The following is a 72,089-nucleotide window of genomic DNA, read 5'->3' on the forward strand; positions in this document are numbered from 1 at the left end:
AACAGCTGTTTGTCTTTAATGTGTCGATTTGATATGTATTTGCATAAGCAATTTTTGTATACTTAGCTTAAAATGTTAGGCGAATTAGGCTACTTTGAGCAAAAAAATATATTAGGCGATTTAGGCTACTCGGTAGGAAAAATTAGGCGAATTGAGTTAGCTGGTATCTGGCAACCCTGATTTGTAACTGCGTGAATCATTTTTGATCCACATTATGTACATACCCTGACACACTGACTTGCAAACAATGTAAGAAAATTTGAACATTGAAAATTTCGCGCCTACCTCAACGCATACACCTTTCATCCTTTTAAAATGGCACGGAATAATTCTGTCTACATTTCCAAGTAACATCTGCCGATCTATGATTTTCTTAAAATAAATGGGTAAAATGTTTTGGCTAACATGGCATCCCTAAATTCACTCACACAATAGACAAACGCCAAAATTTTGCGTCACAGTTTTGTTGTAGCCCGAGTTCCGTCCGCCTTTTTTTATAGGTCCATGAAATTACCTCCTTATTTTCACGTGGAACTTAAAAATAGGCGGAGCCGTGATGTCAGGCCATCACCTGTTCAAGTTTCAATCACAATGCTTACCACCCCTAACGCATTGTCGAGAATGACACTATAATGTCAGTCTTCTTTTTCTTTTTAAATATGGTCAGGTCTTGGATATGTCAAAAAAGGTTACACATTTTACTAAGAAAGAATCTTGAGTGACCCTGGCTGAAAAATTAAAAACTACTAGATTTAAAAAAAATTGGATCTGTCAACAGCACTGGACCAGGGGTAATTTACTGTTTGTATAGCCTGACCAGGAACATAAAAAAAACCCTCGCCATGTTGCGGAAAACTAATGGTACTAATTTCTTTTAATGGCAACAGTAACTGAAAACTTCATTGACATGTCACCTTGCATGTCAGTCTATTGCTGTCAAAGTGTAAACAAACTTTATTTTAAATGTGCGCAATTGATTTTGTGAATTAAATTGCTAAAATATTTTTATAGTCGTGAAAGAAAAGTGGTTCACAATGTGTTAAAGTATTTGTCGAAGAGAAATACTAAGGGTTCGGACAATATTTTCATTGAATAATGTTTCCGACAAAGGTTGTCAAATTGACTGACATGTTTATCGTATAGTACAGTCCACTATGAAAATTAGCTGTGGTTTGTTTCAACTACCTATTTTAAAGTTTTTTGTCACTTTCTAAGTGTTGAATTTTATGGAATTGGGAAAGAAGTACCGAGTTTGAAGCGTTCATGAGCAGACATTGCAGTTGAATATTCAAGTTCTAAATTTGATTATTGACGAATAATAAAATAAATCCTACTAACTCGATTGATGGTTTCATTTAATTTATTTAAACCAGGTTACCTATAATAATATTTTTTCGTTAATTTATGAAAATATCAAATTAGCCCGTAATCCAGAATCCTGATACATAAAGTTAGCCTATTAATTTAACACAGGTACGACTGTACTCAGTGTTGCACTATCAAATGTAATTGTCGCGCCTCTATGCCAGGGTTTTTATGTTCCTGGTCAGGCTATACTTCGAATGACTGTCGTGACTACTTCGAATCAAAATAGCGCGAATTTTGTTATGCGCAATTTTAGGGCCCTGTAACATTTTTATTTGTAGACATATTTTCGATTCTTTCACAATTATTATTGGTTTTACTTATATTTTCAAGTTTTATTAAAAGAAAAAAACTGGAAACTTATCCATTGTGTTATGATCATTTTCAGGTGATCATTCAAAAGGATACAGGCGGCGTCCACCGGTCCTCCAGCGCGCGAATGAACGCGCAAAGCCGCGTGCGCAGCGGCAGCGCGGCGTGCGCGCGCGGGTTGTGCGCCGCCGCCTGCACGCGCGCCCAGGCTGCCGACGTGCGCGCGCGTAGCACGACACCGGCGCGTCCGCATACCCTCGCGCAGTAAACACGCTCTGTGGGACATAAAGTAATTTTTAAATCAGGCACAGAATAATAATAAGTACTACGTACAGAAGTATTACTTCGCGAAGGTATTTAAAAAAATGTATGCTCAATGTCATTAACAATATGGTGTAATTTAGCCTGTCTCAAGAGTCAAACACCATTTTGTTGACAAACGTCAGTGATCGGCACTGCGCCGAAGCTATAGGGCTGACTTCGGTAAAATGATGTGACGTGAGGTGCCAAACTGCTGAAAATGGCGGAGGAGATACATGATTTATCATGAATTATCATGAATAATATTAACTACTTATTTACCTCTCAGTGTCTTGAGGCAACTTAAAAAAGTACATTCTATGTTTTTATTATTATTTAGGCAGTTAAATACTGCACAGTATTTAGTACACCATTTTATTTATTTTCTTCCATCATACACAAGAATACGCGTGCGTGAGTCAATGTTCGCTCGTATGTGAGGCTTTGTCGAATAGTATCCTGTAGGTGGGCCATCGTGCGTGTTTTGTTTTCGATGTAAACTCGCGGAGATGAACAGGCCTGATGCAGAGTACTCACCTGCCATGCAGCACGTAACGTAGCATGTAACGTAACCAACCTTCAAGTGAGTACGGCTCGTCCACGGTCATCGCGTATCTGGCTGCGAGCTCCTGAATCCTACTGCGAGCCGCCTTTGTGCTCGCAGCGATACCGCCAGTCGGCGGGTCGCTGCGATCTCCCTGCGAACCACGCGCGAGCATCTCGCAGCGGGCTCGTGCCTATGTACTCACTTGATACAGTATCTGATACATTACATGCTACACGGCTAGATGAGTACCCAGCTTAAAAGACCAGCAAACTGTATGGTGGCGAGTCGCGGCCGCTACTGTAGCGAGAAACCGCCACCGGATACACGTGTGCGGCACGTCTATTAACAAAATATTAACAAGTGTGGTGGCCCATTTGCGCCGAGCCTGAATAATCAACTTAAAAAATTGAACTGCCTAAGGCGGGAATCGAACCCACGACCTTTCGCTTGAACTGAACAAATGTTGTTGTATACGATGCCAACTAACTAGTCCTGCGAGGTTGCCATACCAGTGCTAATATAGTGGGGATTATAATCCTGTATTATCAGACTGATATCAGTCTCCAAAATGAGGTGAAATGAGGACACTAAAAATTTACATCACCCAGGTGAACAAAGTGGAAAAAACCCGTCATTTCACCTCGGAACCATTTCACCCAGATGAATTGATTTGACTAAAGTAGTCGCCTTTGTTCACATAGGAATCAATTCATCCAGGTGAACAAAGATCGCCAGTCGCACCTGTGATCCGGTTGAGGTTCCGCAGCGCACCATCTCTCCCAGGCGACGTGTGTTGTGCTCTAAGGGTACAGACACAAGGTCGCTCGCACCTGTGATCTGGTTGAGGTTCCGCAGCGCACCATCTCTCCCAGGCGACGTGTGTTGTGCTCTAAGGGTACAGACACAAGGTCGCCAGTCGCACCTGTGATCTGGTTGAGGTTCCGCAGCGCACCATCTCTCCCAGGCGACATGTGTTGTGCTCTAAGGGTACAGACACAAGGTCGCCAGTCGCACCTGTGATCTGGTTGAGGTCCCGCAGCGCACCATCTCTCCCAGGCGACGTGTGTTGTGCTCTAAGGGTACAGACACAAGGTCGCCAGTCGCACCTGTGATCTGGTTGAGGTTCCGCAGCGCACCATCTCTCCCAGGCGACGTGTGTTGTGCTCTAAGGGCCAGAACAGACGGTGAAACGCAACTGCAACGAAACTACAACTGCTAGTTACTTTTGAGTTGCATCTAAGTTTCTGCCATAGCGTCCGTTGAGAGACCACACATGACGCGATCAGTTTGAAACTTTCAGTTTCAGTTTCATTCATCAGAATGATCAGAAAGTTGCAGTTTCGTTGCAGTTGCGTTTCACCGTCTGTTCTGGGCTTAAGGGTACAGACACAAGGCCGCCAGTCGCACCTGTGATCTGGTTGAGGTTCCGCAGCGCACCATCTCTCCCAGGCGACGTGTGTTGTGCTCTAAGGCTAAGAACTCACGGCGCGATATTCACCCGCGCCCGAAGCGGTTGTGGAATTGCGGTTTTATTTCAAAACTCACGGGAGCGGTTATTTGCGCGGTTATTCTAAGAACTGACGGCGCGGGTGAAAATCGCACCACGCGCTAAGACACTGGGTACAAAATGGTCGTCGATCGGGCGAGTTTTCGCGCGGGCGCAAACCGCCGAGGCTGCGGTTACCGCGGCCCGCGCGTTTCTACTAGGTGCCCGCCAGTGCCCCGCATGCAACGGCGTCGTGAGTTGTGCATTAGTTTTTATCTGCATTCTACAGAAGCTGCGGGCCCGGGTGAAAATCGCGCCATGAGTTCTTAGCCTAAGGGTACAGACACAAGGTCGCCAGTCGCACCTGTGATCTGGTTGAGGTTCCGCAGCGCGCGGCAGGCGGGCGTGCGCACGCGCGTGTTGCGTCCGCGCGCGCGCACCGCGATGCTCCCACAGCGCACCATCTCTCCCAAGCGCGCGCATGTCTTCTCGCTCACGCACGAAAGCTTTTTGCGCAGCTCGCCGTAGTTGATCAGCGCGTACAATTCTTGCGCTACTTTCTTCACGTCTGCAGAAAAGTGTATATTCAAATAAGTATAAAGTCGTAAGGCCTATCATCATTATCATTTTGTCTTCACTGCAGGAGGACAACCCATTCTAATTTACCAAAGGTAAAAGGAAGGATTTGGCCTAAACCAGAGTAAATACAAATGAGTAGGTCATCTTCATAGAAATGCACCGAGCGCGGTTTGTATGTGAGCGCGCGCCAATACGTATGCGGCGCGCACGCACACACTGACAAAATTCGGGGCGTTTCTATAAAGATGACCTACTCATTTGTCTTTACTCTGCCTAAACTCCCCAGGCTGTTCAAAGTTCAAAACAGGATTTAATCTCACTGGATATAGAAGAAGAGTGCCTATAGCACGAAGTATATTCTCAGATCGACATATTTGATTACAATTTAGGTGAATATACCAAATATCCTCACAGATGACGTGTGATACTGTGAATTGTACAGGGAAAACCACCAGATACAGAAATTGAAATACCTGACGCAGAAAAAAATTAGATGCTTGCAATAAAAGGAAGAATAAGTTAATCAAAACTTTCCATATTCCATCCCATGAGGAAACCCTTATTGCTTGCTACTAATTGACATTCCATGCCGGCATTGTCTAAAAATGTTTCTACGAAAGCCAAAACACCATGACGCGACAAATAAACTAATACAGTTAAGCTAAACTGTGTTACGAGATAGGAATACGAATATTAACCGATTCTACGCAAAATACGCTTGACTAGATCATCACCAAAATTAAAATACCGCAAAGCATACTAATCGCATGTATTATCCTTAAGGTGTATGGTTTGGCGACCCTTGGACCATCGGACTGACCCAGGCTATTATGAATTTTTATTTGGGTCTTCAACAATATAATTTTCACAAATCTGCTGCTAGCGTAGAAAAAGACTTGGGTAGACAGGTTCAATCCCCTACCTACATGGAAGAGCTTTATTTTAGTAATTTATTATTTACCTATTCTACAGTATCAGTATCTTATAGTCTATATATATAAAAATGAAACCCGTTTCGCGTTGTCACGGCATCACGTGTGAACGGCTGAACCGATTTCGATAATTCTTTTTTTTTATGTTTGTGGAAGTCCAAGGATGGTTCTTACGGAAAAAAATATTAAGAAAATCTCTACGCTAAGGCGGTACGAAGTTCGCCGGGTCAGCTAGTATAAGATAAAAAATGAACATTAATATTGGATAAATTAGTGAGCAGTTATTGTAAGTAGGTTCTACACTGGTAGGTATTAGAAAACTCTGATGTTTATGTCGTTACTTCTAGTTGCCTACGCAAAAACTACTAGAAATTTTTGATTAAGTATGAATAAGTATCGAAAATCACGTAGGCAAAGCCACGGGCAGAAGCTTCTATTACTGATTTTTGACCGTTGAACCGTGGACCTGTGACTATACTCACTTAAAACACATATCGCAAAACGCTACCGTTATCGCATACAAATTACCATTTAGTTTTCTTTTATTATCCTCTATTGAAAGACCTTTGGACTGCGGTGCAGCGTGAGAACATATACCATATTCGTGACACCTTAAAATGATTTCACTTTTCGTGTGTTGTAGTCCCGAGTAGTTCCTACTACAAAACGAAAAAAAATAATGAATTTTGAACTTTAAAGTACCTTTATAATAAGCTTCAATCAATTGACGAAATTACTCTAAGTCTCCATTTACAGCTATTTAACATGTGTCTTAATTTATTCAATCTTTATAGAGAACAGAGTTGTAATTGTTTTAGGTATCTTTATACTCAATCAAGTAATGCTAGCTTCCGTGCATGATAAGCTAAACATCAGATGTGATCTCTTTCATGTAGTTACCTAAGATATAATATAGCAATAGCGTACATTAATGGTTACGTCACATATCACATAGGTGACTTAACATATTGTATGTAAAGGTGTTCATTATTTTACACTTGTTATCATAGTGCTTAGTATCATGCGCCAGTTAAATATTAGTGGCAAAACCACGGAAGTTTACCTCAAGGCTGATATAATACTTAAATGACGGATATAGATGGCTGCAGGATTGAATTATGCATTAGATTCTTTTGTTTCTAGGTAATAGATAAAGATTGTTTAACGCCTAGGGCAATTTCATTTAATTAAAAAACGTCGGCGCCTTGCCCACTGTTATTTTAGTTTGCTTATCCGTCGGACTACGTCGGCGAGTAACTACTAAAGAAGATTAAATAGCAGACGTGCTTTCTGCAGCCTGCTTCGGTAGTATAGTAACTTAAAAATCTTAAAAACCATTAAAAAGGGTATGTACAGACGACAGCACATCAGACTACACAGTTTTGTTGAAAAGTCACCTCTACCACAATCACGTAACATACCACAGTGTTTACCTTGATGTGCAGTTGTCTGTACCACCCGAAGTGCATCTCACTTACATCAGGTGTGATTGCGGTCAAATACCAACTTTTTTGAAAAGTAAAAACTAAAACAGAAATACTCACTCTCATCAAAATGCACGTGCTTCGACAGCTTATGCCATGTCCTGTAGTAGAAGTGGCTGACTTGCGTCTTAGTCTTCAGGTTGACGTCTGGCATGCCCTTCTTCTTCATCTTGGCGCAGATGTATGCTGTGACGGCGTCAAAGTCTTTGCCGTACTCGTTCAGAGCCTCGAAGAAGAGATTCTTCTCGTCAGTAGACCAGAGAGCTTTGGGCATGCGCTGCTTGACGGTGGGAAACTTTAGGGGGTCTTTGTCGTCCATCTTGTTTGGGGTGTCGCATTCTGTGAGATCTGAAACGTGGAATATGAATTAAATAAGTCGATATAGTCAGACAAAGATTTGTTCTGAAATATTTCACAATAGTATTTTGTTTTTAATGACGTGAGATGACTTTTATAAAGGTAGCAGGAAGGCGCTGGAAGCAGGCCGCTACCAACCGGTCATTATGGAAATCATTGGGGGAAGCCTATGTTTCAGCATTTGACGTCCTACGGCTGAAATGATGATCATGAAATAACTTTAAAAAAATCTCTACCCTTATGAATCCTTCAGGGCATTTATGTGGACCAGTGCTGAGAAGAAACGTTTTCAGACAGCATAACGCTTAATAGATGATAGTTACAGGCCTGTAGGCCTAGGATGCGAGCCGCGATAAGCGTTTATCGCGCCATTTTATCGATTTTACACGATAAGCCCATACGTTTGTCGTTTAAAATCATCGATAAGATTTTATCACGGCGTGCATCCTAGCCCGGCTGATCAGGCTCTATCTGAATCTGAGCCCAGCAACCTGATTGCTGCTGGATGCAGGCCGCGACCAACCGGTCGTTACGGAAATCATTGGGGGATGCCTATGTCTAGCAGTGGACGTCCTGTGGCTGAAATGACGACGATGAACCTTATTGACCACGGCTGACAAACTGAAGGTTGCACACTCACCATCCGGCTGTCCGTCAGGTCGCTTGCTCTTCTTGTCCTTATCAGCAGGCGGGTCCAGGCGCAGCTTCTTGATGACCCTTGCGCTGGTTCTCTGCTGCTGCAGCGTGGTGAGCGAGCCGAGGAGTTCCGTGCGCTCCGTCTCGCCGGTAGGGGCTGTTGGGGACATCGCAGTCTCTTTCACAGCCGCCTGCAACAATGGAGATGTATTTTAAACCATGGTATTTTAGAGTTACGATTCGTTCGTTCGTTTCAGCCAAATGACGTCTACTGCTGGACAAAGGCCTCCTCCAAGGTTTTCCATAACGATCGGTCTTGCGCTGCCTGCACCCAGGTGCTTCCCGAGAATTTCGCTAGATCGTCGGTCCACCTAGTGGGAGGCCTGCCCACACTACGTCTTCTGTCCCGACGGCTACGAGCCATGTGCCCCGCCCACTGCCACTTGATTTTAGCAATTCTGCTGTTACGGTACAGATAAATTAAAAGGGTATAAACACCTGAATGTTGCGGATGGTGCCGCTACAATTTGTTGTTTTTCCTGTAATTGAGGGCTATGTGTACTGTAAATTATGAAGTATATTAATTACTTAGGTCTCTCTCTTATTTTTGACCAAAGTACGTCAATGAAAACCAAAACGTTAATGTATTTATTATGCACTACTCAAAATAGTTTCATTTCAAATAATAGCACAGATTACTTTAATAATTACAAACATAGTTTGAAAGAAACAGACTGTACATAAATACTTCCTGACTTTAGAGGGCATGTTTTGTTTCTTTCTGAAAGAATTTCATTAAAAGTTAATATGTTTTACCAGGCCTCCGTCACTCGCCTATGCCAGCCGAGATAATTACCTACAGCGCGCGACAACTTCAAGTTGCAAATCAGTCCGGGCCGCCACGCGCCTGTTTGCACACGCGTATTTCTATACACGCTCGGTCGATCATAGTCGCAAATCGCAATCAAGGTTTATTGTTCCAACAGCACTGTTATTCTTCTTTAATGAAAAATTATTGTAATATTTAGGATAATAATTAACTGTAGTTATTTAAATAATAAAAAAACTACACTTTTTAAATAATAAATTATTTTGAAATATGACAAAAACTATAGCAAAAAAATTATTTTAGCTAATAAAAACATTAACTTTACTTCACCGTGTCTATTTTCCGACACTACACCTTTTATAACTGTTTGTTTAATTTCGAATTATCGCAACACTGAAGTTTATTAATAGGTACTTTAGAGATGGTACGATTTTACAAACTCCACTAGATTAAAGTTTACCAATCGTAAATACAATAAATGCTTCTTAAAATTAAGTTTTTATTTATTTTACTTTGCTCATACAACCCTGACGCTTGAGCGGTGACGTAGATCAATTCTGAACACAAAAAAAATGCGCTCTTGTGATCGTAGTAGTAAGGTGCGATTTCGAATGCACTATGTGCGTTGGATATTTTGCATTATTATTATTACCGTTAAAATGTCGGCATCTGATCCTACACAAAGGAGTGCAATTTCTGTTGCTACTATTATGTATTCTGTGGTTTTACTTAGTTGTATGACAAACATACGGCATTTTGGTGTTAAAGCATTTTCGGTGAACAAAGATCTGTCCATGAGTTACGCCCGTACGTTCGTTTAGCATGCGTCTCCGCCGTATGTGATTTGATGAAAGCGTGTATTTAAGTATTTTTCAGTATCATAATACGAAAATACCTATCCAACTGACCTTACAGTTTTTTAATCGATTTTACTCTGAGCATGACCCTTTGATTACTCATAAAACTACATGTTTTATGTAAAAATAAACGTGAGTTTAATGACAATATAAATAGCCGGAAGTGTACAGTAATTTTTATTAAATAAATCCTAAATACCACCTACAGATATGATGACCATTGCTCTCTTAGTACCTATTATTTTGGTGTCATTAAAATATACCCCATTTTAATAATGGTTTACATGATTTAAAATTGTAAATAATAGGAATTTACAAAATGACCGTACATTGTATACGATTGTTAGAGGCAAATTTTGAGTTCTAATTTATTGTAATATCAAGTAAAGCTCCTTTTAAGCGTAAATGTCTGACGACAATATTGAAATCATCATCAGGAATGACAATCTCAGATCGAATAATTAAAATACCGTTTTTGTGCATTTTTTTTTTCAATCAATCTCAAACCATCACTTTGACTTAATTGAATCGAAGTACTAAGGAATAAGATATTTAATTAACATGAGTTGATAAGGACGTAAGACGTTCCTGCATCATTTACTTGCAGGGGATTAGGTATTCTAGTCATCTTATGCCGTTATGCAATGCCAAATTACAATTGATTGCCTTTTAATTAGAAGCTTTTCGTAGTAACTGAACCATTTTGGTTAGTCATTTGGATTATTTGTTATTAAGCTTTGTCCCTTTTAGGTGCATCGCAAACGTATGCAAAAGTAGCCATTAGAAAAACACTTAAGTATTACATAAGTTTGGCACATAATAAGAAAAGACACCTCGCGTATATGCATTGACTGACACTGAAGAATAGATGGGAAACGTGGCCTCTCACTATAGGCCTTATACTCGTACAGAAGCTCAAAGTTGCACAGCACAGTTCTTTACGAGATCGAATCAGAAATGAGGAGATCCGTAAACGAACTAAAGTCACTGACATAGCCTAACGGATTAGCAAGCTGAAGTGGCAATGGGCAGGGCAAATAGTCCGCAGAACTGACGGTCGATGGGGCAGCAAGGTTCTGGCATGGAGGCCGCGTGCCGAAAAACGCAGCGTGGGACGTCCACCCACAAGGTGGACCGACGACATCATAAAGGTAGCAGGGAAGCGCTGGACGCAGGCCGCTACCAATCGATCAACATGGAAAGCATTGGGGGAGGCCTATGTTTAGCAGTGGACGTCCTATGGCTGAAATGATGATGATTATGATGATGAATAGATTCAAGTCTGCAATAGGTCCAAATAGTGAAATCCAACAAATCATATCACCCACTGTAAATCAGCCCTATATTTTTATTTAAAGAGAAACCATGACAGTTTGCGCAAAGCCTTAGCTATTGTCGAAAACGGTGAAATAAAAATTAAACATTATATTCTGTTTATAACCTTGTATTGCGATATTTGCCATCTCCGCGCTACTACATTTATGGAGAGTAACACAAACTTACATAACGTAGTACGGTACTTAATAGTAACAAAACGGACTTTTACACCCGGTGATTAATAGAAAATCTTTCAAGAAAACACTGCTGAATTGTTTATGGAATTTAACAATTTTTTATCGATTTTATTATGAGTCCAGTTATCTTCAACATATTTATGGTGTGTGTTGTTTATGCCCAACTGCCGATAAGGGATACAAGTGCGTCGGTGGTAAGTTTTTAATGTTTAGTTAGGTTAAATATTGTGAGAACAAGTGTTTTGTTCATAGGGAGAACCAGTGAGGGAAAAGTTTGTTTTTAATAGAAACATTTTGTGTAAACGCAAACTACCTACATACAGCAGTTTCTTGTGGAAGAACTGAAATCCTCTGAAATATATCCGAAGAAATCTACGAGGTCTTTTCATTTTTTCACATTCTCTAACAAGGAGTAATTCAGAGATACAAGGAGTTGATACCCTCAAAAACTCATTCAAAGTCAGGCAAAGTGACTCTCATTTATGAATTGAGCGTTTTTGGGTTTTTTAGTGCCTGAACTCTCTCCGAAGCGTGGAATCTTGTTTATTTTCCTATTTAGACTTAAAATCTCCTTACAAAACAGGGAACTAGTGCACAAGGTGATATTTCAATTTGGAAACTAAACCATCCGATTCAAGATAGGAGATCGCCCAATTCACTGGTCTATACCAGTAGGCCTAGGATACGCAGGCCTAGGATGCGCGCCGCGATAAGGCTCTATCTCGCCATTTTATCGATTTCACGCGATAAGTCCATACGTTTGTCGTCTATCTTGCGCGCATCCTAGCCCTTCTTAATCTTGTAAAACCTGAAATTTTGACATTATTTTAGCCACAATCAATAGCAGCAGCTGGCTACCCGGTAGAGAAGCACCGGACCAGAACAGAAGATGGGTACATCTTGCAAATCTTCAGGATTCCGGGAGGAAAGAAGTCGCCAGGTCGATCAGGGATTACGAATACTAAAAGGAAAAGGGCTGTGGTTCTATTTCATGGACTATTCGGATACAGTGGAAATTTTATCGTCTTGGGACCTGAACATAGTCTTGGTGAGCCAAGTTTAAGTTAAGTTTTAATTACAGTTAATCCTGTGAGATGATATCAATTAACAACTGTGTGTATCAAACTCCTCCTGCTTTGCGCATCACTGGTCCATGGGAACGGCCAGTGGGTTATGTGGGACTCTCCCCGCCTGCTCACTAAAGGCAGGGCCTACCCACTAAAACCCGACGGTGTCCACCGGAGCCCAAAGAAACAGATTCGCGAGTTAATGTCCAGTATACCTACTACTACTACACCTCTGCCTAGGCAGGAACTACAACTTTTTCCACTATGAACAAATAACCGATCACAATTTTACCAACTTTGCATAATAATTTGGCTTATAAATTCGATGTATGTATCTTCTAAGAAACCCTTTCTCTACAAAGGTTACTTATTGGCCGACGCGGGATATGACGTTTGGCTCGCCAACCTTCGCGGCACAGTATATTCAGCACACCAAAACCTATCCAAAAGTGACATGACTTTTTGGGATTTTAGGTAAATATAATTTTGTATGCGATACATTTTACGTTAGATGAAAAATTTTGAGGTTTTCAAAATTGAAATGACTGACTGGGCACTATGTAGGTAAGTGCTTTGACTTATAACCATCGACACAGAATAATAATAAGTAGGTACTACATCAATATCTATTTTCGCTACTTTTTCCTGACACCGAGATAAAGAAACAAGCACTATTTCAAGACTATAATAATAAAAGAAGGTGCTGGAAACATTAACGCAAAACTTCTAACGCGGACTTCAAGGAATTCGAGGCTTATCTTCTTGCTCTGCTGGTAATAAACAGAACACAATTAATATCAATTTCATAAAGGAAGAATTTGACAACAGTTGCCGTATTTCCTTCGATCGTTCAACTAAAGTAACTCCTGCCAATATATCTAATGTAGATTGACCACTTTCAGTTTCCACGAGCACGGCAAGTATGACGCTCCAGCCATCATCGACAAGATTCTCTCCGTTACTGGTCTACCTCGTCTCCTGTACATCGGCTACTCCATGGGAACCACCACGTTCTTCACCATGATGGCCCAGAGACCGGAGTACAACCAAAAGATCATTGCGTTCGTTGGCTTGGCGACTGGGGTCTACCTCGACAATATACGGCCATTGATAAATTTTGTGCAATCTATAGATTTGTTTGTGAGTATACAGGGTGGAAACGATAAGTGATCTCACTTGATTATTTCTAAACTATACAAGATATCAAAGTGATTACTGATACTCATAGTGCTTCATGAGCTCTATCAAACAGTATCAATCTAGACACGCGGTAGCGTTCAAGCAAAGGAACTGGCTAGCCAGCGCAGAGTTCAATATACTCGAACCATTTGGGGCCATAATAGATTACAGAATAAACTGGATCTATCCGAAAATTCCGAAACACTGAGCTGCAAGCCACACACAATAATACATTATTTACTTTCCCCAGAATATATTGAGGCAAAGGGGTCACAACGGCATAGTAGTAAGCCAGGAGACGCTCACGTACATTTCCTCGTCGTTCTGCAACAATTTGCAGCCGCTTTCTGACATCTGCACGAAGCTGGCCTACGCAGTAGTAGGCGATGACTACGAGCAACGACGCTGGGTAAAGAAAGCTCCTATTTTTGGTGTTGCATTTTATATTGTAGCTATATGAAATTTACAGTTAGCGTCAAATAGTTCGTGACATCCAAAGTAGTCAAAAAATTCGCAATACGTCTTTGTTACAATTAGAAAAAGGTTGTGTTGGCAACTTTTTGACCACTTTGGGTGTCAAGAGAGCAAGAGCGACCGCGTCAGTCACAATATGAGGTGACTTTCCGAATTAAAAGCTGGCCAAAACACTAACCGATCAAGCATAGAAATAAAATTGAATAGCCAAAGACCCATAAGTAAAGTATGCCTGTTGTCTACCGAACGAGCGGGTAGCATAACCCACTTGGTACCTACTTCGTGTTTATGTTTAGGGATTTGTAATCTGTTTTACTATAATGATTTTCAAACGAGCATTTTTTTGACGATTGATCAGTCAATATTGTTTTGAATCCATTTGAAGATGATTCAACATAGAGCATTTGCCATAAAATATTGGCGACACGATGGTGATGACTGGCGCCATAGATGATTGATTATTTTGTTTATTATGTTTCAGGATATGATGATATTATTTTTAACAACAATGCAGCCCGCTTCTTTTCGTCAAATAGAACATTTTGGGAAAATTGCACAAACAAGTTAGTTCACTTTTTTTATATTTTTATTTTTAGACTAGAATAAATCGTCAGTTTTGACATATTTCCCATACTAAAACTGTCAATGTGTTAGTTATATCAGGAGTTATTCTCGGATAAAATTTTGGTCGAATCGGGCCTTAGTAGTTTAAAACTTTCCCAAGTCTGACTTTAAGGCCCAGAACAGACGGTGAAACGCAACTGCAACGAAACTACAACTGCTAGTTTTGAGTTGCATCTAAGTTTCTGCCATAGCGTCCGTTGAGAGACCACACATGACGCGACCAGTTTGAAACTTTCAGTTTCAGTTTCATTCATCAGAATCATCAGAAAGTTGTAGTTTCGTTGCAGTTGCGTTTCACCGTCTGTTCTGGGCCTTAGAATTCAGAATTTTACATGTCTAGCTAAAGGCACTAGTACCGAAATATGGTTATGATTTGCACAAATTCATACAACAATACATGTTACTTTAACACCCTTTTGCTTGACAGGTGTGTTCACATCGTGGGAAGACGGTCTCGGCAGGCCAGGTGCTGAGGGCAAAGTTAAACCATACAACTTGACGAACGTACGCGTCCCTGTTACTTTGATCTACGGCGAGAATGACCAACTGACTGAAAAATCTGTAAGAACAATAATAATATATTTGTTTATAAAGCCTGGTCCGTGAGGCGTCTTTCCGTTCTATACATGGCCAGAACGCACCCATAGGAAACTGCTCGTGTATATTTCGGAGTGCCTGTTTGTAAATCTGTGACTCCAAACTATACACGAATTTTGCGTACTGATCGTGTATAGTTTGGAGGAGCTTAGTAAAAAAAGTCATCTCCAAACTATACTCGATTAGTTTCTACTACACCACTTACACTTGACTAGAGTGTGTTTAGTTGATATTGATTTAGTAAAATTCAGTAAAATATGGAACTATATTTAAAATTACATTTATTTGATACTAGCTTTCCGCCCGCGGCTTCGCCCGCGTGGAATTTTGTCTGTCACAGAAAAACTTTATCGCGCGCGTCCCTGTTTCAAAAACCGGGATAAAAACTATCCTATGTTCTTTCCCGGGACTCAAACTATCTCTATGCCAAATTTCATCAAAATCGGTTGCGAGGTTTAAGCGGGAAAGCGTAACAGACAGACAGACAGACAGACAGAGTTACTTTCGCATTTATAATATTAGTTGGGATTATTACATAAAATATTATTATTTTACTGAATCTATAATAAATCTAGATTTTTAAAACTATTGTAAGTGGTTTTTGAAATTAAATTGATTAGGTAGATTTCAAATTAAATAACAATTTAATTAATATGAGAGAGATTGAGAGAAGAAAGTTCAACGCGCATTGAATACAATATTATGCGAGACTTTAAATGCTAGGTTTGTATTGTCGTCCGTTTGGTGTAGTGGTTCGAAGTGGTAGCGGGTTCGATTCCCGCACAGTACAAACATTTGTGTTCGTTTTCAGCCAAATGACGTCCACTGCTGGACAAAGGCCTCCTCCAAGGTTTTCCACAATGAACGGTCCTGCGCTGCCCGCATCCAGGCTCTTCCCGCGACCTTCACCAGATCGTCGGTCCATTTGTGTGCATGAACATATTTGTTTGTATTGGACTGGGTGTTTTCTATGTATAATAAGTATGTATTTACAAAAAAAAGTATTTAATTATGTTTATATCCGTTGTCTAGTACCCATAGTACAAGCTTTGCTTAGTTTGGGACTAGAAGCGCAGTGTAAAATGTCTAAGGATATTTATTTATTATTTATTTTATTTATTAACTTTTATCTCAAGAACAAAATCATTTTGACATATTTCCATACCTACAATTGGTGAAATATCAGCCCCAAAACAAATATCTTTTCTATGGCAGAATAAGAAACACCAAAAAATCCTTTATCAAAACAATGACACGTGTCGTAAGATGATTCAATGTTTAAAGTAGACACGCAGATATGAATTAATCTATCTATATAAATAAAAATGAATTGATGTTCGTTAGTCTGATTAAAACTCGAGAACGGCTGGGCCGATTGAGCTGATTTTGGTTTTAAAATGTTTGTCGTAGTCCAGGGTAGGTCTAAACGGTGAGCAAATACGCGCGCGATATTGTTTTTCTGTAACAGACAAAATTCCACGCGAGCGAAGCCGCGGGCGGAAAGCTAGTATGTAATAGAAAGAGAGGTCAATAAGTCAAAATGACTAGCATGCAACTACTCGCGTATAAATTGTAATCAAGCACTTATTACAATACATACATGATTAGTCCGTATGCGTACTGGCGATGTATATTTTGGAGGAAGATAATTGACCTAAGTCACTACAAAGTATACGCGAGCAGTACGCAGCGTATGCGTACTGGTCGTGTATAGTTTGGAGGAGCTTAGTAAAAAAAGTCATATCCAAACTATACTCTATTAGTTTCACACCCTTGCGTTCTGGCTATGTATAGAATGGAAAGACGCGTCCGTGAGCACGTAGAATTTTGTCCAATGACTCCAAGCTACCCATCCTTATCGCTCGCGCGTAATTATATTGCTGTCGCGACTGTGCGACGCGCGCCCGCAGTGAGTGTGCGAGCGCGACAGCAACATAATTACGCGCGAGCGATAAGGATGGGTAGCTTGGGGTCATTGGACAAAATTCTACGTGCTCACGGACCAGGCTTTAGCACTAGTATTTCTACTTGACCCATTATAATATCAAACTTAGGATCAAATATTGCAAGAGGCCACTATCTCATTTGAGAAACAAGACCGTTCTAAAAGATCGCATAACATGGCGTAGAAAAGAAAGACCCTAAATAACGGGCATGCCTAAGGAAAATATAAAAAGAAGATTATCCTATTGAGCTATAAAATCTGCCTATCATGTTTAGGATTGCAATCAACGGCATCAATTTCCAAAAAGGGCTAATGTTCGTGTAATCAAGCATTCGTACACCTAAACGATTTAAAAATAGGGACAAATACATAGATCATCATGGGCAAGGTTATTTATAAATATGTAATCTGAAATCCTACTAATATTATAAATGCGAAAGTTTGGATGTTTGGAAAACTACTGAACGGATTTTGATGAAACTTTACAGTATTATAGTTTATATAGCCCAGAACAACATATAATTTATGATGACCTGTGACAAACGAAATTTTACGCGGGAGAAGCCGCGGGCAAACGCTAGTAATTAATGATTATGAGTGAATTGATGACATAAAAACTTGTGAACATTCAACGTTACCATGAAATCAAATCAAAAACTATCTATTACAATTTTTATCATCTGCTCCGCTTCACTATTATGAGTTGATCTTTTACACTAATCGTTATCGTACAATCCAAAAGTCATATTGGCACATTTTTTTATTGGTATAAAATAACAGATATTTATTCTAGGTCTGATTACCTGATCAGCATCAGCAGGGCTAAGATTAGGCAGATTAGGCAATAGTGACTGAGTTTCTTGCACTGCTTCTTCTCAGCACTGGCCCATTTATTGTCCTGAAGCAGTGGTAGGGTTTATACTGGGACGTGTAAAAGAGCTTTTTTAAAGCCTATTTGCATAAATAAATAAGTTTTATGAGTTTTTTTAGATGCGCGCATCGATATAATCTAATCGACGCATTTTATCAATTTAAGACGATAAGTCGATACATTTGTCGTCTAAAATCATCGATAAGATTTAACCAGGCTATGATAAATGATAGCTTGGCAGATCTTGATCTACTACTGGTTTTCATTTTCAACTAATTAGTAATTTAATATATGTATTATGTTTACCGAATAAATTGTTACCAATTGTATTTGAAGGTGTATGCGTAAACGGTTTGTTTGCATAAATAAAATATTTGTATTTGTATCAATTACAGCAAATCAAGCGCCTCGCTGAAGAGCTGAAGGCTACAGGCACGCTGGAATTCATTACCGCGTGTCCGTGGCCCAAGTTCAACCATTTAGACTTTCTGTTCGCGAAGGACGTGGCCAGCATACTCAACAATCCCGTTGTGAAGCTCGTCAATGATTTGTTCAGTAAATATTACAAATAAATGCTGTTTTATTTCATTGTTGTGGCCGTGCTCTATAATCTCGGGCCAAGATATGCTCTACCATTGCACAGTGTTCAATTTCGCCTCTGTAAAGTTATGTCCGACCCAGAGGCGAAACTGAACACAGCGCACAGTGCCAGCCACCTTGTTCAGAAGATGCGTATTCAGCCATGGCTGGAAGGGTATAGGGGCTGAAACCCGAGGCGTATGCATTGAGATCACAGAAGGCAAGCAATATCTTCCACTTTTAAAATTTCTTTTTGGCAGTAGAATTGCACAGTGTAGTAGAGTCTACATTGTAGATCATTATTACTACATATTCATATTAATACATCTTATTTATGTTTATGACTTTTTGCGTTAGTCAAGTTTCAATGTTTTTCTGTTTCTTACATAATTATATACAGGGTGACTGGAACTGAACCCGCCATAGCTAATACGCGTATAGAGGAGGTCATTTGCTAATTATTGAACCTTACTTTCTAAGACTAAAGTTTTATTTATAGTTTAGGAGATATGTCAATTTTATACTTTTTTCAGATTTTTCCGAAATTTGACCTAAAAACTGCTTACATTTTTTTTCTCGCTTGATTTCAACAGTTTTTTTTTATTTGATATTAATATCGAATAGGTCTTTATTCATATAAAATAAATTTCTGATCCATATAATGATTGAATAGCTACTTACGAGCCACCAAAGTCTAACAAAAGTACAAACCACGATAAAAAATTCTACTTCGAATTCGATTGAAGCAAAAATTAATGGTGATAATGGATTGCCAATGATCTTAAAAATATCTCTAGCTTCTCTTCTTTCCAATGATATATCACACGTTGCAATTAAATATTGAAATTTGTCAAAAGTTCAAAGTTTATGGAAGAAAATGGAGTAATAATACAAAAAATATCCATACAAAGTTGATTTTGAATTTTTTTAAACTCTTTTCTTCATAATGTGATTATTATTTTTAAATTCATTTTTCAAAAAACACACAAAATAGTTATGTAAAGGAGTATAGCAGAAAATATGAGATGTTTGAAGAAACTTTGTATGGATAATTTTCGTATTATTACTCCATTTTCTTCCATAAACTTTGAATTTTTAATAAATTTCAATATCTAATTACTACGTGTGATATATCATTGGAAAGAAGAGAAGGTAGAGATATTTTTAAGATCATTGACAATCCATTATCACCATTAGTTTTTTTTTAATCGAATTCAAACTAGAATTTTTTATCGTGGTTTGTACTTTTGTTGAACTTTGACGGCTCGTAACTAGTTATTGAATCATTATCTAGATCTGAAAAATATTTTATTTGACTAAAGGTTTATTCGATATTAGTATCAAATAAAAAAATTGGTTAAAATCATGCGAGAAAAAAAATTTAAGCAGTTTTTAGGTCAAATTTCGGAAAAATCTGAAAAAAATATAAACATTGACATAATATCTCCTAAACTATAAAACTTTAGTCATAGAAAGTAAGGTTCAATAATTAGCAAATGACCTCCTCTATACGCGTATTAGCTATGGCGGGTTCAGTTCCAGTCACCCTGTATAGTAATTATTGCAAATGCGCAAAATATGCGTTTTCAAATATTCGGGCACCAATAAGCTGTGATAATGGTAGGTACAAATACAAAAATCTGGAGTTTAACAACATCCAGAATCTGAGGAAATCTAAAGTAACATGTCATTGTGTTAAAAATACGCTAAAACGGTGATCGCCCTGATGACAATGAATGGTTAAAAATGGTTAAGTAGGTACAGTCACATACAGATATATCGGCGCAATAATGAATTATTCGAGAAAACTTATTGTTGTACGATTATAATTTAAAGTAGTACCTAGAGTAACTATTACTTTGACTGACATGTTTTCAAGTTATTTTCCTTTTAAACAAAACGAAAAGAATAAAGCAATAATTATAATGTCAGTTGCCTACTTACATGTCATTTTGTCATTGAAATATTGATCAAAGTTCTTCATGAGTCATGATGAAAATATTTCAATGTTTCTTTCAAACAAATGCACTGAATATTCTCAAACAAAGACATCTACATGACGTAATGCACTTAGTGAAAGAGACAGCTAGATAATATAGATGTTATTATCTTCTATAATATAAAAATGAATCGCAAAATGTGTTGGTAAGCGCATAACTCAACAACGCCTGGACCAATTTTACCAATTCTTTTTTTTAAATGTTTGTTGAAGTCCAAGGATGGTTTTTACAACGAGAAAAGTTTGAATAATTTCCGGGTAAACCCTAAAAAACTCGAAACTTCACCCCTAAGGGTAAAACGGGGTCCACGCGTACGAAGTCGCGGGCGGCCGCTAGTTATTAATAAATAAACAACTTACCAGTTCATAATAAATTGATTGAAAGCAGCGCTACAATATTGATTTCTTCAGATGACATAAAGATCTTATTCTGACAGCGTAAATATTTATGAATAATGATTTAATAATTTTCCTATTTTAGATAAGATGATCTATCTGACGCTAACTGTACCTAGGCACTGCCTACTATCACATTGTCATAGCGAGATAATGTGCATTTTATGTACTCGTATAACACGAAATAACTTTGTATAGGATAATTTTAATCCTATTTTAAATCAGAATCACAAATGAAAACAACCAAGGAGTACCTAACATACAAAGCCCAGCAGTGCAACTTTGGTGCGAAAAACAATGCATTTAATGCCAACATGACCATGACAAACAAATCAAAAACTGTATCCATACGATCACCCTCCGAAAGAAAAAGAGCGCTTTTTAAAAACTTCGTACGTTTCAGCCAATTCATGTCCATTGCTGGGCAAATTCCTACCTCAAGGATTTCCACTACGATCGTACGTCGAGTTTTAGTAAGGGGTTGAACAATTTTCACCCCCTACGAATTTATTACTGTACTAGCTTTTGCCCGCGGCTTCACCCGCGTGAAATTTCGTTTGTCACAGATCGTCATAAATTATAGCCTATATGTTATTCTGGGTTATAAACAATAATACTGTAAAGTTTCATCAACATCCGTTCAGTAGTTTTTGCGTGAAAGAGTAACAAACATCCAGACAATCAGACATCCAAACTTTCGCATTTATAATATTAGTAGGATGAACTTTCAAAATTTCAGTATTCGTAGCCACAACACCAAATAAATAGAAAAATAGCTTAAACATGAGTAACTAACTTTTTAACCTATTAATTGTCTAAAGATTTATAGGAATTAATTAGTAAATTAGTATGGAAAGTAATTAATTACTTTACACGTAATTAACGCAGCTTCAGATGGGGCGGTAACAAAGATGTCAGTCGGGTAATCTACATAATTTTCTAAACCCTAGCGTCCACTAAACGTTGGAAGATATTAGTCATGCTACGGAAATTTATTTGTAATAATCAATGGTTGAATCATCTAATGCAACCTTATTTTTTCCTTAAGTGCTTTAGAGCCATTAGACAAGCTTATTAAGCTGTCATTTAATAATTATTCTATAATAATAATGACTTTCACAGTTTAATTGAATCACAACGTGCTGCTTTTTTGCAATTTCAAACTATGTTAAAAAAACCTCAAACTCAAACATAACCTCATAATTAAAAAAACCGCGGTATTGATACCACTAAGCTTTATTATAATATTTTAAACTCCCCTAAGACACATAATATGAAACTTTCGCGAGGCATTTTAACGACAACGCTACATTTATTACGTATTACATAAATGATTTCGCTCACGCTATACTATGCCAAGCTCTACCTCTGGACGAAGGCCCTAAACGAGTCCACGCTTCGTCGATGAAAACCGATAAATAAAAACAACGGCAGGACATCACGGTCCACGTATCACGAATGTCGCGCGGCAGCCGCAGGCGCACATTTTCGTAACACAATTTTGAAAATAGAACGCTAAATGCAGTTATTTTTTTCAAAACCGTGAAATTAATTTTTAAAATTAGAACGCTGTCTTAAGGCTGTGATTAAAAGACAGACAGTGCGATTTTAAAAAGATTTTAGTCATAATTTATTTTTTTAAATGGGTGCAATGAGGTTTTCTGTGATTATATTTTGTGCAGTCTTGTGCGTGTGCAGCGGGCAGCTGAGAAGGGAGGCGTATGCGACTGTTGTAAGTATAATATTCATGCCACATTATTAAATTATAAGTTAATTGTAGTAATAAATATTAATTTAACAAAATATTTTTCCCGTTTATTTTTATCATTATTTTATGCTAGCCTCTAAATGGAAAAAATATTTATAACTTTGTGATCTTGTTAATAACAATTTTTATTCTAATTTTTATTTTTTAAATGGTGATAGTGATAATCAACTTGCTCCCATTTTCCATTTTTTCCAATATTTTTCAAAGTGCATTTTTTCACAGATTAGTAAGATCACAAATTCATCTTTTCAAGATACATATTGTGAATTGATTTAACAATTCAATGAAATATAGTCAGTATAGGTATTCCAACACCACTGACATTGTTGTTCGATTATACATAAAATACATACAGCTCTACAAAAGGCAATAAAAATAACTTTTGACCCAGTCGGGGTTCGTACCCGCACCCGCAAGCTTTGAGAACCGGCGCACAAACCACTGAACTATACATATATTTTAATAAAAATTCATTAAGATCTTGCCAGGTTATCTCTAAATTCCGCTCTAGAATGCATAAAAAAAAATGTTACAAAGGTACGCACTTATAAAAATAGCCTGGCTAAAAAACTTAAGTATAATTACAAAAAGTCTTCCTATCAAAAATCCAATTCATAAGAACAATAACCTCCTTGATTAAAAGGTAATAGAACAAAAATAGATAACCTTCGACGCGTTTCAATCATAAAACATATTCGTCACGATCGTACATAATTGAAAACAATAAAAAACTTCGAAAACGAAATAATACAAATTATTGTAATTTAATGGCACACTTCCTACCAATTTAATGAACATATAACAACAATTAGGAATTCGCGATTTTCGCGAACTGCTGCTGTGACAACAGTTTAAGTGAAACGTGGGATAAATTAATACCTAGTAAAATGCAAATTAACAATTTGTTTATTGTCTTTATTTAAATCAAATTAAAGACACAACCATTTAATTCTTTGGGGTTCGTCTTTTCCAGGTGTCGAATCCCGTAGAACATCGTAATAAAAGCACTCTATGTGATTGTGCTCTCATTTAAAATTCATTTTTACTGTCCATACATTTTCGGAGGACATTGATATGACTTCGATCAATTCTATCACACATAATATAGCAAGTCATAAAGTTTGACACCAGTTTATAAGCCTACATTATAAAAGAGAAAATCACCTATCTGCAACCAATAATGAATGTTTATTTACGTTAGTAGTTACTTGTTTACGTTATATCACCCACATATATACAAATAAGAAATGATTAAGTTGTGAATGAAAATTTTCCTCAGACGTCACTAATAATAACACAATTTAACGAAACCACTATTGTTGAGTTAAAGGATGTGCAATTTGTCCAATGGTTGGTTAAGTACCCATCAGAACTCACAATACATGCGCTCAACAATGAAGTTTCTTTTTACAGAAACACCATAATTGTCGACATCGTTATTAGAAGCATGATACAGTTAAGCATAATTAACTGGATCTTGAGAATATTATACTGTTGTGCCAACTACGAGTACACTCAGTAATTCCAAAACTGAACAGAAAATTGCATGGTTACATAAATTAATGTACAGAAGACACGTCACAAAGGCTGAATCTCATGTAGCTAGGTATAAAACAAACCATTTTAAAACTCTCTACTTCTCTCTACCTAAAAGTGTTCGACAATGTATAAAAAAATATGGGATTCAGTTTGTGCATGCGAATCAAGAATAGTAATGAAACAAAAATACGTATCCAGGGATGTCAAAATAATTTCAAATCAATGACTGACTATTCCAATGACTCATTCTGGACCTAGCATTATGCCATAATAAGTTATCCCAACATTACCCATGACTCAAGTATGGTACAGACAGATCAGTGGCTTTTCCTATGTCGTCTCATCATGAACAGGGAAAAAGTAGTTTGATCTTATAAAAATTACAAAAACGGGAAATTGCTGCAGCAAAGAAAATATAATAAGGATGTCATTATAAGGATGCACCATGTTAAAAAAACAGAATAACAAAAACAATCTTAGCTCTACGCTGTGGTGACTTCCGAAGTGTCATTGTCTTGCAGTACATCATAATAAACATTTTTATTGAAAAATCGCACTTATTAAAACTACGTACGATACCACAATAATAAGCTAGAGGTGCTGTATACATGCAGTCATGTCACAGAAATGTAAATAAATCTCAAATTCCTCGTTTATCTGTCACATCAGAGTCCCTCTAATGAGACGACGCATTACATATTTTATTCAGCACTGCAGTAGCATACAAGCATGTATAGAGGGTACAGTGGAACTAACTTCCTTATTTTAGTCGTTGTACTTGCGATGTCGCTAGAACAAAGGTAACAAAGGAAAACTATTACCTTACGTAATAGGTTCTATTAGAGCTGTAAGACCGAAAGTTCAAGAGTGCATACCTCAGTTCACAAAACAGTCGCACTACTGCCTTACATTGTTTCAAAACCCAATTAAAACGTATATATTGAATAGAAAAATCACTATTAAAATTATTATTGCGAATGCTATCCATTCCTCGATGCATCCATTCAAATAAGAACGTAAATGTTCTACATTAGCTATATTTTTTTCAGAGATGATATCGATCGACTTAAGCCGCGCTAGGATGAGCATCGTGATAAAATCTTATCGATGGTTTTAGACGACAAATGTATGGTCAACATTGCATCCTACAGGCAATTCGAATCCGATACCGCAAATCCGCGGGCAAATGTCATTGTTGCCGTGAATCTTATGGGTCTCTTATGGCAATAAGGAAGACCGAAGCTATTCATATTAATGAACGGCAAAAAGGTCCTATCGGCATGCCACTGTGACACTGAGGAAACAGAAACAAAAACTGCTCAATTTGCAAATAAATACAAATAACGGCGCGTGCTGTGATTTTAATTCCGAATTCGCATGGTAGGGCAGCCATGATTTAAAAAGTCGCGGACAATGTCTGTCTAAGTAAGGAGGACAATAACTCGCGTTGCCGTTTCAACAGGCTACGGAGGGCACTGTTGGGGTTCAGTGGGTAGGCCCACTATAGATCAATCTTCATAAATGATAAATATAGTCAAAGTCAAAATTTCTTTATTTATTTGACTAATAAATAGTACTTACAAATCGTTAAGTATTTTGCTCTTAAGGAGCCTTTACATGTCTCATAATCTTTTTTTTACCCTACCAGCTTGTATAGGCTAAATACGAGCACTATCCTAGAAAATAGTTACTTTTAAATTATCAACTAATTGTATGTGTCTTTTTACAACTAGTCTTGTCCAGTTTCGGAGACACCGAATGGTCGCCCCAAGAGCGGCGCGCGCGCATCTTCATGACATAATAAGAATAAACGTGCGCTGAATGGTACACTTCCATTGTTTATGTTATGGGCCTATTCGGTGACCTTCACGTTTCATACACTAAATACTGCCATTTATATCGATGAATGGATGGAATTGGATGCATTTAGTTGATGTAAAGTAAATTGTGCATGTACCTACAATCATTTATTTCAAAATGCTAGCTTCCGCCTAGTTATAGTTAAATTAAAAAACAGGAAAATTACACTGGGGTATCAATTTTTACTAAGCATCAAATAAAAGAATCGAATAAGTGTCACTGTCCTTTAGAGTAGGCGCACACCGTTGTTTTTTCGTCGGCCGATAGTTTAGTCGGGCAGTTGATCAGTATGGGCATGTATGGGAGTGCGCACACTACGCCGATTCGATTTGGCCGATTCTTCATACAATTTGAAATCGGGCACAACTATTGGCCAACTAAAAATCAACGGTGTGCGCCTACTCTTAATGTATTTACTCTTATTTCTTCATGAATCTTTTGTCACTAAGTAATTAATGTACATTGAAAATAGATTGTATAGGATAGGCGTCATTGATGGCCTGTGTGACACCCAATCATCATTGGCACTTGATGATTGTTACAACATTATTGTACAGCACGTGTCTTGTGGTTAGGTGTTACCGCACTATCATTATTTGCTGTAAAGCACTGCAGCAGCACTGCATTAGTATTTTTTTCATTTGTAACACGAGTCGGATTTCTCTTTCCCGCGAGTCAAATATGATTCACATCTACTCTGTGTGTACTTTATGGCTAAGTTATAAGCATCTCCAGCAATTTTTCGTATTGTTTTTATATTTTAACTTCATTATACGCAACGTCATTCAGCAGGGCTACGTTCTAATCTAGATTGCTACTTAATCGTGGCATATAAAGGCATGTGCTTAAAAATCGCATTTAGTTGCCACCGACCTATGTATCAATCAAAACAGCTTAGGTAACACAAAGTTCAATCTACTTCAATGTAGTTTCTTTGTTAACAATTTTTCTGAGTGGCATAATTAGAGAAAATTACATGTGTTACGGTTCAACACGAATTAGTTTATAATTCATTATAATTATTAACGAATTACACTCAAAAACAAAGTAAACATGCTGCACAATATAATTAATTTACAACTTTGTAAGAAAATTCGCAACTTTGTATTGTTATAAATACCTAACATTACGTTATTACTTTTTAGCTTATTAGTTGAAATTAAATAGTTTAATCAGTGAGGTCGTTTAATGAAATGTTAATTTGCCCACCGTATGTAGAGAACTTGAGTGCAGAATCGAAAAACTTGTAGGCGTGACATAAAATAAATATTTCTGGTGCTACATTTATATCAAAACAATATAAGAATTCCTTCAGCCAACCATCAGTCGTCATTCCAATATCAGAGATACTAATCTACAATAAGCATGCGTGTATCGTACTATTCTGTAGTGTCATCCATGTACTACAATATAATTTATAATAGCTTTTGCCCGCGGCTTCACCCGCGTGAAATTTAGTTGGTCACATAATCGTCATAAATTATAGCCTATGTGTTATTCTGGGTTATAAACAATAATACTGTAAAGTTTCATCAAAATCCGTTCAGTAGTTTTTGTGTGAAAGAGTAACAAACATCCAGACATCCAAACTTTCGCATTTATAATATTAGTAGGATACGAGTATACCACACACAGTCGTTACACATTCTCACGCAAACTCAAACACTTTAGATTCATGTCCATCGATAATGCAAATTTATATCAACTGGCCTTAGGAATGCTTTTTAATTTGGGTAAAAACCAGAAAACTTACACTGGTTAACCGCACTTAACCGCTTATTAGAAGCAAAAAAATGTAAATAATCTATTACAAATTCATTAAGATTAAAAGAAGGACCTTTAAATGAAAGGTTCAATAATGTTGATAAATGGCGTATTTCATTCATTTACAATTTAATGGAATAACTTAAGGTTTCAAAGATTATAAGTGCTAATTGACGGTGCTAAGGATGCATAGGCTTAAAGTGGGCTAAGGTTTTCAAGTTATGTTTCAAGCATTTAATATAAACTCCTGTTGCCCCATGACCCTAGGCCATGTCAAGGATATGAGTTGCATCATGAATTGTTTATTCTATTACAAAACTTAATAAAAATAATCAATACACTGTAATTAATTAACATATAGGAAAATAACTGTTCTATGTGATTAGTCCACCTGCTTATATTCAAATCTGATGCACAAAATTTAAAAAGTAATAAGCAACCAATTATTAGGTAACAGAGAATCACCTAACTAAAATGTAACGATTTTTTATCAAACTTTTTGTGTAGGACGATACCTAATAACAATTGTAAATAGACCTTAACGTATTATATCAGGAATTGTAAAGCATAAATAAACTCGATTTCGTGCCCGAATCCATGATTTGTCACCCTAATCGAAGACTAGTCGGCCAGTGCTACCAGACAAATAATGGTGCAGGGTCAAGGGTCAAAAATGTCAAGGCCGTTATCAAAACCATAATATAGCCCACGATTAAAACTCCATAATCACATAATTCTCGCTCCATGAACACGGATTCAAGCTATTACTTTAAATTGCGGATAAAGGTCTCTACCCACTACACCGTATCATACCATGACCGTGCTAGGAACGTGTCAGGCAAATAAATATTATTTGTATTGAAAAATGTGACACTGTTCCCAGTAGACCGTTCCGTCACCGACCAACACCGTCGCGTGCCATGCACGGAGCGTCAATAAATGTTGCACAGAACGCCGTCGATCTTCAGTGGGCATAGTAGAGCGTATCGTGTTGCTTTTCGTGCATGACACGTTCTTAGCACGGTCATGGTATGATACGGTGTAGTGGGTAGAGACCTTTATCATGATAGCTTTGCGGAAACAGTCACTAGAAGTAAATTAAGTTAATATTAATATTATAATATTAAATCGATATTATATCGTATTTTAATTTATTTATAATGGACGCGAAGCGCTCCTGAAAAGTCGATTATGCTGACATCGATGATGACAACACAAAACACGTTATTGCAATTCAGTAAACCTTCAAGTAGGTAACTACAATAATTTCTCGTAAAAGGAAGCATCCGATTATGGGGATTACAAATCTTATGCCATAGTAAAGACTTTTATTTGTTACCTCATCAAATTATTGGAAAAAGTAGGCGGCGATGGCAAGCGAAACTGTTCGCAGTGATACTAAAGCATCAACGAATAGATCAGCGAAACTAAAAAAAATAATATGGATTTTTGTAAAAATCAACTTGCGAAACGATATTGATGGTGATAACGTGCGCGACGCGCGTGCGTTGACAATAGTCACGTGACAACGTCCAAGTTACCGCTATTATTAAGGGCTTTAATTGTAAATAACCATTGTTAGACGTGTAAGATCATTAATTCAAATTATTGGATGAACCTAGGGTTTCTGCTCGAGCTTTCTCGAACTCGAGAAAACTCGAGAAATTTGGCTTCATTCGAGACGAGAAAAAAATTACCGGAGCTCGAGAATTGTCGAGTTTCGAATTTGAAGCTTTTAATATTCTTGAAAGCCTATTTTCTTAGACAAAAGTAAGTTTTTAATTATTTAATAGGTTAACGTTGCTTTTAGACTGGTCTACTCTTTCCTTTTTTACCCGACTGCGTGACGCAAAGGAGTGGTAATGTGTCTAACAGCCTATGTATGTATGTTTTTGAAGCACTATAAAGACCAAACTATTGGGTCGATTTTTATTATTCGCACGTCAATCGATTTCTCTTAAAGTCCGGTGAGTGTCACTAAACACATGACGTTAGTAAAAATTCAATATGGCGACTACCAGACGCCATATTGTGAAACTCAATAAACTATGGCATGTGAGGTATCGTTAGATTTGTTTTAACTGTGAGAGTGACACTGGGTATATGGAAAATATAAAAATGGCCGATTTTTGGCGCCATAATATGTATTAAAAATATATCTCAAAACCTATCGAGTGGGGTATCAATAAAGGATTTTTAAATAGCTTGCAAAATGTATGCTCTTTAACTAAAAGATTGAAATAAAAATACTATTGAAAAAATGAAATAAAAACAAAAAACCAACTGGGTAAAATTGAACTGAAAAGATAGAAATAAGACAAAGTGTAAAAAAAAATAAAAACAAAAAACCCAACTGGGTAAAAATGAACTGAAAAGATAGAATAAGACAAAGTGTTCACAAATGCAGTTGGAGGCATCAAACACTTATATCATCATATCATCATCAACAGTCCTTTACAGTCCACTGCTGGACTATGAGCCTCCTCCGCGGGAAGAGTAGGGGTTGGTGACAAATGTATTCCATTCTGCCGTCACCACACGGCTTATCACCAACTACTTATCACCAACAAAAAAAAAATAGTCATTTATGTCTCCGACTGCATTTTATGAACACTTTGTCTTGTTTCTATCTTTTCAGTTAAGTTTTACGTAGTTGGGTTTTAGTTTTTTTGTATTAGATTTAAAAAAACCTGTGTTTTTATCAAATTTCAACCGATTTCAACAATTTTAATTAAAAGACTCGAGACCCGAGAAAACTCGAGACTTTGGCCTCGAGAATTCCCGAAACTCGAGAAAAAAAATAGGTCGAGAAATCAGAAACCCTAGATGAACCGCATCAAGGCTAAATCAAACTGTGATCAAACTGTACGTTCAGAGATTGCTGTATTAGTAGGAAAACTATTATAAATTGAGAAAAGAGTGTTTCAAATTTTCATGCATTTGCTTTAAATTGAAGAACTATTGATACTTTGAAACAGATCTTAAACTAGAAATCGATAAAAGGGCCTATAACACTAAGTCAAATTCACTAATAACTAGAAGAAGTTATTGATATTCCGGTTTGCAGACTGGTTTGTCTACAACTCTACAGAAAATCTGTCCCAACTCCCAAAGCTAATAGGGATTTGGGGTCAACTGACAAGGACAAGAGCCGCTAAGAACAATTTTAAAATAACCTGAAACATGCACGTGCCTTCTAACCTTGCGTTATAAACTTAGATTATCCACATAAGCCTGGATAAGGCATTGAAACCTTTAACAATGATATCGCGTGTCACTAAACACAGGTATGGGAATTCAAAGTTAATCGTCCTTGCTTTTTTAACACTGAGTTTTTTACTTTCTACGTAGTACTTAATCAAATGTGATAGCATTGATGTAGTCAGGTAGCAACAAGCCGACTTGATTGATTCTAAATTATGGACAATGACAGATCCATTACAATAAAAAAATCACAATGTTCGTTCACAAAATGGTGAATTTATTATCGAGGAAAAGTGACTTTACTTTTTCAATCATCCATTGAGGATCGTATTCGTATGTTTATTATTTATTATTAACATAGAAATATGTTTCCTTATTTTTAGCCTCAACTAATCGCCTCGTCTGGTTACCCCGTCGAGAAGCACAGAGTGACGACTGAAGATGGCTACATACTGCAGATCTTCAGGATACCAGCCGGGAGACGGTCAGCTAGAAGGTCTGGTCCCAGCGCCAAGGGCAAGAGAGCTGTTATGATAGTCCATGGCCTTATGGGGAACAGCGGGAATTTTGTTATCATGGGCCCTCAGAACAGTCTAGGTAGGTCACTCCTTTTTTGGTATTATCAGAACTTGGCAGTGTTAAAAAAATTGCCGAAAATAAATTAACCTAACAGCTAAAAAGCCGTTTTGGGGGAGGCCTATATTCAGCAGTGGACGTCATGGATGATGATGAAAAAGCCCTCAATGTGAGGTCTATGCTATGACCACTGGTTGAGGTGAAATAGGACCTTTGGCGTAGGTCAGTTGAAATATGGCTGACGGTAACAATCAATTTCTTCTAAATACCTTAATAACTGGTTTCCCGAGAAACAGAATGATACAATTTTACCGTTTCATTTTCAGGATACATTTTAGCAGACGCGGGATATGACGTATGGCTCGCGAACTTACGTGGAAACTTTTACACGGCGCACAAGAATTTGACCCGGAACGACCCAGCCTTTTGGGAGTTCAGGTATTACCAACATTTTATAATTTTGATTACAATCATGATTTGCAATCCGTTGATTATTATCACTATTAAAACCAAGTTCAGTTTTAAAATTATTTAGAAAATGTTTATTATTTGGGGCTCACTGATGACCCCTACGCGACACGCCGTTTAATGTTTTGAGTATGCATATTAAATCACTATGTTGTCACCATACGACAAACCCTGTTACTTCTAGACTGGCTGATAGGTGTTGGAGATAAAAAAAAATCATAATCCATTTTTTTTTTCAGCTTCCACGAACATGGCAAGTACGACGCACCGGCCATCATTGACAAGATTTTGACCATCACTGGCTTGTCAAAGGTCTTCTACATCGGCCACTCCATGGGCACCACAACGTTTTTCACCATGCTGTCCCAAAGGCCGGAGTACAACGATAAGCTGGTGGCCTTCGTGGCTATGGCTCCGGCGGTCTACATGAGCAATATGAAGGCGTTCGTGAATTTCTTCTTGAAATCATTTGATTTACTTGTGAGTACAGAGTTCAGATTCTTGACAGCTTAATAGGCATTGCTTGTTTTATCAACGCCTCTCAATTTGGCACGATTATTTAGTGGTTGTCAATCATACCACCAACTGTCTAGTTAGAGTCTAGGATCTAGACATAAGGTAAAACTGGCTAGATCTCTTAGGAAAAAGTTTGCTGTAGAAGGATATGACACTTCAAAACTTTAAGCTTCAATTGCACCACCGTAACTTTAATCGTAACTATAACCCGTGTTTTTGTATGGAGTTTGACAGACATTTGACGTTTGGTATAGATAAAGTAACCCAGGGTTAGTGACTTTAGAGGGAATTGGCGTTAACTAAAGCCTGGTCCGTGAGCACGTAGAATTTTGTCCAATGACCCCAAGCTACCCATCCTTATCGCTCGCGCGTAATTATGTTGCTGTCGCGCTCGCAAACTCACTGCGGGCGCCCATCGCACAGTCGCAGTCGCAGGACAAAATTCTACGTGCTCACGGACCAGGCTTTAGCTTCAAATGTTGTTTCAGAATGTGATGCGTCGTCGAGGCTATCACGCCCTGTCGATCCGTCCAGAAGTGCTGGCGATGTTCGTCGGCAGCTTCTGCACAGCGAGGCAGCCACAAACAGACATCTGCATGAGGTTTCTGTACGCCATCGTTGGTGAAGACTACGACCTGAACCCTTGGGTAGGTTCACATTTTTTTTATCCACAACGAGGAAGCTCTTGGCCTGTATCTCACCTGATGGTAAGTGATGATCAGGCCGAAGGTGGAAGCGAGCTTCACCCGCAGCAATCCTCAACCACGGAGGAACTGGCTACCTTACCTCTAACTGCCGGAAAACAACATTTTCTTTTCCATCGTATCAACGTCACTGTGGTCTACGATATAAACAGTGCGAACCCAGTCACATTTAGCCTAGGCGCAGACCACCGACTTTTAGTTGACCGATAGTTGGGTCGGGCTGTTAATCAATATGGAGATGTATGGAAGTGCGCACATTGCACCGATTTAGTATCGACTATCGGCCGATTCTTCATACAAATTAGAATCGGGCCCCTACAAATTAGAAAGTTTGGTCGAATCGGGCCTAAGATGATATTCAGATAGAATTACAATTTATAGATCAAATAATAATATTCAAATAGAAGGAATATTTACTGAAGATATATAAAATATGAATATGCTATTGTTTATATTTTCAGGACATGGTCCCAGTTTTATTATCAAGCATGCACCCCGCGTCGTTTCGACAGGTCGAACATTTTGCAAAGGTCGCCATGACAGGTAACCAAAAGCTTTATAATCGATGCAAGACTCACTAGTTGATGGATTCCAAATTGTTTGATGAATGAAGATACATAATATTCCTAAAGCCTGGTCCGTGAGCACGTAGAATCCCGTCCAATGACCCCAAGCTACCCATCCCTATCGCTCGCGCGTAATTATGTTGCTGTCGCGCTCGCACACTCACTGCGGGCGCCCGTCGCACAGGCTTTACATTATTACACTATTGAACATTAAAGGCAACGGAAGTAGTCGATACAATTTCGAGTTTTATAACTGTTTGATTGCTTACAGATGTATTCACATCATGGGAAGACGGGCTTTACGGTGAGGTGAAACCATACAATCTGGACAACGTAAAAGTACCTGTCACCATACTATATGGAGAGAATGATCAACTGACAGAAAAATCTGTAAGTTAATATTAATTTAAACCCAGTTATTGTAGTAGCTCTTTGAATCTTTTCATTGAACTTGTTCAGTCTATCAAGTGCCAAAACTTGTCACAAGGAATAAAATGTTCTTAGAATAATGCTGCTAACTTATCAATAAATTCTTAGAAGGCCAATCAACACCTGAGGTGAACTAATATTCACACACTAATTTGCTACAGCCCATGCATTAGACAGAGAATAGTTTGATGTCAGTAGTTGAGTAGATTAGTTGAAGACCATCCATAAATGATTAGGAAGGAAGTAATTCAGAATAAGATGTAAAAAAAAGTTGTGTAATAAGTTCCTAAGTAACAATTTAACATTTAAAAATCTAAATTACCTTTTTTTACAGCAAATTATGCGACTAGTGGACCAGTTGAACAAAACAGGAGTACTGGAGTCCGTCCAGGCAGGAGGCGGTTGGCCCAAGTTCAACCACTTAGACTTTATATTTGCCAAAGACGTCGGTAAAATGGTGAACAGACCATTGGTGGAGCATATAGGTGATTTATACAATAAATATTATAATGAATGAATTTTTTGTATTATTTTAATCATTTTATATACTTTACTTTCACACCCATAGCCTAGAAAATAATATAGTTTTATGAAAGAAACTTCAGTAATTTTGTAAATACTACACATATGATAGCTACAGTTTAAAATTTCAGCTGAATTTGTAAAATAAATACAAAAATTGATAGCAAGCATTGAGTGAGTAACACTTAGTGATATAAACCAGACTCATTTCTTAGTAAAATTGCTCAAGTCTCATGTAACAGCCTACAAGGAAGTAAACTTGGCATCAAGAACTATGGGACTGTCAGCAGTAACAGGCAATCAGAAAATTTTTAGACATTTAGAAAATAAAAATTCCTTTAAGTCCACTTACCTCTGTTAAGCTCTATAAAATCAACAACAAAATAAGATAAATAGACTTCATAGGATTGCATGGAGTCAAGACACGCAGTAGTATAGTAATAAATAATGGTAAAATTAAGTAAATCCCACTTGCCTTACCCTGTTTGTCAAGTATTAGTATTTGATTGTACGATCAAACAATATCATTTTCAAACTATTTATGCCACCTGATACAACACAAACTTGAATAGAAAATTCCAAACTACATAATTTATTTAGATTCATACTTAAACTTGGGGCATAGGCCGAGCTTGTGTAATTTACACAGATGTTCTACATTACACAAATGCAAAATACATTCATCTAAATAGTAACATTAGTAACAGGTAAGTATTGGATTGCAATCCATCTGGGTTTCCCTGGATTTGTCCAAGTTTAGAGGGCGTCCGAGGAGTATCCAGGCACAGTTTCATTTGTTGTCCAGCCTAAAATTAACTCTTAGGCCAATGCCGGGCGATGCGAATTTTAAAAACATGTTGATTTGTGTGGGGTTTGAAAACGCGTTATTAACGCGTCTAGTCTTGGTTGCCAAAAGAGATGGCAACCCTAGTAAGTACCAATAGTATGGCATTTTTGTTCGATACAAGAAGCATAGGTTTGGCTTACCTTGCACACAACCACCTTGGCAGACGGAGTGGCAGTCTTCGCAACTGCAGTCTGCTGGGCAGTAGCCATTACCGACTTGGTCTCAGTGCTCAGAACACGGTTGGACTCTGGAATTAACATTTGTTCTTTATATAAAACTCGAAATGTGCACATTTCCAACAATAAATGGGATTTATTTACTCTTCTACAAAGTATGGAAGGCAGTTTGTTGTGCATAAAATTTGAAATAAACTAGCGGGATAAAAAATTACCTTTGTTAGGCATTTTGTTTGTGAATCACATAACGCGGTCTTATTTATCATCAGTATTTCGGTAGATTGGTGTTTTTATTTTATTCACACACATTTGCTTTGCAAAAAAGCGGATTTTTCGCCATTTTTTTTGACAAGTGACATGACAGATGAATGAACCGAAACGACATTTACTTTTTTTTTATTAAGGCTTTGTAGTATGCGATTTGCACATTCTAGTTAAAGGTCGCGCGGCGAGAGTTGAGGCGATCAAACACAAGCAAAGATTGTACGCCAAAGAATATGTTGGACGCTGTCTGCGCTGACGTCTTGCAAAAATCGGCATAATGGCGACAAATGCGTATCGTGGTCATGATCGCTACTATTATGTATTCTGTGTAGGCTAGGCTGCTGCTTCAAACTATATAAGTAGATGGCTACATTTCCTCAAACGCGAGTCAAACGTTTCACGAACATTGCTGTGTTTTAGTGATTTAAGTTTTAAAAATTAATAGAAAGTGAATATTTTATTATATCTAACTGTAGTTTCGCCTTTGTTAGCGCGTGAACTTTACCGTGCAGCTGGTATGAATATGATGGAGCGCGAGTCGCGCGTCGTGGTGAACTGGTGACTGGAGAGATAGAACGCCAACTAGCTAGTACTACGGTCTTGGCCCTGATTGCGCTAATTTGTATGTCTCCCATTCATTCGCGTTCCATCTCCAGTGTTCTCTAGACCGCTCCGGCCTCCGGGTGCCAACCCAACCCATGCTACGCCGCCACTGGTGGTGTGTCATTCTACAGGCAGGGCCCATTCAATCAATGTTCTCTCGCGACTTTGCGACCCATAGTTTTGGAAACCCTGCTCTAGACCAAAAAAAAAGCTCTAAAAAAAGTTAGAATACGGCAGCATAAAAAGCATATAAAAATACAAAAAACTTTTACTTATGAAGTGGGGGCCTCAACTCTCGCTGGGTGACCAAATAAATCAGTCAACAAGAATCAAGACTATCGTTTGGCTAAAGCGTCGGTTACCACTTACCGCCAATGAGCAAAAAGCAGAAAAAGTAAAATGTCATTTTATTGACATTGACAATGACACTTCGTGCCAGAGAGCAGAAATAATCTGCTTCGTGCTGACATTTCCGAAATGGATGATGGTGGTTCGTGACTCCGGCAAATCCTTTTTTTTTTTTTTTTTTTTTTTTTTTTAATGTCACAACTGTTGCAGATTTGGCCACATTAAAACACAATGCCGTTCTCAACCTCGGTGCTACCGTTGTGCACAGAATCATGTAGGAGATAACTGCAACATTGCAGAGGAAAGGTCATCGTGCCTCCTTTGCTCAGGCTCCCACCTAGCCACAGACAAAAATTGCCCGGAACATATTAGACAACGGAAAATTAAACAGGTGATGTCTCAGGAGGGTATTTCATATATGGAAGCGTCAGGACTTACACCAAAATCCAGACGTCCATATAATGACGTAGCTAAAGATGTTCGCACCGCTTTTCTCGCTTCCCAGTCCTCTTCATCACAAATTACCCAAAAACCAATCCCTAACTATACTTCTACAACTTATAGGAAGACAGTTTCTTTAAGCCCTCGTATGAGGACCCCCTTGTCAAAGGGATACGATAGAAAAGCTCATCAGTCTTTGGTTGCTGACATGCCCTCAGCATTACCCAATGGCTGTGCCTTGTTATCTTCATCGCAGACTAGTGTATCTGAAAATGACCGTCTTATCGAATCTTGCTTGTCCATGCTCACAGAAATCATCTCAAAATTCAATGACTCCTTACCGCCCAACGTTGCCTCCAAATTGAATACTCTCTTCAATAAAATACCTAAAAATATTCTTGTCCCCGACGATAAATTCGACGATGACGGACACGTGTCTGTTTCTTCAGTGGAACAGTAAAAGCGTCCGTCACAAAAAATCTGAAATAATTTACTTGTTCAATAAATACTCCGTAGCAGTGGCTGCCATCTCTGAGACATGGCTAAAGCCGGAGTCCCATTTCAGGGTACCTGGCTATGCCTGTCTCAGGGATGACAGAGACGATGGCTATGGTGGTTGCTCTCTTTTAATTAAAAAAAGTTTCACATATTCATTACTCCGCATCCCTCAGCATAACTCAGCATTTAATGCAGTTGCAGCTCGAGTAATGGATATTTCTTTTCTTTCTATATACATTCCTCACCCCTCATCTTCTTTTATTCCGGAATTACTGTCTATTTTCTCTTCTCTTCCTCCTCCGGTCCTTATACTAGGTGATTTCAACGCTCACCACTATGCGTGGGGCTCACCAAGTTGCGACTCTTTCGCAACCCAACTAATGGATATCCTGGAAGACCTTAACCTTTGTCTTCTTAACGATGGATCTCCTACTAGAAGAGTTTCACCCACTCAGGATCCAAGATCTGCTGTAGACTTGTCCATTTCTTCATCTCACCTCTCACCCCTTTGTCACTGGAGCGTCCTACCTGAAGCTTTCGGTAGTGACCATTTCCCCATTATCATTACCAAGCCTTTATCGGTAATACCTACTCCTTCAAACCCTCCTTTACTCAAATATAAATTACAGGAAGCAATTTGGTCTAAATACTCATCAGATGTGGATGAATTTCTACTAAGCCATAATGCCAACTCCTCTGAGGACGTTAATGAGAAATTGTCCGTTTTCATAGACGCTTTAACTTATTCAGCTGATTCAAATATCCCACGTAAGAAACCGAACCGGAAAAAAATTGCCCCCCCTCCTTGGTGGGACTCAGAATGCACGGAAATGGTAAAACTGCGTAAATCTGCTGAGAGGAATTTCAATACGTCAATGACTACGGAAAATTACTTACATTATCAGAAAGTTGCAGCTCGTACAAAAAGGGTCTTAGCTACTAAGAAAAAAAAGGGTTGGATCAAATTTTGTGAAAACATCTCACCTAGATCTCCTTCAACACTTGTGTGGAACAGCATTAAACGGTTTCGTGGCTCTCTCACTGGTTCATCACCCGCTTCTAATGACCCTTCAGTATGGCTTAATTCATTTGCCAATAAGATAGCCCCTCATTTTGTCCCCCACTTGAACTGTCTTCCTTCTCCGTATCTTGAATTACACAGTAGTGACAGGTTTGATCAACCATTCTCTATTCAAGAGCTTCATTGTGCCTTAAAGGGTCTTAGAGATTCTTCCCCAGGGGAAGATGGTATTCCCTACGCTTTCCTCACACACCTTGGGCCAATTGGAGAGGAGTTCTATCTTAACCTGGCTAACAGTGTCTTTATGACTGGTAACATCCCCGATTCCTGGAAATCACAAATTGTGATCCCTTTATTAAAACCAGGTAAGGATCCGACTGATGCTTCTTCATATAGACCCATCGCCTTATCATCCACTCTCTGCAAGGTACTGGAGCATATGATAAAAAATCGGCTAGAATGGCTCGTTGAAAATAAAGGCATCTTAGCGGACAGTCAATTTGGGTTCCGCAAGGCTAAAGGTACTATGGACAGCCTCAGTATCCTAACATCAGAGATACGAATTGCCTTTTCGAGGGGAGAGTTTTTGGTAGGAGTGTTTCTAGACATAACATCTGCATATGACAATGTCCAACTTCCGGTGCTCAGAAAGAAGTTACTTCGCTTGAGTCTCCCTGTGAGGTTAGTTCATTGTGCAACAAACTTGTTAATGGGTAGGACACTTAAAATCCGGTCAAATGGCCATCTTCTACCCTCTAGAAATGTATGGCAGGGACTTCCCCAGGGTTCCGTACTTAGCCCTATTTTATACAGCTTGTATACATTCGACCTGGAAAGTAGCGTTTCATGTTTCTGTAATGTGCTCCAATATGCCGACGATATCTGCTTATACTTGTCTGGAAAATCGTTGGAAGATATCTCAAACCGCTTGAACTCAGCCCTCCACTATCTCCAGATTTGGTTGGAAGACCACGGTTTATCTCTTTCAGTTCCCAAGTGTAATGCTATGATCTTCACGAGAAAAAGACTCTCTCCTGATGTAGACATTTCGTGCAATAGTCAGTCTATCCCCATTGTAGAAAAAGTTAAATTCCTCGGAGTCGTTCTGGATTCTAGAATGACCGGCATTCCCCATTTCGCCCAAGTAGCTCAAAAATGTGAAAAAGGCATCAACATTCTCAGATCCCTCTCCGGAGTTTGGTGGGGGTCACACCCCTATTGTCAAAAATTGCTGTATAATGCAATAGTCCGTAGCCACCTAGACTATGGCTCTTTCCTTCTTGAACCCTGTAGCAAAGAGGCTTTAAACAAATTAGACTTAATTCAAGCGAGAAGCCTAAGAATTGTTCTTGGTGCTATGAAGTCGTCTCCGAAGAACGCTCTACAGGTAGAATGTGTCGACCCTCCACTGGACCTTCGCCGTCAATACTTATCAGATAGATTTATTATTAAATTACTCCAAAACTCAGCACACCCTCTAATTTCCCGTCTTCAAAATCTCTTAAATTATACCTCCCGTTCTACTTGCAAATATTGGACCCATAAGGATCCCCCACGAATTGTCACTAGTNGGACGAGATGAGCAGGCGAAAACGCGAAATTTTGGAGTCGCTTGTGCGTACTTGGCAGACCAGGTGGGAGGGAGAGAAATCAGTTTTTCCCCGACGTGTCTGGGAGACTCAGCATGCGCTGGGTCGAACCAGATTATGTGACTTCTCAGGTTCTTACGGGGCACGGCTGCTTTAACAAGCGGCTGTGCAACATGGGGTTAAGGGACAGTGCGAGCTGCGATTGCGGTGAGCTCGAGGAGGACCGTCACCACATACTGTGGGATTGTCCCCCATATAGGGACATACGCGAGGAGCTGCTGCAGGGAGTCGTGCTGGAGACGCACGGCCCCGCTTGGTACCCCGATCTTAATAAATATCCTTGGACATTTTACACTACGCTTCTAGTCCCAAACTAAGCAAAGCTTGTACTATGGGTACTAGACAACGGATATAAACATACTTAAATACTTTTTTTTTTTTGTAAATACATACATATTATACATAGAAAACACCCAGTCCAATACAAACAAATATGTTCATGCACACAAATGTTTGTACTGTGCGGGAATCGAACCCGCAACCTCCGGAATAGTAGTCCGTTTCGAACCACTACACCAAACGGCCGACAGACAGTATAACGCCTGAACAAAAACAAAGGGTAATATTTTGGTGTTATACATAGATTTCGAATACGAAAAATATATAATTTAACTAATTAAGACATGACAAAAAAAACCGGCCAAGTGCGAGTCGGGCTCGCGCACAAAGGGTTCCGTAGCAGCAAATATAATAAACTTATTATGTCAATTTAATCAACCTATCTCAAAAACTATAAGAGATACTTTGATCAAACCAAAAATCGTTGAAAGAGTTAATTAGCATGCATCACCTCTATTTTTTTTAGAATTTNAAAAAAAAAAAAGATAATTAGATTAATTATTAATGTAAATATATATTCATCGTGTAATTAGTGATAGATTGTTGCTATTTTAACCGCTGCAATGGACCTCCACCGGCCAGTTGATCCTAATAAGGTAAATAAATGTAACCATATTTGTACAGCATAAGTTTCTTAATTTATTGGCTAATTTATGCCTTCTTTTTTTTTAGACCTACGAGGAATTGACCTCGGAGGAGAAACTGAGGTGAGCAATCATTTAAAATATTACATTTCACACATAAAGTTAAACATAGCCTTACTTATTGATCATGATTCATGCATTATTTTTCCATAATGTTTTATGTTTTAATATCTGATAAGCCACGACGATAGATAGTAAATATTATTGAAATTGAATCACTTGTTTCAACTACAATTTTAAAGTTTAATTTATAAATAAAAGTACCTACTTATAGCTCGTTTGGCATTCCACTTGCATCAAATATTAATATTATTAACCAGAAAGTTTCTTGAGTTGCCAGCGTTCTACACTTCTGCTTACTTTAGACCATGCAACTTTTAGACACCGAGTAAATTTTTTTTTTGATTGAAATTAAATTCAAATCATCAACATTAGAAATAAATTAATAAAAAATACATTTTGGATTGCTGATGTTAAATTGAAAAAAACTACCAGTACTTAGATAATTGATTGTATGTGTATTGATGAGGCATAGGAATAAAAGAAGAATTTTGGTGAAAACAGACTAAAACAGATAAAAATATGTCATAAGCTCCTGTTGATAAGATAAGAATGGTGTTTGTAGACAAGTGTATCTGTCATGTGTGCTATTCATTCAACTGTACATGTATTTGCTCAATAGATCAGTTCCACTGATATTTGACTTTGAAATATCTTCTTAAATTATTTAAACTCAATTTATCTTTTCCCTTGTACTTTTCCTGTTTAGTCATGAGAACAAGATGAGGGCATTGAATTAGCAATTAATAAACTGAATGCTGCCTGTCTACAGTGCGCCAGAGAGCAGAAATAACAGGAGTAGCAGCGCGCGTTTATTTCCATACAAAAAAATTTCGCCATTTCCTGAGGGGGACGAGGTAATGACATTTGTGTAACAGCTGATGGCGCTGAGACACTATCGATATTTTTGTCGATGAGAATCATTGCTCTATGGTTCATAGTCTATGGCTCGTTTAAAAAAATGATATGAATTAATTTATTATCCTATGGGAGATTCAACATTTCAGATCTCTATTTAAAGGAAAATACGCATAAGTTTGGCATTTCTTCCCTAGCACGAATACGAATTGTGAAAGTTAAGAGTTATATGAAAAAAACTAAAAAGTCATTTATATAGGCTCTTAAAAAGCACTTTTACACGTCCCAGTATTAACCCTACCACCATTACCCTACACTACCCATGAAATAGGTACCTAATATTCTTATATACCAAACATGACCCACGGCCACACTCCCTTGGCAAAGGGGATCGACTATCAGCCTTAGGCCCGGTTTCCACCAAAGCAGAGCGGTACGGAGACGAGAGATGTACGACGAAGCTGGCAGGCTATTTCCACCAAAGCGGAGCGGAGAAGAGCGCAGCGGTGCTGAGACGAGAGGAGATGCGTGAGCTGTGCGTAGCTGTTAGCTGTCAGTCTATTGCTATCTATGAAATACCGCACTGCTCCGCACAACTCCACACCGCTCCGCTCTTCTCCGCACCGCAAGGCAGCGTCAAATTCTATAGAAAATCAAGTGCACCTGATTCTTCTCCTCTTGATTCATTTCCATCGAAGCGGAGGGGAGTGAAGATGTGCAAATAAGGGAATCTGATTGGATTCAAAAAACTTCTCTGCTCCACTCCGCCTTAGTGTAAACCGGGCCTTAGAGGATGAACAGGAGGTGGCATTTTGAGCATTCATGCTCTTTCAATATTCTTTATTACTTTAGCGTATGTGAAGGTACATAGAAGGTTAGTTCAATGTCGAAATTCAACTTTCAAAGATGGTACGGAACTCTGTTTTAATTTTCTTTTGTTCGGTTTATACGTAAAATTATTTACAGGAGAGAAGTAAATCTTTCTAACAATACAATCACCAAGTCGATNGATAGAGAAAAATGGTGAAAAATACAAATATTATTTATTATTATAGTATATAATAAGATCCAGATATTGCGAGTAGTTGGATCTTTTGGAAATCTGTAAAATAGCGGGAACTTACTTAACACGTTTATTATGTCAGGGTAAATGTGATAAATTGAAAATTATTAATAATCGCCGGTTATTATGAATAATTCCCGACAGTCGAGGTAAAAGTAATAAATGAATTTACATTTATCAGTGATTATTAATAATGTATTAATACTAACAAATATCATAAAAGAGAACACCTATTGGCAGTATCAAATTGTTTGCATAGAATTTCGATTATATTGTTATAAGTACACTATCCTTAAAATATTACACAATTAGGAATTTTTGCTTTCCAGTCATTCCAGTGGCAACACTTCTAGAAATTTAGTTTTTTGCAAATTTAGAGTATTAATTAATGTGAAATAAATAAAATAATATTTACCGATGGAATGTAATGTTGTCCTTTTCAAGATTTGATGTTTCAGATCTCTTCTTACAATTAAAAACACTGCAATTCACCATTTTTATCGCAGCACGTTACTCTTCAATAGTGACATTTGGAATATGTCATTGGTGGCGCTGCAACTAGTTTTTATAAACTGAGTGAACCACTGGTCTACTTACATTGCTAGAGGGGATTGCCTGTCAGTTCCACTCCTGTTATTTCTGCTCTCTGCAGTGCGCCCATCTAAAGTCGCGCGAAATTTTATTTCTGTCGCGATCACACACTCACTGCGGCCGCCCGTCGCACAATCGCGACAGCAATATAATTACGTGCGAGCAACAAGGATGGGTAGCTTGGGGTCATTAGACGAAATTCCATCTGCTCGGCGACTGGACTTTACCAAGTCACACGAGTCCCAAGATTGCGAGGAACCAACGTTGTAATAAACACATTTGAAAAGAAAAAGTAGACAGACATCCACATGACTTTGCCATTCCCTAATCGTACAAAAACGCAACTGCTACCATGATTTTAACAAACTGAAACACCGAGTTCGTCACTGTAGATTCATCGTGAGTATCATGACAGGGGTCGACAAACGACCTTTATATTCTAGCAAAAAGCGGTAATAAAAACGGTCACACCTACAATCCATGTGCAGTCACACAAATGCTAAGCTCAGTAGGCCTAAGATGCGCGCCGTGATAACTTTTATCGACGTCAAAATGTATGGGCAAAATCGATAAAATGGCGTGATAACCGCTTATCGCGACGCGCATCTTAGGCCTACTGCTTAAGCCTCGTCAACTGTATAATGTCTTACTAAAGCCTGGTCCGTGAGCACGTAGAATTTTGTCCAATAACCCCAAGCTACCCATCCTTATCGCTCGCGCGTAATTATATTGCCATCGCGACTGTGCGACGGTCGCCGGGCGCCCGCAGTGAGTGTGTGAGCGCGACAGCAACATAATTACGCGCGAGCGATAAGGATGGGTAGCTTGGAGTCATTGGACAAAATTCTACGTGCTCACGGACCAGGCTTTACCTAATGGAAGACAATTAAATCTTTTGTTGCGTACCAGATATGACCACCAGAAGTTGCATGAGATGCACCGCGGCCACGAGTCGATGCATACCTCGATGGTGATGATCCTCATAATAACGCTCATCGTCGCGCAAGTCATCGTCGTGGAATGGAAGAAGAGACACTACAGATCTTACGCGGTAAGTTGGCGTTAAGCCTGGAATACTTGTAGCTTTAGTTCGAACTTTTATATCCCAAGATCTTTCTGTAGAACTTTTTTATTTCTTTTTTTTTGTCGCGGAGGAAATGCTTTGCGCACCGGACTTCCGGCACCCTGAAAAAAGCGCTGCTCCGTCCTGAAAACGACGGTGTATACCCACTAAAACCTCCGTGGCGTTCTGTCATAGCCCGAGTGGTGGTGTCGCGAGTATCCGGCCGTAGCCTTATGCCCGTTTTCACCATCAATCCCTAATTTTTAAGTGACCCCTATGAAAACAAAATTCCTGTTGTGTTACCATAGGGGTCACTTAAAATTTTGGGATTGATTGTGAATACGGGCATTAGACTCCCGCGACACTTATCTGTAGGAATAATCAACTCATTTAAACCCGATCATTACACCGTCTTACATGCGACAGTCGTATCACCACATTGATGATGATGATGATGAATGTAGTAACCCTACAACTGCTTTGGAATGGGACAGTAATATGGGCCAGTGCTGAGAAGAAGTAGTGCAAGAAACTCAGTCAGTCACTATTGTCAGACTCTTTTCAAAGATTTTAAGAACTTCTCAGCCTTTGCCCTCACAGACTGAGGCCCTCCAGACTCATCTTCCATCTGGCAAATGACCAACTGTATGTAACTTTTTTCCTGTAGCCTCCCAATCGGCCCCGAGCTTTAAATTGCGATGAAAGGATAATGAGCGCAATGAAATAAGAGACCCTTCAAAGCCGCAAATGCCAGTGGCAAAGCGCGCAAATAGTAGGTAATAAACTTCCAACACCACTTATGTATTTACCCTATTTTTTGAGCAAATAAATAATTTGAATTTGAATTTGAATTTGAATTTGAATAGTGACGTGCACTGACAGAAACTTTTTTGTCACCTCCATCATAAATCTCCATGGACTTGGTATGAGTGACGACTGACGAAAGAGTCACGGCGACAAAGACACCCGCGGTTCAGTTCTTGTTAACTGCGACCAGTTCAGAAATGCACTGAATTATTCCGTTTCCAGTTCTTCACGATGGTTGCGATGTGGTCTATCCCGGTGCTGATGAGCGCGCGCAACCAGTGGTGGCGGTTCATCATCGTGTGGTCCGTCTTTACGCTGCTCACCGGGCTCGTCATCAGGAAGTCGAGCTGCAAGCCGATGTCGGTCACCACGCCTAGGTAACAAGGGTCATTTTGCCGTGAGATTTTTTCAGTCTAGGCGCAGACCAGCGACTTTTTGTCCGCCGATAGTTGGGTCGGGTTGTTAATCAGTAGACAAGTATGAAATTGCGCATTATCGGCCGATTCTTCATACAAATTAGAATCGGGTCCAACTATCGGCCCACTAAAAGTCTTCTGCGGGGAATCGAGAGTTTGTAACAAAAGTGTCATGTCACAGGGCCCGTATGTGAGGTGCCGTTTTTATTGTTCAATATACCCGTATATCTACCCTCACACACTTTATACTGCTGATTAATTTTTGATATTGGTCAATAGAAAAGATATATTTTATTACACCATTCTTATTGACCCTATGCAATTTATTTCCAGATTAGTATACAAGTGGTTCTACTTAATATACAAGCTAAGTATATTCTTCGGGCTGTTCGGATACGTGGTTATGATACTGACCTTCATGGGCGTGAACCTGGTGTTTGGCCACAAGCCACAGGCGTGGATGGACGTGGGCCTCGTGTGTCTGTTCTATGGATTATACTTCGGCGTTCTGGGCAGAGACGTCGCCGAGTACTGCGCGGACAAGATGGCCGCGTCTATTGGGGTGAGTTTACTAACTCTTTCTCTCTTCTCTCTCTCTCGCTCTCCTCTCTCTCACACAGTACTGCGCAGAAAAGATGGCCGCCTCTATTGGAGTGAGTTGACTTACTCTCTCTTCTTTGTTTTTCTCTCTCCTCTCTCTCTCCCCCCGCTCTATCCTTTCTCTTTCTCCCCGCTCTCTCCTCTCACACAGTACTGCGCAGACAAGATGGCGGCCTCTATCGGGGTGAGTTGACTTACTCTTTCTCGTCTGTCTTCCTCTCCTCTCTCTCTCCCCCCGCTCTATTCTCTCTCTCTCTCTCTCCTCTCTCTTGCGCTCTTTCACACAGTACTGCGTAGAAAAGATAGCCGCCTCTATCGGGGTGAGTTGACTTACTCTCTTTTCTCTGTCTTTCTCTGTTTTCTCTCTCTCCCCGCTCTATCCTCTCTCCCTTCTCTTGTGCTCTCTCAAACAGTACTCGTGGAAAAGATGGCCGCTCTATCGGGGTGAGTGTACTTACTCTTTCTCCTCTCTCCGCTCTTTTCTCTCTCTCGCATAATAGGCACTCATCTCATTTAACACCAGATGCGATTGCGGTCAAATACCTGCCTTCTTCTTATTCGTTACGCTCTTGGCAGCGGTCGTGGTCACGTTGAGGCGTTGTTCACATCGGTTGTAGAGGCGGATACAACTCTCCGCACGATCTCCCTCCATCTCTCTCTATTGGCAGACTGTCTGGTGCAGTCACATAAGCCGTCTCCCACTGCTGCTTTCACTTGGTCGGTCCAGCGCATTGGTGACCTGCCACGCGATCGGGTTCCTTCGACTTTTCCCTGGACGACCAGTCGTTCTATGGAGTTGTCATCCCGCCTCGAGACATGTCCGAAGTATTGCCTACCTTGTTACACATTAAAAAATCATCAACTTTCAACCTATCAACTTACCTTGTTTTCGCTCAATACTTAATATTAGAAAAACTCAAGTTGCGACAAATTTCAAAAGTCCAAGTAAACAAACCCTCTTTCTGGCGCAGTCGGGTAATAAATGTGGGCAATAAATTTACAGTACTACACAAAGGAAGGCATCCCGACGCGACAGCTGGAGACCAACGTGTGTGCCGTGTGCGGCAACCAGCTGTTGGTCAACGAGCATGAAGAGGGAGTTTTAGGTGAGAATACATTCTATAAGGAAGTCAAAATACTTCCCCCTTACTAATAAAATCTATCCATAATAAGCGATAGCCCACTTCTTCTTAGTCGGGCACTCTTGTCAGAGTGGTCGTGGTTGCGCTGACGAGGTACATGGTGAGGTGATGTAGCTCTCCTGGTGATGTGCTTCCATTTCTGACGGTTAGAGGCGTCGCGAGTACACTGGACCATGGTGGACTCAGTAGCCTTCGTGATGGAATAGAATAGAAAACTTTTTATTTGCAAGAAAGGTATACAAGCAGGCAAGACATAGATTAAAACAGAGAGAAATAAACAAGTGGACAATTAACTGCTTGTGCCCCTCTGACAAAAAGGCACCCGCTGATGGCGTCTATCCAGCGGGTTGGCGATCGACCGCGTGCTCTCCTGCCTTCCACCTGGCCCTGAGCGATAGTTGCGACTCTGCGAAATGTCGCGACGACAAGCTAATAATATGATATGATCCGCGCATGTGTTTTGTCCCAATATGCGCTGTCGCTAAACGTCACTTTAAAACACTGTTCAACGAGTGTGTTTTTATTAGTAAGGGGGTTTGTATATTGTTGTTACGACAGAGGACTAGATCGCCTAAAAGATGGACAGATGGCCAGGGACAAAAGTCGGTGGAAGGGTGAAAAGGAGGCCTATGTTCGAAGATGACCCCAAATAGATAGATAGATTTTTGTTACGATATATTTCTTTAATTTGATTTGCAAGCCCAAACTGACTATGCCCTGTTAAAAATGTGGCAGCTAATGCTGAATTGTAAGCCTTTTCGGCACACTTGCGTAAACATGTTTGTTTTATTGAAATAATAGTGCGTGTGATAAATCACCGGACTGTATTGTATTATTATTAATTATTTTATACTTTACAATCGTATACACCGCCTTCAATTTTAATTATTTTAAACAACTATCATCTGGGTAGATTTTCATCTTTTGTTTGCATATTTTTTTGATTTTATTGTTAGAAAATAAACAGCATTTTATAACACATAGAATTACTAATTCAACTTTACATTTGCCAAAAGAGTTTTCACAAACAGCTCTTACATAGGTTTCGTACAATTTTCCCTTTTTGTTGTAAGTAATGTTTATCTAAAGTCCGGTTGACGAGCTGATATAATTTCTTACAATGACCCCATTCGACCCATCCTTATCGATCGCGCGTAATTATTTTGCTGTCGCGCTCGCACACTCACTGCGGCCGTCCGTCGCACGAGCTTGGGGTCATTGTACGAAATTCCACCTGCTCGACGACCGGACTTTATCTGTTACCTGTACTTACGAAGCTACCTGTCGCTTCCAGAGAACACGTACAAGCTGACGTGCGGCCACGTGTTCCACGAGTTTTGCATCCGCGGCTGGTGCATCGTGGGCAAGAAGCAGACCTGCCCCTACTGCCACGACAAGGTCGACCTCAAGCGGATGTTCACCAACCCGTATCCTTTTATAAAACAAAAATAAAATCGTTCCTTTCAACCAAATTACGTCCATTGCTTCACAACGATTCCTAGGAATGCCTTAACGGCTATTCCGACGCTTCTCGCGACCTTCAACAAATTTTCAGTCTATTACCGCTTATCTACCGCCTCCTAGTTTAGTATTAATTTATGGTCTTATGAACAGTTAGAAAATATAACATACTGAATTACTGACAGTTTTAACGGTTTGAGTGTCGGACTGCCTTCGAGTTCGATCCACGTAGCGTTTGACGTTACCTATTTTGGTAAACTATTTTGAGTACTATGCACCACGAACGACCCAAATATTAGCACTCCTCGTGCTATAATATACTAATAAGATAAAATAAGATACATTTATTGAATAAAAACTTAGCCTAAATACAAGAAACTTAAATGGGACTAAGAAATTATTTGGTTAGTAACAATATGTTAATTATCAAATTTGAATTTGAGTTTGAAAAAGGTAGTATACCTAGTCTGCGAAAGTTATCTTTTATAGCCTGACCAGGAACATAAAAACCCTCGCCATGTTGCGGAAAACTAATGGTACTAATTTCTTTTAATGGCAACAGTAACTGAAAACTTCATTGACATGTCACCTTGCATGTCAGTCTATTGTTGTCAAAGTGTAAACAAACTTTATTTTAAATGTTTGCAATTGATTTTGTGAATTAAATTGCTAAAATATTTTTATAGTCGTGAAAGAAAAGTGGTTCACTATGTGTTAAAGTATTTGTCGAAGAGAAATACTTAGGGTTCGGACAATATTTTCATTGAATAATGTTTCCGACAAAGGTTGTCAAATTGACTGACATGTTTATCGTATAGTACAGTCCACTATGAAAATTAGCTGTAGTCTGTTTCAACTACCTATTTTAAAGTTTTTTGTCACTTTCTAAGTTTTGAATTTTATGGAATTGGGAAAGAAGTACCGAGTTTGAAGCGTTCATGAGCAGACATTGCAGTTGAATATTCAAGTTCTGAATTTGATTATTGATGAATAAATAAAAATAAATCCTACTAGCTCGATTGATGGTTTAATTTAATTTATTTAAACCAGGTTACCTTTAGTAATATTTTTCGTTAATTTATGAAAATATCAAATTAGCCCGTAATCCTGAATCCTGATACATAAATTTAGCCTATTAATTTAACACATGTACGACTGTACTCAGTGTTGCACTATCAAATGCAATTGAAGCGCCTCTATGCCAGGGTTTTTATGTTCCTGGTCAGGCTATACCACAAATTACTAACAATCTTTTTAAAACATATAACTCCTTAACGTGTAATCTAGCTGGGACCGGCCGCACATACTGTTCGGACAGCTACTGGACTGGATCCGCTGGCTGGTGGCGTGGCAGCCGCTTGTGCTGTTCATGGCGCAGGGCATCAACTGGCTCTTCGGCCTGCAGTGACTCAAGCCCCGCCCACGACCCACAAGTGACAGTAAGCACCGCCGACGACCCGCGACCACCTAGGAACAGTGAGCTACAGTACCATATAGTGACAGTGACAGTTGTAAGGACCACCAACGACCCGCATCTTGATTACCGCCTCAATTGGCTCTTCGGCCTGCAGTGACTCTAAGCCCCGTCGACGACCCACAATTGGCGACCGAGGAATAATAGTTATGAGCACCGCCGACGACCCACGACGACCTAGGAGCAGTGACAGCTACTAGTACCACATAGTGACAGTGACAGTTCTAAGGACCACTAACGACTCGCATCTTGATGAGCGAGGAATAGCAAGTGATAGTTGTAAGCACCACCGACGACCCACGACGACCTAGGAGCAGTGACAGCTACTAGTACCACATAGTGACAGTTCTAAGGACCACCAACGACCCGCATATTGACGAGCGAGGAATAGCAAGTGATAGTTGTAAGCACCACGGATGACGCACGACGATCTATGAACAGTGACAGCTACTAGTACCACATAGTGACAGTGACAGCTCTAAGGACCACCAACGACCCGCATTTTGACTGAATAGCAAGTGATGGTTGTAAGTACCACTAATGACCTAGATCTTAATCACTAAAGAACAGTGATAGTTGCTGATAATAGGCCATGTAGTGCACAGTGACAGATGTAAGGACCACCAACGACCCAAAATTGACGATTGAGGAATAGTGACAGATGACCCGGATGATGATGTAACATCCCTAGTTTGCACCCTTCGAGCTTGTCAACCTAAATTACCAGTGAGCTTACCTTCAGTTTACGTTAGGTGTGCTCGCTAGCGAGTACGTCAAATAAATGTATGAAAATTTTAGTTTTTAAAAGTAGTCGCTAGGGGCGCTGCACAATATGTCATACATTTAATGTAATTTTTTACACAGTCGCTAGCGAGCACACCTAACGTAAACTCATGGTAAGCACACTGTTCTAAGCTGCATGACAACAGTCATTGTTACTAGTAACTGTCCATGTTCTATGTGTCAAAAGTTCACTCCCTATTTTTTACTTTTATGTTGTCTGTATTCGACGGTGAATGGGTTAACGCAAAATGTTTTTCGGTTTTGTAAACACTTGTGTGGGTTTGTAATGGTTGTAAGTACAATGTCAGTTTGACAAGTGAACAGCGAGAACGGATGTTCTGGAGGCGTATAGTTCCAAAATACTGGACTGTCCTGTCGATGACATTGACAGTGGGGCGCCACCGTCAATACCGGATCGCTGGTTCAGATTTTTGCCATGTTGGAAACCATATAGTTGAACGATGGTAGCGCCCCCCTGTCATTGAGTTTGGTGGGACAGTTCAGCGTGGGTCATCTATAGTGTGAGTTTACGTCAAACGCACTCGATGTCGATTGCATAAAAATGTGACATTAAATGTATGACGGATTTTACAGCGCCCCTAGCGGACTTTCAAGAACAGAAATCTTCATATTTTTTTTAACGCGCTCGCTAGTTACGACGTTTGAATTTTGATGTAAACTCACACTAAACCCTCCGGTCGTACTTTAAACAAAGTAGCTAACGTAACAATTAGGACTAACATGTCAATTATTTACATATTTGTCATGGTTGTGTGTTTGCAAAATCATTACTATTCATTATTATGTTTACATTAACATAGTTATTTGGTGCGACATTTCGTGGACGACACATACAGTCGGCGTCAAATAATTCATGACACCCAAAGCGGCCAAAAAGATGACAACACAACCTTATTCCAATGAGGGCTATCGTTTTTATACTTAACAGTTGGCACCCCTGGCGATTGACAGGACCTTACTCTACAGTGGCGCCATCTTGATGAGCGCAAATGCGATAGTCTTCCTACCACTTTCGCGCTCACCAGTCGGCGCCACTGTCTTCGCTACTAGCAAGTGACAGAACCTTACTCTACAGTGGCGCTAACTGGTGAGCGCTAAAACGATAGCCCTCATTGTAACAAAGACGTGTGGCGAACTTTCTGGCTATTTCGGTGTCACGAACTATTTGACGCTGACTGTACTTGCGGAAATAAATTAATAAAAACGAATCAGTCACGCATCGGTTGTCACGGATTTTAATAACAATACTGACGACGGCACATCAAGCTACTTGCTCTGGGGTCTTATGTAGTTATAGAAAGAGCGACTTTGCAACAAAAAGTGTGCCATTTGTATGACCGGGGCGTGCGTGGGGCCTCCGAGAGTTCATACAAAAGTCCATTTATACACGGCCCCGGAACAAACTTGACCTTCACTGGTTGGGTTTTTATTGGCGGTCAAGCTGTAAATCCTGACTACACAGGAGTTGCAGCGGTGGGAATGGTCCTTATACGGCCCACGTATGACCCATGGCCATGTTGATACACCTTAAGGCTTGGTATTTCTTCTAAAGTAGGTATTTCGCGCTGTCAAAATCTGCGCGCGCAATTCTTCGCCGAAAACAGCGCGTCAAAGAGCTCCCGCCACAATTTCCAGCTACACAGTATAGAAATACGCAGTTGGTTAGGTTAGGTTGACTTCCTTCCCTTCAAGCGTCACACTCACAACACTTTCTAATAGAAATCATATCCAAGTGATACAAATTAAAACACCTTTCAGACTTTTTGGGAATATATTCTAGAATCGAATAAATATAAAATATAACTGCAGAAGTAAACACGGTTCAAAGTGGCCGTGGCGTCGCCCGACCTTCTGGAAGTTAAAAACTGACACGCGTCCGTCCTCCGTAAGCGCCACCGCGCGACTGATTGAGATTGTCCAAGCCGTCATGGGCGATTTTTTCCACATTTTTTAACATAGTAACTAAATAAGACGCAATATAAAAATTTCATCCGTTAAAAGCCCTCAAGTTATTTCTGAACTTTAGTTTAGTAAAAGATTCAGAATCTCAAATCGCTTATTTTAAAAATAAAACCATAATTAGAAAACGAATAGAGGTAACTTTGGGAATTTATTCTATCGAGTCAACTTCATCAAATCGTGTTTCCATCCGTTAATAGCCCTAGAAAATATCCTCAACTATGCCCAAAAAAAATCTTAGCCTTTTATTTTACTGTTTGGTACCTCAAAAATGAAAAATGAAAACCTCATTTTCGCCATTTTCTCTGTTACCCGGCCTTAAGGAACTACGATCTCCTGTTTACGATTTTTATATTTATAATATCCAACCTTAAAGTAATTTTGTACAGATTTTAGGTAGACGATCGATTATGTTGGAATTGTTTTATAGTTAACTTGCTGCTTCGAGTATACAGGGTCAGTATGATTCTGTCTTAGTGTGATCGGGTCCTAAGCCCAGTGTATAAAAATATTCAACATGCTGTATAGTTTTTTTTTACCGTGTGAGCACTGTTAACATCGTTTCTGGCTCGATTGAAATGCCTTGGTTTTTGCACATAAATGTGGGTTTATTCACAATTTCTTTGATGTGCGCATTTAGTTAAGTATGCCAGTATTTTCTTTCATTATAGATTTAGAAACAACTTATTCCAAGCACTAGACAAGACACGAAGCTCTTACATATTTTGTATTGAAACTGAAAAGTATAGAAAAAATATGTATTTAATTTCAAATATTGCACATAAATACCGTTTCGTCAGTCTTATTTCCTTCGTGTATGCGTTCGTTTGCATTATATTCACACATTAACGTAGAATTTTAAACAATTTAAATCCGTACCGCGTGGTTTGTGTGTGAAACGCACGCTCTTTCTTCATTTTTGTACTTCCTAGTACTTATTCTTCCTCTGAGTTTCAATCTAACACAAAATCTATCTGCCTTTTTATTGCAGTAATATTTTCTTTACCGCAAACCACTTAGATATATTTGTTTTGGTCGAAATCGAATTACTAGTTGGCGCCACTAGTAATGGACAGGACCTTTCCTACAGTGACGCCTCTCGGTGCATGCAAATGCGATAATTCTACTGTTTCACGTTCACCAGTTGGCGCCACCGTCTTAGCTAATATCGAGTGACAGGACCTTCCTACAAAGGCGCCAACTATTGAACCCTCATTGCAGGGGTGACCAAACTATTGACCCGTGAGGCCTACTTCTGCTCGAAAATATTTATTGCGGTCGACTGCAAGGCTCAGTTTAAAAGAGTGAAATGAAACATTTTTTCATTTTCAATCATTCTTTTTAGTTTATTTAACTCTCGCGGGCTACCGCGGTCGACATCTTGGCCATCACTGCCTTATTGTATCAATCCCCATTATGCTACTAAAGGATATCTTAAAAACTGAACTTCTCAAAATAGGGATATCTCTTAATGTGGAGTTCGCAAAATTATAAAGTTACAGTGACTACAAGTACATCACATTATTAAATATAAGCTTGAAATAATTTATTATGGATTTTCTTCACATGTGTACTTACAATACAATGAAATAAACAAACTCACCTTGAATTTTATTGTTAATGGCGTCGTCATACAAATTAGCAACGAGTTGTATTACTAATGTGAATTGAATGTAAATAAGTATTTAAGTTAATATGTATAAGATATTATGTCTATTTGGTTGGCAGGTTTTTTATAAATCGTTTTAGCTATGTTTGTTTAATTTATGTATGCGCTTAGAAAATTGATTTGAATAATAAAATTAGGTAAAGCCCGGTCTCTGAGCACGTAGAATTTTGTCCAATGACCCCAACAAAATTCCAGACAAAATTCTACGTGCTCGGCGACCAGACTATAGATGTTTTTTGGTCAAGTGCGTGTACTCTCGTTCTACAGACTAATTTAAATCAGCCGATTCATCCGCAAACAGTACAATTGATGAACAGCGAAAAATTGTGAAACCATTTAATTTTATTTTCTGATTGAAATCGTCTCTTATTCCATTACCTATCGTTCATTTAAAAAGTATTTAATTTTCATTAATTTATTTTAGTGTTTAAAGTAACGTGAAAAATTACTTAGAACAAATTCTATTTTTCTAACCCCCTTACTAATAAAACTTACACGCTCGTTGAACAGTGTTTTATTAAAGTGACGTTTAGTATGGAAATGTCATTTTAAAACAGTGTTCAACAACTGTGTAACTTTTTATTAGTAAGGGGGTAAATAAATATCTAGTTGTGAAGATATATTTATTGTGCCTTTTAAGTTCAATGTCGTGTTTTAATTTGTTCCTGTTTTATTTAGATTTAATTATGAATGTTATGTAATTTAAAATAATGTATACAAACATACGCACATACAACCCGATCGAGCTAATTTTGCACTTCGCTGATATGCGACTCTCTCTCTCACTTAGGCCTCAGCCTCGAACTTAGCGGGCAGCGGGGCGGGAGCGGCGGCGGCGCGGGAGCGGGGCGGCGGCGGCGGCGGCGCGGGAGCGGGGCGGGTAACGCAGACCCGTTCTCGAAACCAGCGGGCAGCTCGCTCGGCGCTTTAGCGGCGAAGTGTTGTGTTCGGGGTTGTGTTGTCGAGATATTTGTTTTTATTCGCAAACGAAATGTCTGAACAACTGCGACAATTTTATTTCGATTCAAATTTATTCCTAACGCTCGATTTATTGTGGGCAAAAGAAGGAGTGCGCTCCCCGCTCGATGCCCGCTCCCTCGCCGCTGCCCGCTCGTTGCCCGCTGCCCCCCCGCTGCCGCGCCGCTGTTTTCGAGAACCGGTCTATTTGATTTTACGCATAAGATCCTGCCGCTCCCGCGCCGCCGCCGCCGCCGCCCCGCTGCCCGCTAAGTTCGAGGCTGAGGCCTTACACACCACCCCGCGTTCGCCCCGTCCGTACCAGAGCGTCATTGTGACGTCACGGCAGCCAGGTGCGTTAACTCGACCGGGTTATAATGTAATGCCTTCATTTCAAATGTTTCTTGTATCTTTTATACAATACTAGCTGACCCGGCGAACTTTGTTCCGCCTTAATGGCAATAAATAACGGGATAAAAAGTATCCTATGTCCTTCTCCTGGCTCTAAACTACCTCCCTGACAATTTTCAGCTAAATCGGTTCAGCCGTTCTTGAGTTATAAGTGGAGTAACTAACACGACTTTCTTTTATATAATAGATTTGTAATCACCCCTATTTGCGCCTAATGCTTCAACCACAGCAACGCGTGCAGATCGCCATCGCCAGAGCGATCATAGAGAAATGAAGCTACTAACCAAATGTTTTTATGACCTCAATGAATATTTTAATGACAAGTAAACTAATGTAAAATTGACATGTAAATGAAATGAAATCCAATTAATGTAATAATTTATGACTACTATAATTTTATACGTCCGAAATCAATTAATAATTTTAATGACAAGTAAACTAATGTAAAATTGACTTGTAAATGATATTAAATCCAATTAATGTAATAATTTATACTACCAAATATTGTACGTCCGAAATGGACAATTCTGTTGATACCTTGACATGCATGTATTATTTTTAACGACCAATGTACTTACACAGAAAAGACAATAAATGATTATCTTATCTAATGACAGGTCGCGTGAACTGTCATGGGTCGCGCGACCTGTCATTGGCTTTTGATCGCGCCGGCGATGACGATCAGCATGCGTTGGTGTGGTTGAAGCTTAAGTTTCAAATAGGCATACCATCTGCTAATTTGGCTGGTTACCTCGATGGAATTTGAACCTTAAGTCCTTAGTATTATTGTTAAAATCTATTGATTGTTTGAATTTTGAAAACTACTCTTGTGTATTCTTATCCAAAATCTTATAGATATAGATTACTTGCAAATTATGTCGTGGAATTTATATTTATTTATTAACTTATTGTGTACTCTAAGTACCTGCTCCATTCCATGTCTTGAATAACCTACAATAAATTGAATTATGTATATTATTTATCCGTAAGATGTGTATGTATAGTGTTACGATTTGTAGTTTTTTTGTACAAAATAAATCTGATTGAATATTTTGTCAGTGATGCGTTTTATTATTCGATTTCGAAAACAAAGATGTGTTCTATAACAAGGCATAATTTCGAGCGAGCGCTAAGCTAAGCGATAATAACTATCCCTAAATAAATAAATCTAACTTCATTTTAATGCATACAAACAAAAAATATTTATCCAGCGATGGGATACGCGACCGTTTTTTATTGGCGTGTTTATTGGTAGATCCTGGCTACACGGGAGTTGTAGCGAGGGAAGGCGAGGTGGGAATAGTCCCGTTATTCCCGTTTTTTCCAGCGATACGTTATACGGTGAACGGTTGCATTTTAAATATTTGATTTAATAGACTACACATGTGAAACTTTTTGGTTTCAAAAACTTCACGACCTTTTTTCTAAAAATAAAAAACTTCAGAAGAAAAAAACCGCCGTTCCAAATCTAATTTGTAATCACTGTCAATTTCATTGTTTCACAAAAATGCGGTACAAACTCACCACCGTCAAATCAAAACAATGTAAGTAATCTAAAAGAAATCAAAATTAAAAATTGATGTTAACGATTGATTTGGACAAATTGTGCGTGAACCGGCGCGATGTTCGCTTCGCCCGCTCGCTGCTGCCTGGCCGGCTGCCGGGCACACGTGATGCCTGGCAGGAAGAGCCACTTGGTGCAGGCTGTCACTGGATATGGTAAGATGTTTTTATAGTTCTTCATTGTCTAAAGTTGCTAGCTTTTATCTGAGACTTCGCCCGCGTTAATTTTAGTCTGTCTCAAAATTTTAACCTGCCTCAAGATATTTAAAATCCTCTGACCAAATTTTTTGGCCTTTTCTTAAGAGCGTTGTCACATTTTTCATGCAGAAATCGAGAATTTGGCAGATTTCGAAATGATTTTAGTCATATTATTTATTGTTATAGCTTCTTTTGACTTATATCATCGTAATTATCATACGTTTTTACGGAATGTCTATTGACAAAATCTCGTTCAAATTGGATTTTTGCCTACGAAAACAGCGAATTTCGAAAGCCCGATTTCCAGGTAACTCGCGAAGGCACAACTTTGAACTAATATTACAACAAATTTATTTCTAAGTAAGAAGATAGAATGTATTCATTAGAATAAGCATACCCTGAAGAAGAAAGTGTATTGAGAAAATTTTGATGTTTAATTCATTAAAATGCATTTTTATCATGTCTAAGATAGTCAAAATTCGAGAAAATTACTGCAAGAAAACAGGTCACATCTCATAATCTAAAAGTCATTTGGCAACATAAACTACTTTATACTTAAGAAGAAACATAGTACTATTATTGTGTGAAAAAGAAAAAATATCTATCTTCAATCTTCAAATGAAAAATTAATTTGAAAATACTATAAAATCGGGTGCATCAAATGGCATAAATCAGTCGTGCTTTGGCACTCGTAGACGCCGGGTCTATGTCAGTTGACTGCCCACTGACGTATATGCGTCACGCGTGATTTTTTCGTAAATTGTAGTATGATTGAGTACTTTTGATCCGCAAGTATTTTTAATTTATTTGTTTAGGTAAATCGGACTTGTAATTTCTTTCTTTTCAAACTTTTTATTATTTTACTTACAGAATATGGGTAGAATAGATAAAAGATATTATTATGGTATCTGTTTGGTCAGGAAAAAATAAATGACTAATAAAAATTTTAACAGGGTGTCAAAACATTAGTCTATGCTATTGTGTTTCTACCAACATAAAATATACTCTTCCTTACTAATAAAAGTTGAATAGCGTCTGTATGGTCACACAACGCTTCGTCATGTTTTTCCGAAAGTTCAATTACTGACGACTGAATGAAAGAAATTGGTGCGTAACTATTCATCTGATATTAAACGTTTAGTAATAAAGGGGTAGGTCAGGTAAATGGCAAATCCACCAGCGGTCGCTCGATGACACTTAGACAAATAGTTTTATAAAACGTCAACTAAGTTGGTTAGGTATTTGTATTGTAGATACTTATACAAATGAACGTATAAAATGAGTTTATTTTTAAAAGTATAGGTACAGGGTGGAAACGATAAGTGATTTCACTTGATTTTTAATTATACAAGATATCGAGAAACTGTTTACTGTTCCTGTAAGTGCTTCATGAGCTCTTTAAAACAATAACAATAAATAGGTCAAAGAATAAACTGGATCTATGCGAAAATTCAATGTTTCCGAATTTCATACTAAATGTATGCCGCCAGCCATACCTACCATATTAGAAGTGTTAATTTTTTAAATTTAAATTTTTAATTGAGTAATATATAATAATCAAACAACAAACTCGTAAATTGCATTCTTATTTAAATTATTTACGGAAAACATGATTTTAGGTTTAACTTGCTACAATATCATCAAGAGATACTAATTAATAAATACTAAATAAACAGATAAAGGGGACGGCATTAAGGCACTCAGAATTCTCAGAAACCATTGATTTCGTGTTTGTTTGTAACTGTATTAAATGTATGAAAGCTGGAAATATAGGTTTTTTGAATAGATTCAGTTCGTTCTTAAACATATTATTGATGCCGTTTGCTAGGTCTCATGAAGCACTTTTTCAGTAAGTAACCATTTGTTCGACATCTTGTATACCTACTATAAGAAATATTCGAGTGAGATCACTTATCGATTATTTTCGTCATCCTTATTTGTATTAAATTTAATTAAAATACACTAAGGCTGAGATGCACCACCTAACTTTGACCCTAACTGACAATAACCGGTGTTTTATGTTAGACAGATTTTTGACATCCAAAATTTTGATGTCAATGTTAAAGTAAGACGGTGCAACACGGCCTAACAAATGTATCGTAGACAGTACTTTTTATTTTCTTCATAAATCTTTCTTTTCTTTGTAAAGCTATCTACAAGCTTTTATTTTCTTTGACATCTGGAGTTGTAAAATCTTGCAACTTAAAATTTACTTACTTCCCGTTTTCCCATTGAGCTGAAATTTTGCATGTCTACACAGGCATGCAAAATTTCGTTTCATTTCGCACTAAATAATTTAATTTACACGTGTTTTCATGCGATGGCCAAGTCAATATATTTATGTAAAACGTTAATGATTTCCTGGACTGGACTTGGTATTACATGGATCTCACAACTTTTTACCGTAGAACAACTGAGTAGTGAGACTTGGTTTTTTGACAAGTATTGTTTTTGATGGGTTTGTATTACAGAACGCATGTGTACCTAATGGGATAACTGTTTAAAAACACGATTAGATAAATTTTGCTCTATGGATAAAAATCTTAAAGTTACCTCTGATTTTTTAGCATTATACGACCGTGGTTTATAATAATAAATTCTATAAAATCACAATGATATCAGTATTTACCTCTTTGATTTCCTGACTTGTTTAGATTTACAAAAACTAAATATTTATTATTAACTTTTAGATAATAATTTGAATGGCGCTTACGATGTTTAGTTACGAGCTCTTTGATGGACACAGATATTATAGATAACGTTTAAAAAATGGCACGCTCGTTTTCATACATTTCATTATATTTATTTAACCTATCCATATTTATGTGCGGAAAGGTCACAAAATCAGAATACATTTTAATTTTTCCATCCCGCATCATAAAAACTAAAAAGTCAAAAGTAAAATTTAAATAGTAAATATTTTTCATAAACAAGCTTTTGATGCTGTAAAAAGAATAAAATAAAACATAAATTCTTTCAAACCCATCAACTTATTACTTTACTCAATTTAAGGAATCAAAACTTGTCGCGGGATTTACTAGTGAAAAATACATTAATTACGTAACTTGATTTTGCTAAAAGTCTGATCTGAGAAAAAATCAAATAGGTAAATTATACATTATTTCTTTATTATTATGTATGATGTACTGTCTTAGGTACGATACAACTACGGATTAAGATCGTTTAGTCGACGCAGCGTTGAAATTGTACAGATAAATTCAGTTTGCGCACTCACTACGCGACGTCAAGCAATAAAAACCTAAAATTCGAACGCCAACTTTTTGCTACAACGCTCTTAAGTTACTAGCTTTTGCCCACGACTTCGCCCACGTCAATTTTGGTCTGTCTCAAAAAGAGTATTTCGCGCGCGTGTATCCTTTTCAATTGCTTTCAAAAATCGGGATAAAAACTATTCCTGTCTTGGCATTGAAGTAATATTACTAGCGTACGAAGTTACGTAGCGTGCGTATTGAAGTAATATCCCCTGGGTCATGGGCCATCATGGTCCATACCATGGGTCTCATTCTGTTTCCTTAATTTAAACCAGAACAAGTAAGAGACAACATACCTATTTAGATGGATAGGTGAACAGTAAGGATTGTGTTTAGAATCTAAATCTATAAAAGCGAAAGGTCAATGACTAACTCACTCACTCACGAAATCTCAGAAAGTACAAGTGCTAGGAGTCTCAAATTCTGCATGGGCGTTTCTTTTAAAACGTAGGTGCTCACTAAGACAGGATTTTGCAAAATTCAATCCCTAAGGGGGTAAAACGGGATCCATGCGTACGAAGACGCGGGTGGCCGCTAGTAATAAATAAATAGCCAATGGTATCAACTGCGTTATTCCAGAACTGAGAACTATTTATGAAATAAGCTTTTTATCGAACAAAAAAAATGTATACCCACTTCTAAACTAGGTATAACCGTCTCATCCTTCCAGGTCGCAGAGGCAAGCACGACAAGGGCTCCTGCTGCAAGGACATAGCCCAGACCGAGGGCAAGCGCGTGGAGCCGTGGCCCAAGAGTGACCCCCCGCCGCCAGCCTGGCGCTGCGAGTGCCCCACCGAGCCGCAGCCCCCCAACTATGACCCCTACAGGATCAAGGTGCCGGACGTCGTCGTGCCCCCCCTGCCCCCTAGTAATGCCAAGGTAAATAAATCTGATTATTGAGCGTTGAGGCGTTGTGCGTACAATAATTTTCCCTTCACCTATTGGTGTAAACATCGTTAGCTTTCTATCAAATTTATTGTGAGCACAAACCTGAATTAATGTCTGATTAATATTGTACCATTTGTACCAAACAACTTGAATTACATTTTATGCTTATGCATTAAAGATAAAATAGGTATCTGAATTTTCATTTTTGCTTTTATGAAATTATACATATTCAAAATGATACCATTAGATTTTTTTGAAGTAACGTATAAATCACATTCATGTAGGACAAATTGCCCTTGCTTGAAATATATTTGCATTATATCCATATTACTTTGCGACACGTGTTTCGAGTGCGTTTGACGAAATCAGAGCCCCACGTCGTGGATATGAAATATCTAATGAAATCCAGCTTGTGCTTTCTTCATCAGCCAGTCGTTCTCACCACGGGACACCACGGCGATCAGAACCAAGGCTTCCAAGGTCAGCAGGGGTACAACCCGCAGAGCTTCCACCAACCCGAGTACCACCAACAAGGCCAGCAGGCTAAGGAGGAGGAGAGCGAGGGCTTCCTAGCCATCCTCAGAAAGTGGTTCGGAGGAGGCAAGAGCAAGGACGAAGGCAAAGGCCCCAGTGACTCCATGATGACGGAAAACCACCACTGGCATTACGTCCGCAACTAAACCCCGGTAAGGACTTTGAAGACTCAAGAGATAGCTTATGGCAACTGATTCGTCCAACGCACTTAAACACACCTCTCAGATCGGCTCTCACTGTGATTTTTCGACAGGAATTACCGAACGAAGACGGCAGAGAGCTGTTCAAAGACCCACAGTTCAACGTTGGCGGGACGTGCCCGGCCTCCGTCCAGGATCTGTTCTTCAATTCGCCGATCGTTCACCCCGATTACTGGAAGCCAAAGCCGGAGAAGAAGTTGCAGGAGTTTGTGAAAGATGCGTTGCCCAAGTTAGGGTATCACGGTAAAAGCAAGTACAAATACGCGTTCCACGAGCCCTGGAAACCCCTGGACAGAATGTCCCTTCTGGAACAGGCGGAAAAGGAGGAGACGGGGCCTCCTGACGAGTCGCTCGAGATCGACAAGACTGACAAACAACTCACATGAGGGCTCTGATTTCTAACGCAAAAATGAAACAAAAAAGTGAAAACTCAAAATTACATGTCGCCGTCTTCTGGTATTTAATAAATCACTTTTTGGCCCATTCAGTTCCATTATTTATTGTAGTTTGGCTTTGTGAGTATTGTTTTCATTTAAATTAAATGTTAGGTACACAGAAGTATTACAAACCGTAGGTAGACTTTCAAGTAGGTAAACTATAAAACATTTTATTTCATATTAGTCTCCATATTTTAGCGTAACACTTTCCTATACCCGTGATAAGACTAGAATTTTATTTGAATCGAGTCAATACCCTACACAGTTTTAATTTGATCTTTATGAAGACCGTTGAGGTAACTACAGAATTTTATTTGGATCGGCCCTACACAGTTAATTTGATCGAAGTAACTACAGTCCAAAGTTAGCAGTTTTCTTTAACAACTACAAGAATAATACTGGTTAAAATGGTAGGCAGATGTAGCCCCATATTTGACATATACACGCTACGAAAAGACGGGTCACGTTACCCTTGCAGCCGATGATAGACTGCGCGAAGACCAAAGGCCCGTGCTCGCTGAAGCCGGTCCTGCCGGCGCCGCCGTGCCCCCCGCCGCCCCCCAAACCCTTCCCCTGGATATACGTGTGGGCAGTCGCTTCGTTCTTCGGACTCATGGGATTGGTAAGTTCAATAGTTTTTAAACCTTTGGCTTGTTTCCGCCAAGGTGGTTTTTTTTTTTCGGACTGACTATGCTGATAAAGCCCGGTCTGTGAGCACGTAGAATTTTGTCCAATGACCCTAAGCTACCCATCGTTATCGCTCGCGCGTAATTATAATACTGTCGCGACTGTGCGACGGCCGGGCGCCCGCAGTGAGTGTGCGAGCGCGACAGCAACATAATTACGCGCGAGCGAAAAAGATGGGTAGCTTGGGGTCATTGGACAAAATTCTACGTGCTCACAGACCAGACTATAGCCGTGAGCGGATTTTCCAGCTTCACCGGACAATAGGTGAGCGCCGATGGCTCTCAACCTCACGCCAAGGTGGAGAGGGGCGGAGTATGTGTTTTGATAACGTAATCGGATTTCGTTATTTCCACATGTCCTCTCCGCCCAGCTTTAATGAAATCTCAGATCATAGAAGGGATCTCTCCTCTCCTCTGGATCTATTTCCATAGATCCAGAGGAGAGGAGAGACGATGTATCGAGTGGACTCATTTTTTTCTATAGAATTTGACACTTGACAGTCCCTAGTCAGTTTACAGTTACGCACAGCTCACAATTCCTCTCCTCTCGTCTCCTCTCCTCTCCGCTTTGATGGAAATAGCCTGCCATCTTCTCTTGCCTCGGCTCCGCTTTGGTAGAAACTGGGCCTGAGTCTTGGATTGGAATAACATTTTATGTCCATCATATTCTTTTTCATACTATCTACTCTATTTCTTGCACTTTATTTTAGCTCTAAAACTTCGTTTTTAACAAACCGTTAATTTAGAATTTTAAAGTAGCTATGCAATAGATATTTATTTAGTCAATGGGGCTGGCGAAATAGTTACTTTACGTTTTGACAGCTCATTACAAATATTACTGCATGGTTGAGTACGGCGCACAGTAGTTTGATTTTAAAAATAGGTGGACATACGATCGAAAGTCATAATTTCACCGAAACAAAAATTGTTTTGGATAGCATTTTGAATGCTGATCAACATTTGTCATTATACATTTTTCGATAAAACGAGCCTTTCATGCTTAAAAAAAATATGACAAGAAAATTTGTATGGAGAAAAATCATTTTTATTTTTTTTCTGGCTACTGTTGCAAACTGTAGCGGTCAAACCTTATGTAGTCGTAAGTACCTATGGTGCCGAATATTACTACATAAATACTTTTTGCGGGCACGCGCGGCGAAGCGAGTAATGGACATGCAAAATTTTAAATGGGTCCACATTGTATAACTGCCTAAATTGTAAGACCTATAAATGTGAATGCTAATGTGGTTATGCAATAAAAGTATTGAGTATTGAGTAAAGGTATTGAGTAAATATTTNCGTCAATGTCTTGTTTAATGTTTTGTTTTTTTGTATTTAAAATGTTGGTTGGAGAGGCACCCGCTGAAAACCAGCGTCGGGGCACGCGTGCATGCACGCGTGGCTCGATTAATGCTGAGCGGGCGCCTTTTTGGCACAAAATATTATGCGTGTATAGTTTTAAGTCCCTTTGTTCTGTTTTTCTGTTTTCTTTTGTGTCAAATAAAGTTTTTCTTATTCTTATTCTTATTCTTATAAATCTAACACCTTTATCCAATCATCAAACTGAGAAAAAACTGAAATCCGACATTAATCAACTTCTTCCATTCATGTCTTCAATTATGATCTTCGTTCGAAAAACAATCAAAAAAGATTTTAGCCTAATTCACTTATCTTGAACAGAGTGTTCAAAATAATCAAAGTCACTCACATACTTACTTTTTCCGAAAGAATCCAATAGGCAGTTATGCAGTACACCAAAATGTTATCACATTATCTGCATCATGTATCAGCAGTTTTTGTGTAGGTACGTTAGTTGGCATATAAAACTATAGGTAGATGTGAACATAATGGATCTGCAATAGGTACGGCTCGGAAACGTGACCTCTCAATATAGGCCTTATAAATAAGCTCAAAATTTCACAACGTGCTATGGAGAGATTGTTCGATGTTTATTTACGAGATCGAATCAGAAATGAGGAGGAGATCCATAAACGAACTAAAGTCGCTGACATACCCCAACGGATTAGCAAGCTAAAGTGGCATAATACGCAGAAGTAATGGCCGATAGGGCAGCAAGGTTCTGGAGGCCACGTACCGGAAAGCGCAGCGTAGGACCCACAAGGTGGATCGACGACCTCATTAAAGTAGCAGGAAGGCCCTAGATGCAGGCCACCACCAAGCGGCCATTGTGGAAATCATTGGGGGAGGCATATGTTCAGCAGTGGACGTCCTAAGGTTGAAATGATGATGGATGATGAATAATGTGTGGAGGAGGGTTACGGATATTCCCATTTATGATGGAATTATTCGACTAACTTGAATAAAGAGCCATAAAAATGTATTGTTTACTATATGGGTTGAAACTCTTACTGAACCCACTACCTACTGTAATCGATTATGTCAGTCAAAATGATTTAAGGGATCTATTCAGGACTACTCTAGAAAGTAAAAAAATCTTTCATAACCATTGAAGTCAAGGGTTCTTGCTTGAAGACTTATTTAATCATGTCTGTCGGTATTATAAGTGCCAAGAAGTAGGTATATAGCTAGGTAAAGGGTAGATATCTACCTAATCTACCTTACACCATAACCAGTAGGCCAGTAGTGAATATTTTATTGTCAATATTCGACTTAGGCTACCTAGTCCCTACAAACGTAGGTTCTAGTTTGAAAGGTTTTGGCGTGAAATGAGGTAATAGGGGGCTGTAGTAAGTTAGACTAAGTATATTTTTCTATTAATAATTACTTTAAGTGCATTAAAATCAATAATCCATAAATAAAAATATTTAAAATTTTGCATGTCCATTACTCGCTTCGCCGCGCGTGCCCGCAAAAAGTATTTATGTAGTAATATTCGGCACCATAGGTACTTACGACTACATAAGGTTTGACCGCTACAGTTTGCAACAGTAGCCAGAAAAAAAATAAAAATGATTTTTCTCCATACAAATTTTCTTGTCATATTTTTTTTAAGCATGAAAGGCTCGTTTTATCGAAAAATGTATAATGACAAATGTTGATCAGCATTCAAAATGCTATCCAAAACAATTTTTGTTTCGGTGAAATTATGACTTTCGATCGTATGTGTACCTATTTTTAAAATCAAACTACTGTGCGGCGTATGCCTTTGCCTTGCAAAACGAAAAGTAGAAAAATAGTACCATTAGTAAATCAACTACCCTCTTTTTGTAGAAATAGAATCGACTTTCCGGATAACGATACGACATTGACTAACGAATTTTATTTGATGAAAATTTTAGTGATTGACCTGTAATGTAAAATACATACTTTCAGATCTATAGAATCTACTTATGGAGAGAAGAAATGGACAGGATCAGCGAAAATGTTCCTATTTGTAAGTAATAACCGTTCCATATTTTATATCAAATCCAAAGATTTCAGCTTTTTATATTGACTTTGATTCTTTCTTTGTCTAAAATAGAGAAAAACGGGTCTCAACGCGACATTTTTGTTGTTGTGTGTCGTGGTAATACATAATCAAGCCCGCCCGAACGGACGACGCCACAAACCGCCAGTCTGCTTGACCACGGCTGCAACACAGCCGAAACGTCAACTTGTAACTCATTTAAAAAACGTTGCGTTAAGACCCGTGTTTCTCTATTTTACTTGAAATGGAACGCGAAAGTTTAAAATCTCTTTATCTTTAGGGCGTCCCCGTCGCAAGGTGAAGCGTCCGTACCACGACAAGGACTTGCCGGCGTGCGTTCAGTACTTGATCGTAGGCGCAGGCGCCGCCGGCTGGGCTGCCTACCGGGCCATCATGGAGCACGACAAGACTGCCAAGGTGAAGTGATCTTTATTGCTTTAGAAATAAGTCTTGAATTGAACTGTAATGGCATTGGACACTGACTCAGCTGGCCATCTTACGACAAGACTCCTAAGGTGAAGTGACCTTTATTGCTATACGAATGGGTCTTAAATTGAATTGTAACGGCATGGGACATAGACGCTGCCGGTTATCTTGGAGCACGATAAGACTGCCAAGGTAAAGTGATCTTTATTACTACAGCTATAAGTCCTACAGCTTGATCGTCGGCGCGGGCTCCGCCGGCTGGGCGGCCTACCGCGCCATCACGACAAGCACGACAAGACTGCCAAGGTAAAGTGATCTTTATTGCTGTACGAATAGGTCTTCAACTGAATTGTAATGCATCTGTACGCAGCTGGCCATCATGGAGCATGACGAGATTGCTAAGGAGAAGTGACCTTTATTGCCATCTTATGTTTTACAGCTAGCATCAATGCTAGCATCAGCATGAGCTCCATTAGGTTGCTATGCTAAATCGAACCCTATCGCTAAAAAGGATACTAGCGACTTTCGAGTGTCGTCGTCTTGCCAGCGTCCGCGTTTCACTGTTTCCCCGTTGACTGTCATATTCTGACTTATTTTGAACTTACTGCAGGTATTCTTCATCTCAAAAGAAGACTGCTTGCCGTATCAGCGCCCGCCGCTGTCGAAGTACATGTGGTGGAACCCGGAGCCGCCTGATCTGAAGACCCTCAACTACATTAAGGATGGCAGGAGAAAAACGTGAGTAGAATTAAAATCTAGTAAATATCTTACTTCCTAAACTAGTCTTAAAGACGCGCGCACAGGGTGACTTTAGTCACCGTGACTGTATGTTTCCCCGTAGATAAGAATATGCACTACGTTGTCTCTCTTTTTCTCTTTATAAAAGTGTAAAAGAGAAAGATATTGTCACGGGGAAAAAAGTAACCATCGTTCGAGCAAAACACAGTCACTGTATCTTTACAATCTTAATAGGTAAATATACAGCGCAGCGCCACACGTCAAGATATTCCTACTCCATGAAATTAGTCCTAGTTCAAGCAGCAAAAATATCCAGTGATTTATCACCTTTCATACTATGCCAATCATTTTAGCCATAGGACGTCCACTGCCGAACAATGCTTTCCATGTTGATCGATTGGTAGCGGCCTGCGTCCAGCGCTACCTTTATGATGTCGTCGTTTCACCTTGTGGGTGGACGCCCCACGTTCCGTTCCGTTTTCCGGTACGCGGCCTCCATTCCAGAACCTTGCTGCCCCATCGGCCGTCAGACTAGGCCAATGCCATCTAAAAAAATATGATTCCGGATGAAGAAACTAGCACTTATACTCTTCCATTTTTCCGCAGCATGTACGTATCGGACTGCAGCAAGTTCATGGATCCCGTGAAGTTCTACCGCAAAAAGGTGGGCCCAGCCGTCTCCATCGCGACCGGCTGGTGCGTGCTGCGAGTAGACGCTGAGAACCACATCGCCTACATCAAGACCATGTGTGGCGAGCAGCCTATGTACTATGAGCGATGTCTTCTAGCCCCTGGTGAGTCTGCCGTCTCTCTTTCTCCATAGGGACTGAAAAGAGACAACGGGACTGGTGTGGACGCGGGAACCATAGCACCTGCGTCAAGACCATGAGCGGAGAGCAGCCCATATACTATGAGCGATGTCTGCTAGCCCCTGGTGAGTCTGCCGTCTTTCTTCTTCTTTAGGGACTGGAAAGAGACGAGGGAACCTTATCGTCCACATCAAGACTATGTGCGCCACACAGCAGGCAATGTACTACGAGCGTTGCTTGCTGGCACCTGGTGCGTCAAATTAATTAATTTACCTCTAAACTTGCTGCACGACTAAAGTAAAGACTAACTCCCGTATTCAAGAACATTACTATGAGGTCTCACAGTGTGCGTGGACGCACAGGGTGACACACAAACCAATCACAGAGCTCTATTGTACTGAGCAGTGCGTTCGATTTGCTTCTTTACTTAAGCAAGCATCGTCTGTGAATACGGGCGTAAATGACATGATGAATGAATGAATATAATACGAAAATAAGGCCCTTTTCCGCTATTTCCAGGTTCGAAACCAAAGCAGCTGAGCATATTTAAGAACGCACCGAAGGCGGTTCGGGACCGCGTGACTACCCTCCGCACCATCCGAGACCTGGAGATCGCGTATCGTAAGGTGAGTTGAAAACATTTCAAAAGCCCGGTCGCCGAGCACGTAGAATTTCGTCCAATGACCCCAAGCTACCCATCCTTATCGCTCGCGCGTGTTGATATTGCTGTCGCGCTCACACACTCACTGCGGCCGCCCGTCGCACATTCGCGACAGCAATATACGCGACGCGTGAGCGATAAGGATGGGTAGCTTGGGGTCATTGGACGAAATTCTACGTGCTCGGCGACAGGACTATAGTCAATTTCAATTTTAATTAGTTGTTAATGATTTTATATGTAAGAGCCCACAGCACACACGCTATTTTTAACATCAGCGATCGGCGATGTAGCCACTTCTTAGAAGCTGAATGCAGCGACCACACATTCCACATCGCACACATAAAAACGCCAAACTCGGCGACTGAGTCGCTTATCGGAAGCTCGACACAGCGACAGCAGTTGCTAAAACGCGCAATTCCGATTATCCGATACCGCGTCCGAACGCATGAAGTCAGGAAATCGCTATGCTACATCGATACAGTCGCAAAATCGCCGATGATAAAAAGTAGCATGTCTGCCGTGGCCCTAATTACGTCAAGTTTCCAATTTAATAAGGATATGCAGGCTGTAATTACTTAATAGTCCTGGTTGATCGAATAGACAGGTCTATACAATGATTTCGCGTCATAACATAAATGCCAGTTTTATTATTTTGTAGTTTATATTAATTGACATTGTCTCTATATTTCAGGTGAAGGATTCAAAACACGTGGTGATTATTGGCGGGGGCACCATTGGCTGTGAACTGGCTTGGCACTTCGGCAAAATGAGTAAGTGTTTCTTGACTTTCACCAGATCGTCGGTCCACCTGTAGCCTAATTCACGTATTTTATTTCTGTGGTCTAAGCTGTCCTATTGAATTTGAATAATAATTAATAGTTTAAAAAACTAAAAACACGCTCTTAGTTTAGAGTTCCTATGGCCATCTCCCGACTGCATCATCATGACCCTGGACATTATGTAGCTCTAAAGTAAAAGACAAATCCACCTAACCCAAACTCGATGCAATTCCGCCATTTCGTTTAGGAGTTCCTATGGCCACCTTCCAGTCCCATCATCAGACCAGCTCGATGGTACCATAATTGTATTGTCATCTAATCTACATATAATTGCCAAGTTTCATGATGATACAAGAATTAGAAGTGCGTGTAATTCAGATTCTTAGATTCCATTACAAAGTTACATAGTTACACGACGACCTAATAAAAGCGTGTTAAAACAGTCCTAAATCCGTATTCACGTGTCATTTCGATAGAACGATTACTCGATAGGATCGCAA

At 39.2% G+C, this 72,089-nt stretch overlaps 4 protein-coding genes across 5 annotated transcripts in view; 3 read left to right on the forward strand and 1 right to left on the reverse strand.

The window, feature by feature from the left end:
• Positions 1-1,755: 1,755 nt before the first annotated feature.
• On the reverse strand, positions 1,756-36,221 carry crm (cramped chromatin regulator). The gene is made up of 6 exons (XM_028312928.1): positions 36,084-36,221; positions 35,833-35,939; positions 8,003-8,189; positions 7,066-7,353; positions 4,375-4,578; positions 1,756-1,952 (listed from the first exon to the last, which is right to left on the reverse strand). Exons 1-6 carry the CDS (start codon positions 36,094-36,096, stop codon positions 1,762-1,764), a joined length of 990 nt encoding a protein of 329 aa, XP_028168729.1. The 5' UTR covers positions 36,097-36,221; the 3' UTR covers positions 1,756-1,761.
• LOC114358851 (lipase 1) lies at positions 22,226-34,841 on the forward strand. Its single transcript, XM_028312926.1, has 8 exons — positions 22,226-22,661; positions 31,448-31,661; positions 31,967-32,078; positions 32,348-32,588; positions 33,113-33,271; positions 33,790-33,871; positions 34,166-34,284; positions 34,658-34,841. Exons 1-8 carry the CDS (start codon positions 22,572-22,574, stop codon positions 34,838-34,840), a joined length of 1,200 nt encoding a protein of 399 aa, XP_028168727.1. The 5' UTR covers positions 22,226-22,571; the 3' UTR covers position 34,841.
• Positions 36,222-41,503: 5,282 nt separating the features above from the next.
• On the forward strand, positions 41,504-51,164 carry LOC114358838 (RING finger protein 121). The gene is made up of 8 exons (XM_028312909.1): positions 41,504-41,627; positions 41,704-41,738; positions 45,157-45,298; positions 46,340-46,494; positions 46,867-47,095; positions 48,137-48,239; positions 49,570-49,702; positions 51,024-51,164. Exons 1-8 carry the CDS (start codon positions 41,595-41,597, stop codon positions 51,142-51,144), a joined length of 951 nt encoding a protein of 316 aa, XP_028168710.1. The 5' UTR covers positions 41,504-41,594; the 3' UTR covers positions 51,145-51,164.
• Positions 51,165-58,485: 7,321 nt separating this feature from the next.
• aif (apoptosis-inducing factor) overlaps positions 58,486-72,089 on the forward strand; it is a 29,482-nt gene continuing 15,878 nt past the window's right edge. Inside the window, exons 1-9 of one of the 2 annotated variants that reach the window (XM_028312937.1) lie at positions 58,486-58,729; positions 62,714-62,922; positions 64,581-64,724; positions 68,083-68,143; positions 68,457-68,593; positions 69,213-69,340; positions 69,947-70,134; positions 70,669-70,775; positions 71,502-71,580. In XM_028312937.1, coding sequence (XP_028168738.1) covers positions 58,633-58,729; positions 62,714-62,922; positions 64,581-64,724; positions 68,083-68,143; positions 68,457-68,593; positions 69,213-69,340; positions 69,947-70,134; positions 70,669-70,775; positions 71,502-71,580 — 1,150 coding nt within the window. In that variant the 5' untranslated portion in view covers positions 58,486-58,632. The remainder of the gene's footprint in view (positions 58,730-62,713; positions 62,923-64,580; positions 64,725-68,082; positions 68,144-68,456; positions 68,594-69,212; positions 69,341-69,946; positions 70,135-70,668; positions 70,776-71,501; positions 71,581-72,089) is intronic. The other variant, XM_028312938.1, reaches the window with a different exon arrangement.

The sequence above is a fragment of the Ostrinia furnacalis genome, unplaced genomic scaffold (assembly GCF_004193835.3).
Source record: "Ostrinia furnacalis isolate ACB-3 unplaced genomic scaffold, ASM419383v2 OfSCF4122, whole genome shotgun sequence".
In the NCBI taxonomy this organism is placed as follows: Eukaryota; Metazoa; Arthropoda; class Insecta; order Lepidoptera; family Crambidae; genus Ostrinia; species Ostrinia furnacalis.

Bases quoted from the DNA above. Each gene is read 5' to 3' on its own strand.
- LOC114358851 (XM_028312926.1), top strand. From the start codon at position 22,572: ATGGGTGCAATGAGGTTTTCTGTGATTATATTTTGTGCAGTCTTGTGC. The intron at 31,662-31,966 runs GTAGGTCACTCC...TTTCATTTTCAG, and splicing joins GGGCCCTCAGAACAGTCTAG to GATACATTTTAGCAGACGCG. The intron at 32,079-32,347 runs GTATTACCAACA...TTTTTTTTTCAG, and splicing joins CCAGCCTTTTGGGAGTTCAG to CTTCCACGAACATGGCAAGT.
- crm (XM_028312928.1), bottom strand. The intron at 7,354-8,002 runs GTGAGTGTGCAA...TCCACGTTTCAG, and splicing joins ACCTGACGGACAGCCGGATG to ATCTCACAGAATGCGACACC. The intron at 4,579-7,065 runs GTGAGTATTTCT...ACTTTTCTGCAG, and splicing joins GCACGTGCATTTTGATGAGA to ACGTGAAGAAAGTAGCGCAA.
- LOC114358838 (XM_028312909.1), top strand. From the start codon at position 41,595: ATGGACCTCCACCGGCCAGTTGATCCTAATAAG. The intron at 46,495-46,866 runs GTAACAAGGGTC...ATTTATTTCCAG, and splicing joins ATGTCGGTCACCACGCCTAG to ATTAGTATACAAGTGGTTCT. The intron at 47,096-48,136 runs GTGAGTTTACTA...ATAAATTTACAG, and splicing joins AGATGGCCGCGTCTATTGGG to TACTACACAAAGGAAGGCAT.